This window comes from Trichosurus vulpecula, chromosome 3 (genome assembly GCF_011100635.1).
Source record: "Trichosurus vulpecula isolate mTriVul1 chromosome 3, mTriVul1.pri, whole genome shotgun sequence".
NCBI lineage: Eukaryota > Metazoa > Chordata > Mammalia > Diprotodontia > Phalangeridae > Trichosurus > Trichosurus vulpecula.
In genome coordinates, this window is record NC_050575.1 from 3,278,412 (window position 1) to 3,350,500 (window position 72,089).

Below are 72,089 nucleotides of genomic sequence, written 5' to 3' on the forward strand. Positions count from 1 at the left end.
TTATGTGTTCCGCCAGTCGCCTCCTGCCACTGCTGCCATCTTCCCGTTACAGGCCAATAGCTTTTGGTTTGACTTAGGGATTTCTTGCAGTGAACTTAGCAGCCATCCATTCCACTCATTCTTTGTTTACACACAAACAAGCTAAGAACCTAGTAAAAATGGTTTTGTTTTTGTTTTTTAGTTGTTTCTGTTGTGTCTGATTCTTCATGACCCCATGCAGGATTTTCTTGGCAAAGATACTGGAGTGGTTTGTCATTTCCTCCTCTAGCTCATTTTACAGAGGAGGAAAATTATAGCACAGTTTTTGCGTGTGTTAAATGGTTAAGAAATACATCATTAGTACAAAAAAAAGTGATTTCGTCTGTGGCCTTGGGCTGTTGTTCAGTCTATGCCTGGTGCCCACAGGATCTAGGCTGGAAAAGTCTAGAATGAATTGGACAGGCTTGCACTTTGTGCCTCCAGTCTGGAAGGGTTCAGATGAGCCCTCCTCCATTGACAGCTCCAGTGGTACCAGATGACATACAAGAAATGTGGCACTTTATCTTAACAAAGACCTGAAGTTTGCTTGGGGAAGTGGGCATCAGAAGGGCTGAAGCTTGTGAGTTATTGTCAAGTGTTGTCGTTTTCTGTATTCTCAAAAATTTTCTCAGAAGAAATCATGCATCAGCAAACTTGAAAATAGATATACTCAAAATATTCCCTAATATATCAGTCATATTGGAACAAAACAAACATTACATAACAGAAGTGACTGTATTTTATTTTATTATTTTTATATAGTATTACTGATGATTTCTGTGGGTCCGTCTTAGACCGTCTTATTTTGCTGAAATTTAAAAAAGTTATTTCGATTAATGTTTTTGTTGGTTGTCTTTGGTTTTCTAAATAAGTCATCATATAATCTATATTTGTAGATTTTAAACTTCTTCTTTACCAATGCTTACTCCTTTGATTTCTTTTTTTGCTCTTATTTCTATACCTAGTGTAGAAGTTGTTCCCAAGAGGACTTTAGTTAAGATTAACTAGTTTCTCTTCTGAGATCCAGCAAGCTAATTCCATATAACCAACTACCTCTTGGGCATTTTGATCTATATGTTCTATAGACATTTCAAACTCAACTTGTCAGAAATGGAACCCATCACCTCTCCCTCACTCCCCACAAACCTCTTTTCACAATTTTTCTATCACTAATTTCGCATTCTCTTGATTTGGAATTTTAAAAAATAACCAAGAGGAAATGTAAAGTGTCAAAAAGTGAAATATATGCTATAAATTTCGTAGCACACAAGCACATTATGATTAGGCAGATTGAAAGTAACTCCTAACTGGAATGATTTTGGAAAACGATTCTAATGTGTTTTGATGTGTAAGCCAAAACAAATAATTTGGTGGGGGGGGGGAGGTAAATGCAAAATACATACAAAGTATTTGATCTACAAAGAGTTGGAATATTAAACCCACAATATTCTTCAAAATAAAATATTCTGTTCAACTGCCTAGTAGGCACCACTCCTGTTTAATGGTTTAGTATTTTGATTGTTCAATGGCACATTCAAATATGTTTATATTCTAATCAAAATGTTATTGAATTATATTTATTTCAAAATAGGAATGACTAAAGCAGGCTATGCCAATCTTTACATTAGTAATTAGAGGGTTCAAATTTGCAGTTGAGATACAGTTTTAATGCAAATTAGGAGTTAGGAATTTATACTTTATTCTGCATTATTAGACATTTTGAGTTTCATTCAATTGAAGTTTTCCCTAGAGGCTATGCAGCTGGTACAGAACAAATTAGTTTTCTTTGAATTAATCTATTAGTTCTTTTACTTCAGTTTCTCTTTCAGAAAAGATGTTTCTACCCTACTATCTATTATCATTATCTTATTCCCCAGGAAAAGGTGTTCCCTCAGTGAATTTAAGTGACTTGTCCAAGGTCACATAAGTATTAAGCATGAGAGATGGGATTTGAACCTAGACCTTCTCACTAAAACCAAAACCAAACCCAACCCAACTGAGACCTGATAATAGTAATGCCAGATTGCAAGTAAGCAAAACCCAGGGATTCAACATTCCTCTACTCATTTCTTCCTTACCTTCCCCTGCCTGTGTGTCATCCCTCCCACCACCTTTTGGCTGCTTGATTTGAAAAGAAAGTCAGTCTTGGTGAATGGAGGGGAAGCTGTCCAGTCAAGTTCAGCTAGTTCTTCTGGCTCAGGGGATTACCGACAGCCCAGGCTGACTTGTTTTCCAGTGCCATCTTGTGGGCCATCTGTGTATATTTTTCAGATTATGTGATAAGATTCCAAACTCAATTTCCATATTTTTTGCTTGTTGTTAGCATCTTTGGTGCTTAATAAATACTTACTGATTAATTAATATCATTAGTTCTCAGGAGTTGGAATTTTTTAGGAAACGTTTAGGTTTCCAACATTTTATCGGAGTATTGCACATTTTGAACTGCACGTCTTGCAGGAATCCCAAATTCACCATGTCCGAAACAGAATTCATTATCTTTCCCCAAGATTTCCCCTTATTCCAAACTTGCCTGTCCTTCCAGTCATCCAAGGGTCACAGCCTTGAAGAGTCATCACTCTCCTTCAGTTTGGTTGATTCTAACTCTCCTTCGTCTCTCGCATCCATCCCTGTTCTTTCCACTCAAACCGCCTCCGTTACCTCTTGCTGGGACTATTGTGGTAGTGTCTTAATTGACCTTCCTGCCTCATCTCTCTCTTTTCTTCAATTCGTCTTTCACACAGGTGCCAAAGCAATATTACTAAATTGTAGATCTGACCATATCCACCTCCCTGCCCAGGAGACTCCCTGTTGCTTCTAGGATGAAATGAAAACATCCTATTTGCCATTTAAACCTCTTTCTAACCTGGCTCCAACTTATTTGTTCCAAGATTTTTTCGATTCAGTAATTTCAATGTTGTTCTATATTCATGCGCTCTACAGCCCAGCCAGATTATCTTTTTTGGTGGTCTTCACATACCGCGTTCCATCTCTTGTTACACTACCTTCTCATGAGTTGTCCCTTAAACCTTGGTTATATGACCTTCTTGCTGTAATATCAATTAAGTTGGGACTTTCTTACTGTCTTAGAATGATTAATTAAGTGTCTTTGATTGAGCCTTACTAGGTGCTAAGTCCCAGACCCACACCCCTATTAGGTGCTAAGCCTGTGTGGGTGTGAATTGGTAACTAAGGTGGGGCTCCAGGTGGGGCCAGTGAAGGGAGGTGCCAATACCAGAGCCAATCAAAGGAGCCTAAGTTCTGGTAGGAGCCTAAGTTCTGGTCACTCAGATGACGCTTGATGACATCTGAAACTGCATAAAAAGGGAAGACAGAGCTATTTGCTTAGGGCTCACTCTTGGTGGCACACTGATGTGGAGACTCTGGGCAGCTGTAGCTAAGAGCCCTCCAGTCTGTAACCCTGGATGTTGGGACTTTGTTAAACTCTGGTAACTATGAATTGGGATTTGAATCAGACGAGGTCTGTCTGTCAATGTTTGTACTTTGTATTTTGCTCTGAAGTTCAGGGTGCTAGCTTTTGAACTATGAACTAAATGAATGATATTTGTATGCTGGATTAAAGTAAACTTGTCAACCCCTTAACGTTGCTTTCCTTAGTGAAGCAGATCCAAAGAACCTGGGCTTGCAGCGTTCTGTGAGCTGGTTGTTGTTGGTTTTACACCCCCACAGCAGCTGCTAGCCGGATTGTTGAAACCCTTGCCCCTTTCCCTGAGAATCCTTCATTCCATTCAAGGCTCATTGTGAATACCACATCCTACCTGAGGACTTCATGACCCACCATTCTATGTTTGCTGTCTCAGCTTTTCCTTAGGTTCATTCTTCTTGCTGTGAGCTTATTCTTATCCTTCCAGAATGTCCAGAATTCTGCTATATAATACTAGTAATGTTAGAATAATTGTGATAATACAAACTCTTGCTTTACCTTTGATTTTATTGGAAAGGCTTCTAGCATTTTCCCTTTGTATACAATGCTGACCCAACGTTTCAAACGGGCAGGTAGGCCACAAAGTGGATGGAGTACTGGGCCTGGAGTCAAGAAGACTCATGTTCATGGGTGAGTTTAATTCCAGCTTCAGATATAGACTAATTGTGTGACCCTGGGCAAGTCATTTAACCCTGTTTGCCTCAGCTTCCATGTCTGTAAAATGAGCTGGAGAAGGAAATGGCAATCCTCTTTAGTATCTTGGCCAATAAAACCCCAAATGGGTTCATGAAGAGTCAGACACTGCTGAAAAACTAAACAAAACAAATATTTTAAGTAGATAGTATTTATCATGTTAAGGAAAAGTATTTATTTCTATGCTTTTTAATGTTTTTGAGGGAAATGAGTGCTGTGTATTATCAAAAGCTTTACCTATTTCTATTGCTAAATTATATGACTGTTACTGTTTTTGTTAACATAGTTTTATTGGCAGTATTCTTGATATTGAAAGTCCTCCATCCCTAGTATTAATCCAACCTGATCAGCGTGTAGAATCTCTTTGATATGTTACTGTAGCCTCAGTGCTAGTATTTTATTCAACATTTTTGTGTTTCTTTTAATTCCCTCTTCCCATTCTACTCTCCAAAGCTGAACTAGACCTATGAAAGATTTGGCTCCTTGCTTATTAGTGGGTTTTTTGGGGGCTCTACTTTATCAGGGATGTGCTTTTCTGGTCCATGACAAAGAGTCCCAGTGAATCATACCTCTTGCACCAATGCTTTTTCAATATTTACAATCCACTTCTGGTCTCTCATACGGACTAGCAAACATGAGACAGTCAATGGCAGTCTTCTTTGGTTTTCCCAGAAATCATTACATCATAAATATATTGGAACAAGGACACATTATCTTCCTGGGGAAGAGCCTCCAGGCTCTTGGGCCACTACACCATGCATTATGGTGCATCTTGAAGGCACATTGATAAACTAACCATTGATAAACTGGCCTTGGCCCTGAGAGCTGATGGGAATAGATGAGAAAGCATTAACTAAATGAATGACTTCATGTCAGTCCTCCAGGCAGCAAGCTGTTGGCTCAGTTATGGTGATTATGTCAGACTGTAGTCAGTGGGCATGGCACCTTATTCAAAATCTTCTAGTCTATTGTTTTCTGCAAATCTTATTTGGTTTCCCTCCCAGCCATAGCAGTCTATTAAAAGTGCTATTCACTGGTCAGATTACACCTACCTTTAAATCGCTGTGACTGTATTTGTGATCTCTTGTTTTCTCCTTCCTCCTTCATATTACCCCCAAAAAACTTTACAAGGTGCTTCAGATTGAGGATACATATGGAATGGATCACTTGGGGGTTTGGGTTCCTTTCACTGATTCTTCACCTCAAATTACTCTAAAGCACAACTTGGTCTTTGTGTAGGGGTTCCTACAATCCTATTCATGATACTAAGTACTAATACATAAGGACAAAGAAGGGCATTATACTTTTCTGGTTTAAGCAGTGGTCACTACATTGCTGGAGCTGAGACCTCTTTTGTTTAGCCTGCCTTTTTATAAGAATTCTTCCTCTAATTCTTTGCTTTTTATACCATCCTTTTAATAATGTCACAAAATTTTGCCAAGAATCAAAGTCAAACTCATTGTTGTATGGTTTGCAGACTCCATTCTCATTACTTTTTTTTTTTTTTGAAAATCAAGACAAATTTGCCCTTCTTCATTCTTGTAGTATTTCCTCATGCTTCAGCAATCTCTTAATTGCCAAATCTGATGATCTTATCTGTTGCATTCAACTCTGTTGATCACCTTCTACTCTCTGGGTTGTCATAATATTGCTTGATTTTGGTTTTCCTCCTACCTCTCTGAATCACTCCTCAGTTTTTTTCATAATCCATAACAGGCCCTTTAACTGAGTGTTCCCCAAGACTATTGTAGGCCCTTTTCTCTTTTCTTTTTACACCCAGTCTCATCACAACATTATCAGATTCCAATGGTCTAATTATCATCACCATATTGATGAAGCGCAGAATTTTATAGCTGGCCCCAGTGTCTCCCCTAAGAGTCAATCCTCTATCACTAATTGCTTATTGGTCATTTCAAATGGGATGTTCTGGAGACATCTTCAACTCAACATGTACAAAAGAGAACTCTCTCTCTTTCTCTCTCTTTTTTTTGTCTCTCTCTATCACTGTCTCTCTTCTTTTTCCCACCCCCAACCACCCTCTTCTAAACTCCCTCAGTTCTGCAGAAGGAACCACCATTCTTCCATCTCTTGGGTTTTAACTTGGGTTATTTTCAGCTTCTCACTTTTCCTCTCCCGCATATTGAGCCAGTTGTCAAATCTCACCATTTCTCCCTCCACATTTCTCCCATCCATCCCCTTCTCTTTGCTCACACAGCTTAGCTCAAGTCCTAATCACCTCTTGCCTAGACTATTGTAATGGCCTTCTAATTGGTCTCCTTGCCTCCGTTCTCTTCCCACTCCAGTCTAGCCTCCACGCTGCTGCCAAAGGGGTTTTCCTTAATCACAGATCTGACCTCCTCATTCCTCTCTATTCTTTGGTCACATATTCTTTATCTGTCAACAAATTTGAAAAAAGGAATTTCTTTCTTGTTCCTCTAATTCATTTATGATACATCCTGTATGTCTAAGTCATGTAACCATTTAGAGCTTATCTTCCTTCTCCCGCCAGTGATGATTCAAAATGAAAAAGAAAAAATGTTCGGCAAAATCCACCAACACACCAACTGTTTCTGGACCAAGTATACAATATCCTCCTCCCTCCCTCTCCACCATGCCCCCCAAATCCTCTATCTTGGCAGCGAAGGAAGCAAAGTGCTTTTTCTCATTTCTTTTCTAAGTTCAAGATTGATCATTAATAATGACACAGATTTCAGTTCATTTCGTTGCGCTTTCAGCTTTACCCTCATCATTGTGTGTATTGTTTTCCTGGTTCTGCTTACTTCACTCTTCCTTTATCAGTACATCTAAAAATTCTCACATTTCTTTGAATACTTTAAATCTGTCCTTTCCTTTGGGTCAGTAACATTTTATAGCATTAATGTTATTAATGTTACGCAATTTGCTCATTCCCCAATTCGTGGGCATCTAATGTGTTTGTTTATTTCTTTTTTCCTTTTCTTTTTTGCTACTACGAGATATAGTTAGTACTGAAAGAAATGATCATTAATAATCAATGATTTGGAGAGCTTCAGAATTCCCTCCTTTTTCTAAAATCCTCATTTCAAAACTCAGTCTCTGAAGTTTGAATTAACTTTCTCCTTAGTTGTGGTCAGATCCTGCCCAACCTTACATGGAATTTACTTTAAGGTGGGGAAGCCCTTTATGTACTCCATGCAGGTTTGGGTGAGGATAAATTCTTTAATTAGGTTGCCCGAGGCTGGGGGTAATTTAGAAGTAATGATGTAAGTAAGTTCATTAGAATATGTCCAACCCCTCATTGTAATATTAATTTTCTCTCGTTACTTGTTAACCAATTGGAGCTGATTGCTACCTTTTGGAACACCCACTTTTCCAGGGGCATATAAGCCATGAGCCTGCTGCCATGATGGTCTTTGGCATTCGAGAGTGCCACTGACTTCTTTTATTATAATGCTAGCATTACTAATAAAATTATTAAATTACCCAAAAACTATGTCTCTCAAACTTTTTAAGTGCCACAGTGCTATGAATATTTTAGGACCTTTTCTAGTGGTGGTATCATCTTTTACTTTATTTGGCGCATTTTTTGATGTTTTGAGGTGAAGAAGGGGAACTGAGCTTTGATGGGACCACTCATTCAACTAGAAGTCTCCCCTGATTCTCTGTTTCTTAGGGCCTTATTACATCTACCTCCCCCACAAACTGCACTGTGATTCTCTCCCAAAGGAGGTTTTGTTTGACAAGAGTGGGACCATGAAAGGAAGGGCCAAACTTATTTAAATACCTGCCCCTTACCTGGGCTACTCATGGGGCACAGTCTCTGCCACTCTTCCTTTACAGCACCCTAGCTCTATCCCTCTATTCTTGCCTTTTGCTGACATGATCATCCAAAGCTGCTACCCGGCCCTTTACCTTGTGACCTTTCCTTCGCCTTCGTTCTCTTGTTCCTTAAACCTATGTGCTTTCCAAGCTCCCCTCCTTGGCCTTATTCTCTTTTTTTCCCTTTTACATTTGCTTCCTGGGTGATTTCATCTGTCTTTAGTTATCATCTTTATGCAAATAACTCCCAAACATTTATCTCCCTGTCAGACCTTGTCTCAGTTTCGATTTCCTCTTTCTAGCTGCTCGTTGCACATTTCCACCCACACGTTCACTGGTACCTCAAATTCAGCACATCCAAACAAAAGCTTATCATTGCCACTGACAGCGTCTGCCCTGTCCTGGACTTTCATGGTGTCTTCCCCTTCTCCCCCCACCACATCTACATTACTAATCACAGAGTCACCTTTGACTCTTCTCTCTCCCTCACCCTACGATCCAATAAATTGCCAAATTTTGTTGATTTTACCTCTGCAAGAGCTATGAAACCCTTTCCCTCTTTTTCACTCTTGATGTAACCATCCTAGCTCAGTTCCTAATATCTTCTCAACCAGAATATTATAAATAACCTCCTATGGATATTCCTGTCTCCAATCTCTTTTTCTTTCTGTAATTAATCACTCATAATACTTTCTAAGATAATTTCTTAAGTCACCGCTCTGGTCATGTAACTCCTGTACTTATTAACTTTCTGTGGCTCCTCATTGCCTTCTAAATAAAGTTGTAAATTCCATATTACTAACATACCAGCCTCTCCAAAATCAAGATCCAACCTCTCTTTCCAGGCTTATCGCATACTTCTTCACTTCATATTCCAGCACAATGTGGTTTACTCTCTGCTCTCTTTTCTTTTTCTAACCTATCCCTTCTCCATGTTTTTGCTCATGATGTTTCCCATGATGGGAATGCACTCTTCTTATTACTGTTTCCACCTGTCAAGTCTTTCCATTGAATTCTACCGAGGTGCCAACTCCTTCATGATGACTTCCCTACCCTTTCCCCCAACGTGCTCAAAGATATTGCTCTATTGACAGATTTATCATAGCCTTGTGCCTGAATCTCTGCATTTTCCTTATCTGTGCTCATGCTTCCTTATATCCTAGGTATTTGTGCACGTGTTTATACCCCCTTTATTAGATTATATGATTCTTGAAGCCAGGGTCTGTGGTATATATCTCTTTGTGACCTCATCTCAAATAGGGGCAACCAGGTGGTACATTATACAGAGGGAAGAAGACCTGAGTTTGAATTCTGCCTCAGACACTTCCTAGCTGTGATGCTCAGCAAGTCATTTAACTTCTTTTCACCTCAGTTTCTTGACCTGTAAAATGGGGATAATAGCACTTATAGAATTGATATGAGGATCAAATAGGATAATATTTGTATTGCTTATAGTGCTTTACAAATCTCTTTTTTTTTTGTTTGGAGGGGGGAAGGCAGGGCAATTGGAGTTAAGTGACTTGCCCAAGGTCACACAGCTAATAAGTGTGTCAAGTGTCTGAGTCCGGATTTGAATTCAGGTCCTCCTGACTCTAGGGCTGGTGCTCTGCTCACTTCAACACCTAGCTGCCCTGGCTTTACAAACCTTAACACACTATAGTAGCTGTTTTTATTAGAATTACCAAATCATCATTAGAGGAGCTATGATTTTGACAGCATGGGAAGCTTCCAGTGTGGAATGTCTCTTTACCATGATAGATTGCAACTTGCCAATGATGTAGTGGAAAAGAACTAGAGAATTTCCCGAGGTACAGAAGTTGTGGCCTGCCACATAGCTAGGAAGTGGCAGAGGTGGATTGGAACTCATTTCTTCCCAACTCCTAGCCCTGAACCCTGACCATAGCGCCATGCTGCCTCATGCTGCACAGCATAAATACTTGAGAAATAGCTGGTGAATCGAGTTGTCCAAAGGCACGTGGTTGAGATACCTAGGGTATCGTTTGTTCTTTTTTAGGTGAAGGAACTAGGAATTTCCAGCCTGGAGAGGAGAAGATTTAAGGGTGGGGGGAGCAGCCTAGTTGTCTTCTAATATTTTTAGAATGAAGTATGCAAGAGGGTCAGACCTGTTGTGTTTGGCATCAGAGGGCAGCACTAGCAGAAATGGGTGGAAGGTCAAGAGGGGGAGACTGAGGCCCGTGTAAGTACAGTTTCTAGCCATTAAGCTCTCCCAAAGCGGAATAAACTGCCTCAAGAATGAGTGAATTCTTCCATTCCTGGAGGTCTTCAAGTGGATTATTGTATAAAGATTCCTGCGTGGGTAATTTCTAAACCCCTTATGACTCCAAAATGATGTGATGTGACATAAGGACCTTTGGGTCTTTCTCATGGGGGCATTCTCCATCCTGTAGCCTTCTTGGACCCTGCGAGCCGAGCGAAGATTCGAGTAAGGGATCAGAACGTCCTGAGAAATCAGGTTGGTGAAGGATTTTCTAGGTCTCTGGAATAGGTTGGGGAGTCAAAGCAAGTCTCAGAGAGTTAAGTGGTGATCCCGGAACTAGCATTGGGTCATTAAGAACAATTCATGACAAACTACCCAGATTTTCCCCTTTTCAACAGTTGTCAGCCTGAGGGCTGTTTGTGTAGTTTTATAACATCGAGACTGTGTGCCAGGCATTGTGCTAAACACTTCACAAATATTATCTGGTGACAACCCTGAGAGGTAGGCACGATTATTATCTCCACTTTACAGCTGAAGAAACTGAGGTAGACAGAGATTAAGTGACTTGACCAGGGTCATACATCTAGTAAGAGTCAGGTTGAATTTGAACTCAGGTCTTCCTGACTCCAGACTCAGCGCTATGCCTACTACGCCACCTAGCTATAGAATAGTCTATAGCAGGGTTGGGGAACCTTTTCATGTTGGGAGGCTGCATTAATATTTAGCTGTAATCAGATCAAATAAAAATATAAAAGATGGACAAAATGTATTAATAAAAATAAAAGGATTTGTTCTGTAAAATTTGGATTCAGTTAAAAGGCAGCCCTGAAGGACCTAGAAGGACACGTGTGGCCTTCAGGCTGCAGGTTCCCCACCTCTGGTCCATAGCAATTTCCTCCATTGTCTCACCTCTCCTCAATCCCCCGCAATCTATTTCCTTCTTTATCATTTTACTGAAACAACTCTCTCCAAGGTTAGTAACGCCTTCCTTATTTCATTGTCATCCTCTGAGCTTTCTGCATTCTTTGACGTTGTGGTCAGCCCTTACCTTCCTGACCCCACCCTGGGTTGTGCGGCACTTTACTTTCGTGGTTCTATTGAGTGTGGTAGAGCAGGAAGGGGACTGGATTTGAAGTTAGGGGACCTGTGTTGGAATCGTACACCTGCTATGACAGACCTGGCTAAGTTGTTGTTCTCCGGTCGTCTTCGTTTCACACTCTCTTGTTCCAGTCTCTGTCCCTCCAGCTCCCACCCTCGGTTCCTGCCACCTCACACAGACCCCTCTCCTCCTCTCCTCCCTCCCACTGTCTTCCACCTCTACCTCTGGGTAAATTACCAATACTTCCACTCACAAAAAAGATGAGGCAATTGACTCCCTTATGCCTCCATTGACCATCCCTGTGACTTCATATTCATTGTCTTCCCATGTGTTAGGATGTAGGCTCCTTGAGGGGAGAGACTGTCTTGATTTAAACGGTTCGTTATTTTGTATTTCCAGAGTATAGCACAGTGGTTGGCACACAGTAAGCACTTAATAAATGTTTTTATTTTCATTCTTTTGTTCATTTATTTACCTCTGTGGGCCTTAATGTCCTCATTTCCAAATGAGGTGCTCTGAGTAAAGGATCCCAGGGATCATTTTTAAGGTTCCTTACAACTTTTGTCTTGTCACTGAACTTCGATGACTCTGGGAGAGAGTGAGGCCCATGACTCTGTCTCGCTTAAATCCACCCGAAGTCAAGGTATGACCCTTGTGATGTCATCGGTCCTCTTTGAAAAGGAAGGATGAACACCGCATCTCATGATGTCATCACAAATCTATTACGCGCTTCCCACCTTCCTTTCTCTTCCTCCCCTGATTCGGCAAATTCCCAGTGAGAAAAAAGCAAAAGTTAACACGGATTTCCTGCAGATTTCAGGCTTAGTAATCGTGTCCCTTCCTGTCCTTGAGGCCAGCAGACTCTGGCCATCTCAGGGGAAGCTGCTCCTGTCACTTAGCCCCTTCTTCTGTTCCCTGAAAGCCGATTCTACGGCTAGATCTTGTTTAGTAATTGAGCTTTTAAAATCACCTCTTTGACCCGTCATCCCAAGCAGGCCAGATAATCTCCCCTGGGCCCATCCTTCCACATCCTTATTGCACGGCCAAAGCCAACGTAAACCCACGTCCCAGGTAGAGCTGCCTTTAGCTATTAATGCCCAATTACGTGGCCAAGCCAACAGACCCACTGAGGCCCTCCAGGTAAAATCCCTGGTTACCTTCATAGCCCTGGTCACAAAGGAAGGTCCTGAGAGTATCAGCCTAGGGAATTAATGCTGTTAGTTATGTAGGTAAAAATAAAAAAAAATTGTTATTTGTGGTTGGAATTTTTTAGGTCATTTACCTGTGTCCTATACCTGTAATATCTCCCTTCTCAAGAAGCCAAGGCTTCCCTTGGCTTCTTTGGAATCTCAGCTAAAATCCTACCTCCTTAAGAAGCCTTTCCTCATCGCCCTTCATGCCAGTAAGTGCCTTTCCTCTGTGATTGTCTCTATGGTGTGTATTTTGTTTTCACCTGGTTATTTGCACATTTTTTTTTCCTTTAGATTTGAGCTCTTTGAAGTCCAGGGACTGCTTTTGGCCTTTCTATACACCTTCATCACTTGGCACAGTGTCTGGCACATGATAGACGCTTGACAAATGATTGTTGCCTCGACTTGCTCAATTCAATTAAATGCACATTTTTTCACTGCCCACTACGTATAGAGTTTATTACTAGGCCACTGAGTGAACTACAAAGATAGCTAAGCCCTATTGACATTAGGCGTCTTTTATTCTTTTTCACAGAGTTGTATACGTGAACTATATTCTGATATTTCCAAGGGAGTCCCTGGATTGGTCAAAAATCAGTTAAATTCTGATAGACCCAGGGGAAATCTGTATGGGACATGGTACAGAGAATTTTTGAGAGCACAAGACTGAATCCATTTCAATCTATCTCTGGGCCATAAAAGTCTGTGTTCTAAGGTTCCCTATAGCATCATTATTACCATATTCTTAGGGTCCTTTTAGCTCTGAATGACTGAGGTCTAAATTCTCTTATAACTTTTATATCCTATGTTTATGATTTTAGTTGTCACAAGTTACTTCCCTTTCCATTTGCCTTAATGATCTGTAGACATCCCTATGAATCATTAAAATGAATTGGTATGGAAAATATTGAGAATCCACACAGGAGGTGCAGGTGTGAGGAGGATGCTGCTGCTTTATTCTGTTGTAGAGGAGCAAACACTGAGAGATCTTGGGGGTCAGAGATTGCTGAAGTTAATTTCCAGAAGGATTCACAACTTTCCCCATGAAAAGTGTGCTCTTTGTTTTTGTTTCATGAATGGCAATCAAAAAAGGCCTGTTGAAGTCAACGGTAGGGGGAATGGACATAGGTATTGCTTCCAAATAAGTGGCCCCTGAAGCCTCAGTTCCTTTTTCATCGATGTTCAAAACAGCCTTGTGCAGAGCCTAGAAGGAAAAGGAACAGCACAGTGCAGGGAGAGTGGCAGGAATTCCTGGACATCATCACACCCCTCCCCCAATTCTTAGGAAAGACCTAGAAAGGACATTGATCTGATAGGATGGGGGCCAGATAGTGAGTTGTTTGGAAAAAGCACAAATACCTTGTTGTTGAAATTTGCCTCATTAACTCAATTCAACATACATTTCTTGACTGCATGGCCCCGTGCTGGGCCATAAAGGAGAATTCAAGATGCATAAAACATAGTCCTTTCCTCAGGGAAGTTATAATCTAGATTGCTAGAATATCAGGTACAGCATGATAAGAGGGAATACCAACAAAGGGCCAAGTTAGGGACACTTAATTCTGGCCAGCTAGATCAGAGAAAATTTCATAGAGAAGGTTTATTATGCATTTATTGTTTGCCTATTCATAAGTCTGATGAGTAATATGTTTCATGTTCTTCTAATTTTCTTATAATCTCTCCCTTTATATCTAGGTCGTGGATCCATTCTGACCTCATCTTGGTAAAAGGTGTAACATATTGGTCTATGCCCAATTTCTGCCTGACTGCTTTACAGTTTTCCCAATAAATTTTTACCAAATAATGAATTCTTATCCCAAATTCTTAAGTCTTTACACTTGTCAAATACAAGGTTTTTATATTTATTTGCTGCGAGAAGGTGACGGATGAGTTGTTCAACACTCCCCCTCCCCCAGCCCCCACCCTTGGAATGATTGAGTCATAGACTATACCCCTAAAATGTCAAAGCAGCCAGTTCTATTTGGTCAGTTCAGCTAAATGATCTTTTGATTCATTTCTCTATTCAAACTAATGATGGCACCTTACATCTCTGAACCTCAGTTTTTTCACCTGTAAAATAAGGAAAGTAGTCCTTACTCTGCCTAGCTTCCAGGATTATTATAAAGGAAATGCTTTTCAATCTTAGAGCAAAATGCAAATGTGAATTCTTCTTGCTATAATCACACTAGTACCATTTGAGGGAATGTAAACTAAAGACAACCCTTAGTGTTCTTAGACTTACCTGGGAAAGCTTCAGCTTTGCTTGCTCTGTGATTCCGGAGAGATCCGCCTGTTCTCCAAATACGTGTGTGATGCCCATATCACTTAGGACCTTCAGATCATAGCTTCCTGAGATGGAAACTTTTGGAAAATATAAAGTAATTGCCCTATTCATAAAAGAAGATAAAAGAAAAAATAATCACTGAAAAATAAATAAAAATATATGATAAACACATATAAATATAAATGAAACAATAAATGATAAAATAAAAATGTTAAAAATGTCACATAAGGTTTCAGTATTAATTCTTTTTAAAATAAATATTTATTGGTAGTTTCTGTTTTTTATATTACAGTTCCCAGTGTGTTCTTCCCTCTTCCCCTCCCAGGGAGACATCTCCATAATGAAGAATAAGAAAGACAGAAAAAAAGAGACCAGCAAAACTAGCCTATCTATCAAAAAAGATTGAAATTATTTGTCGTGTTCCACACCCATCATTCCTGGCTTCTGCAAAGAGGATGGGGAAGTATGTATTTCTTATGGCTTTTCTTCAAGGGCCGTTATAATTCGTACCTTTCAGTTCCAAATGTTTTGTTTTTCATCTTCCTGTTTACATGATCATAACTCTTGTGTATGGTTTCCTGATGCTGCTTGCCTCATTTCACACCAGTTCATACGAGCCCTCTCATGGTCCTTTATATCACCACATTCACCACTCCTTATTGCCCAGAAGCAGAAGTTTTTCTTAATTTATATATCCTTCCTGACTATGACGGGCATCTACCTCTTAGGCCCTCAGAAACTTCGTTATCCAACTTCAGCTTAAGGAAATCGCTCTCTCTTCATGTGAAAAATGAAGAGGTTTTAAATCGTATGAATCTTATTTCTCTTAACTCTCCCCCAGCCCTGTTGAGTGTAATCTCCTTTAAAGCAGGAGCTTTTTTCTTCCCCCCCGCCCACTTTCTTCCAGTGCCTAGCTCAGTGACTTGCACATGGTGAGGCTTAATAAAAGCTCCTCGAATGGATGTTGAATGGATGATCTCTGAGGTGTACTTTAGTTCAACATCCCATGACATCATGAGGGAGCCCCGTCTTTGTTTAGGCAGCTCTCCTACAAGAAACTTTTCCTGATCTCCCTTCATTCTAGCACACTTTTATGATCGATTCTCTCCAATTTATCCAGCCTATATCTTGCGGGTAGTTAGTCGTTTTCATGTTTTCTCCATCACTGGAATGTAAGTTCTTTAAGGATGGTTGTCTTTCTTTTTGCTTGTATTTATATCCCTAGCACTTAGCACAGAGCCTGGCACATAGTAGGTGCTTAATAAATGCTTATTGATGGACTGCCTTATTGATTAACTGTTCCATTTTACAGTTAAGTGAAACTTGCATCTGTATAACAACTTCCACCCACCAGTCCTCGTTCTGCCCTCTGGGGCCAAGCAGAAGTAAGTCTAATGTTTCTTTCACATGGCATCCCTTTAAGGATTTGAAGATAGTGATGGAGTCCTCCAAAAGTCTTTTCTTCTTCCTAACTAAACATCCTGAATCCCTTTTAATAATTGTAAGGGATAGTTTTTTTTTTTAGCTCCATCATCCTGGCTGCCCTCCTCAGTGACCTTTCTAAAATGAGACCCAGGATGAACACCGTATTCCAGGTGTAGTCCAAGTGGATCATAGGACAGAGGAACTATCCCTTCCCTCCTTTGGACACTCTGCTAAACAATTCTATTCCATCTGGCTGCAAATCATGAAATACAACATTCTTCGAAGAATCCAAATTTCTGGTTACCCCTTAGCAATGAAGAGACACATGGAGAGGCTACAGTAAGAAAAGTTAACCACTTATTTATGGTGACAAAAAGACCCACATACATAAAAATGTTTATGGTGACGTTATTCATGATAACAAAAGCTGGAAGCCTAGTGATTGGGGGATTGATTTACAAATTCTGAAAAAAGCACGGGAATACTTTTGTGAGTTTATGCAGAGCAGAGAAAGCAGAGGCAAAGAACCATATATGGTTCTATAGTAATATAAATAAAGGGCAATTAGGTGGCACTCAGTGGATAGCTTGCTGGGCTTGGAGTCAGGGTAGACCTGTCAAATCCGGCCTCAGACACTTACTAGCTATATGACCCTGGGCAAACACTTAACCCTGTTTGCCTCAGTTTCCTCATCTGTAAAATGAGCTGGAGAAGAAAACGGCAAAGCACTTTAGTATCTCTGCCAAGCAAACCCCAAATGGGGTCACGGAGAATGAGACACGACTGACATGACTCAACAACAAAAAAGAATAAATAAAGCTGACAAGTAGGACAGCAGAGCTCCAGTCAGATATGGCAGCTGAAGTGGCGCCTTACTGTCATGGTTAAAGGACACATCCCTGTTTTCTGCTGACAATTTATAGACCAACGTTTTACCCCCAGGGAACGTGCTTCGTAAGGTGATTTCCTTATTTGTCAGAAAGTGTTACTTGTAGTAGAGGCACGAGGCGGTGCAGTGAGCAGAGCGCTTGGGGTCTTGGGGGTCCTGGAGTCAAGAAAACCTCAGTTCAGAAACCAACATAGACACTTACTGGCTGTGTGACCTTGGGCAAGTCATTTAACCCCTCTGTGCCTCAGTTTCTTCATCTATAGAATGGGGGTAATAATGGCCCCTACCTCCCAGATTTGTTGGGGGAATAAAATAAGATAACGCTTCTAAAACGCTTTGCATGTCATGGAGTCCTTTGTCTTGCATGGATTATAGCGAGAGAGTGAGGATGACCCAGCACTGGAGGATGGCCAGATGTTTCTTACAAAAGACAAAGGATTAAGAGATTCCAGGACAGAGAAGAGTGTATCGTCCAACTGGTCAACCACAGGGTCAAGACATTAAAGCCTGGTCATCACGCTGAGGCTGCCCGGCGTAGGGGAGGCAAATGAAATGCAGCAAGAGCAGAGACTGGGAGAACGGGGAGGAGGAGAGGTCCTAGGAGCAGCTAGGTGGCACAGTGGGTAGAGCTCTGGACCTAGAGTCAGGAAGGAGGAGATAGATCTAGCTGTGTGACCCTGGCCAAGTTACTTAGCCCTGTTTGCCTCAGTTTCCTCATCTGTAAAATGAGCTGAAGAAGGAAACGGCAAATCACTCTAACCCCCAAAAGGGATTATGAAGAGCTGGAAAAGACTGAAAAAAGTTAAACAGCAGAGGTACTAGAAGTCACAAATAATTTGCTGATAGCAGAGTCAAAGACTTACCTGCGATTCAAGTTTCTTGACCACTTCTGAAACTGCTCTTTGCTCAAGGCAGTCTCCACCTGTTCTAGCTTCCCTGTGTCTGGCAGTATAAAAAAGGCACTTGCGTTTCCCAGATAGTCCATCATCACAACCCAGCAGGCTAGCTCATCGTCGTAAGTCACCTGGAACATGCCTAGGCGGCTCATTGTTTGAACAGGTACGGTTGTTTCAGCATCCACGTGGAAGGGACGTTCCGTAGTGAGCTCTGCTTCAAAAGGTTTCTCCCATTTGCCTAACAAGAGAATGTGCATGAGGTTGTGAATTTGTGTGGGCTGCAAAGACAGAAAAATCAGTGGCAGGACAATGAGGTACTCCTACTGCCTTAGTAATAGTCAGCTATTATTTCGAGGCAGCTGGGTGGTGCAGTGGATAGAGTGCTAGACCTGGAGTCAGGAAGGCTCCTCTTTATGGGTTCAAGTCTGGCCTCAGACCCTTACTAGCTGTGTGACCCTGGGAAAGTCACTTAGCTCTGTTTGCCTCAGTTTCCTCATCTGTAAAATGAGCTGGAGAAGGAAATGGCAAACCACTTTAGTACTGTTGCCAAGAAAACCCCTAAGGGGGCATGAAGAGTCAGACAAGACTGCAAAACAACTGAAATCACCTTAGCGTTTTCAATGATCTTTAGAGACGGGGGAAAATAGAAAGGAAAATTTGGGCGTAGAGGTAGAAGACTTGAGGTTGGGTCTTGACTCTGCCAACGAATAATTGTATGGCCGTGAGCAAAGCACTTTACCTCCCTAAAGTTCAGGCTACTGCATCTGTAACCTAGTGATAATAATACCTGCATTACCTGCCTCACAGAACTTTGGAGAGGAATAATGTTCTTCAAGTGTATTGTAACTACTGTACATATCCACTGAGTTTAAGAGGTGGTGAGTTTTTCTGCCCAGTGGCCACACCAAGCAAAGGTAGAACATTAGATCCAGAAAGGACCTTGGAAATCCTCTATTCCAGCTGTTTCATTTTATAGATCAGCATCTGAAATCTAGAGAGGGACAGTGGCTTGCACAATGTTAATTAAATGGCAGGGTGGGTGCTAGGATCTAGGAAGCCAGCTGCCTTTTTTTGCCTGTAGTGTAAGCCCAATGGCATTTCCAGTTTATCCAGATGCTCTTCAGAGATCAGTCGCCATTTATGTCATTCCACAAACCTTCCAAGAGTCACTTAGGAATCAAAATGGGTTTTCTTACTTTGTCATCACTTTCTATTTCTATCCTAATCTTTGGTAGGGATGCAGAGAATTCAAAGACCTGGAAGCATGAATGATCTTCAGATGGCAGGCATGACGCCCATTCTTGATGATCAAAGGTTATTCCTATGTGACACTATATGGAGTTAACACCTGGCAAAAGGGGATACTGCAGTTTCTGCCCATGTCAGGAGATGCCCAGCATAGGCAGGTCTATGGGAATCATATGATACTAGACCTAGGAGGGGCCCTAGAAGGTAAAGCATCATAATAGTTCACGTTTAGTTAAAGCTTACAAAGCACTGGCTTCCTAACAACACTGTGAACTTGTCAGTGTAAATACTGTCACTCCACAGACATCTTTGAGAACTCCCAATCTCTGTACTACCCCTCCCCTAGCCCCAGTCCCTCTGCTGTAAACTGAGTATCAGTGAAGCTAGGTGAGCTTCCCGTGGTCAAACAGCATGTGAGTGCCACGTCTCTAATCCACTTATCTCAGTCCAGCATTTTTTCCAATATTCCAAGGTGAGTGTCAGTGCTACAAAGTACATTAAAAACAAACATTATAGCATAGATCATTGAATTCTAGACTTGGAAGAAACCTTAGAACATGAAAATTAGGATCTGGGAGAGAGCTCAGAGATCTTCTAAATCCAGTGGTTTCTTTTTATAGGTAAAACAGGAGTCCCAAGAATTTAAATGGCTTGCCAAAGATCAAACAGCCAATTAGTGTCCTCCTCTGTGATCATCTGAACATCTGCTGGGAGAGGGTTGTGAGGAAAAAACAGGATTATTTCCTCCATCATTACTCCTTTTAAGAAAACTGCTACTGTGACATAGTTCAGAAAAATAACTTTTATTTCCTTGGTATTGACTATCCTTCTATTCAGATTGGAACCAATTCTGTCTCAGGGACTGATCTTACCTTTAAAGAAAATGCAATTTACCAGAACGAAGACGGCATCAGGGTGGAGGTCCTGAATCAAATCCACTATTTTTCCTTGGGTCTCCTTCTCCACATAGTCATTGATTTGTTTCTTGGCAGCCTCCTTGTCTTCAAAATTTGTAGAGAAGGTATCTGAAGCATAGAGTTTCTTGCTGTCTTCCAAAAACTTCTCTACAAGTTTCAGCTTTTTGTCTATGAACAGGCCATTGCTTGTGGTCAGTTGAAGCTCATTTCCAGGTAGATTGAGTGTATGGAGAAGCTGCTGGAAGCCCTCAAAGATTTCTTTCTCTGAAATGTCAGTGAGGTTGAAACCCAATCCATGCAGGATCTGATCATGAGTGGCTGATTTGGCCCCAAGAGCCAGCAGGGTAAAGGCAGTGAAGATGCTCATTGGAGAGAAGAATATGTTGGTGGTGTTGGACTTAGAAACCAGCAGCCTGTAGAAATCGAAGCTAAAATCAGCCATATAGGGGGAAATTCTGTGACTGGCAGAGAGTGGATCTGCAGTGTCTTCACTGTCTGGGAGCTCCTCAGCTAGGCGGCCAGGGACCAGGCTGCATAGCCCAGCCAAAATCAGGCAAAATTTCAGAGCGAACGCCATCATTCTAAAAGAGAACAAGGCCACACAGTTGGAGTAGCACAACATTTAAACATCGCTTAGACTGCTCTTCTTTCTAGTTTCCAATATGCCTTCCTTAGACTTGCCTCCACACTTTTCCTGGGGTGTTATTTAAATAGCTAGATCTATCTCCTCCTTCCCCTCCTCCCCCTTGCCAGGAATGCTTTACTATTTCCTACCTGCCAATTCAAATTGAACAATTTATTGTTCAGTTGTTTCAGTTGTGTCCAACTCTCTGTGAACCCATTTGGGGTTTTCTTGGCAAAGATACTGGAGTGGTGTGCCCTTTCCTTCTCCAGCACATTTTACAGATGAAGAAACTGAGGCAAATACAGTGAAGCAACTTACCCAGGGTCACATAGCTAGTAAGTGTCTGAGGTCAGATTTGAATTCAGGAAGATGAGTTCTCCTGACTCCAGGCCTGGCTCTCCATCCACTAGCTGCCCAACTGAAGTCATACTTCAATTCAGTTTCACATTTTATTAAAGTTATTAAAATAAAATATTTAAATATTAAATAATTTATTAAAATAAAATGAAATAAAAATGTATTAAATACTTACATACAGGCCTTGTACTCAGCACTGGAGACATATATGCAAAAAAATTAAACCCAAACCAAAAAACCTCGGCTTCTTATTCTCCAGGAGCTTTCAGTGGTAGGAAGGTAAAGTAGGGTTATTATGAGTTATTATGAGTTAAGAGATAAGGAGATAGAGGCAGACAGAGGCAATAGATAAATCAAGACTATGTAAGAAACTCTGTGGCTAAAGGAAGGAATGTACACACATAAATATGAGGAAGATGAGGAAATCTGAATGCCATGCTTGGTCCATAGTAGGCACTTCATACATCTTTATTGATTGAATGATGCAAGGAAGACTGCAATTAGGGAAGAAATTCTCCAGACAAGTTGCTGTGCCAAATTTGGGTAAAGACAAAGGCCTCAATGACATCTGAGTGGACCTTAAAGCAAGAGAAGGATTTCAATAGGAAGAGACGTTGAAAGCATGGGTGTGTTCTAGGTTTTAGGGACAGACTGTGTGAATGGAGGGAGGCAAGAAGAGGGAACAATTTGGTCATAATAAAAAATAAGTTCCTTGAGTGCTGGAACTGCTCGACTTTTGTACCGTATTTGATAGGCTCATAGATTTATAGCCGGAAGGATTCTTGGGGGCCATTGAATTCAGTGTCATTTTGCAGGTAAGAAAATTGAGGCTGAGGTTAAGTCACTTGTTCAGAGTCACACAGCTAGGAAGTGTCTGAAGTAGGATTTGAACTCCTGTGATTCTGATTATACTCTATCCACTTCACTATCCCCAGCACCAAGCAGAATGCCTGGCACATAGTAGGTGCTTAATTAATACATGCTTATTGATTGGTTAATTGAACTTAGAGTGAGTAAAGGACAATTGTGTGAAAAGGTTGGAAAGGCAGATTGAAACCTTTAATAGCCAGTTAAGGAGAAGGACAGCTTTGGTGTGGTGGCAGGAGCACAGTAATTACAGTCTAAGGCATGGGGTTCTAATCCTGGCTCTGATACTTACTATCAGACTTCTGATGAGGTCTCTGTGTCTCTGGGCAAATCACTTAACCTCTCTGGGCTTCAGTTTCCTCATTTGTAAATTGAGAAAGTTATAGCAAATGACCCCCCAGGCTCCTGATAGCTGCAATTCACCTGCATTTGTATTTTCTATAGGTCACACATAGTCACTATATATTTTTTTTTGAGTGAAGAATGAGACACCCAGACTTATGCATTAATAACAATACACATATGAGGGATTCTGTTTTTCTTGTTCTGCCCCAGAGGGAAGAACCAGGAGGACTTGTAGACATTGCAAGAGGGCAAATTTGTTCTTGAAGTAAGGAAACACTCCCTAAGGAAAAGCTTTCCTATCCTATCCTGCCTTTGGAGAGAGGGGTTTCCCTTCTTTGGAGGCCTTGAAGCAGACTGGTTGACGACTTCTCTAGTATATTGTCCTGGGGCCTTGGGGGCCAGGGAGGATTATGAATTGGATTCATCCTTCTGAAAACTCTTTTGATTCTAAAAGATGTAAATTCTGTGACTGAAATTAATCCTCTACCTGAAAGGTCTTCTCTTTTTATCTCTGCCAGACCAAATCCTGCTGTCTTAGGTGCCACTTGGCCCAAGAAATATTTCTTGAGTTGCTGAAGCTGTAGTGATGACCTCTCCTGTTGTGTTTATTTTATCTGAGAAGACAAAGCAGGGCAATGCCATCTAACGGTAGGTCGTGTATATCTTGTTTCTACAACTTGCTTGTCTCAAGGATAGAGGAAGGTAGCGGAAAGAATATTGGAATCAGGAGACCTGTTTTCTAGTCATGGGCGCTGCCACTCCTTCTTTCATGGCTAAAAGTAACAGAAGAAGTCTTGGCTTTAGAAGAGACCTCAGAGCATGACACTAAGTGACAACTGTTATCAACCCCATTTTGTAGACATACAAACTGAGAACCCATGCTTGTAGAGATAGTAAGTGTTTGAGGCAGGATTCTCTCTAAGACTTTTTGTAGAGAAGGTGACAGCCATTAGTAGAAGAGGTTTTCTCATCTGGAAAGTCCCTATAATATTGAAATCACAATAATATGGATCTCTGATAATGCCAGGTAGCTCAGTGGATAGGACCCTGGGCTTGGGAGACTCATCTTCTTGAGTTCAAATCTAACTTCAGACACTTACTAGTTGTGTGACTCCGGGCAAGTCACTCAGTTTCCCCACCTGTAAAATGAACTGGAGAAAAAAATGGCAAACCACTCCAGTGTCTTTGGCAAGAAAATCCCAAATGGGGTCATGAAGAGTCAGACACGCCTGAAATGAATGAACAACAAGAACCAATAGTGCCTGCATACCTGCCTACCTCAAAGGGCTGTTGTGAAGCTCGAATGAGATAATCTATGTAGAGTGCTATATCAAAGCTGGCAATTCAGTCTTTCACTTGAGTGTTTACAACAACCTTACAAGCTATATCACACCTGTATTTTTATCACCATTTATGGGTAAGGAAAGAGTTCCCCACAGAGATCAAGCAAATGATCCAAGGGAACCCAGGGCAAGTGCCAAAGCAAAGACTTGAACTATACCTTCCGATCACAAGCTCAGCCTTTCTTTCCTCATGGTGGACTGCCAAATAGAAGCAAGTTGTTCATAATCATCTGTTACCTTTTAAAAAGCAGCCTCAAGACCTTTTTGGCAAAGGCTAAAACCTAGTATGACTAGCTGATTGCCACATCTACTAAACAAGGTCACCCACAGATAACCATGGATATGATTATTCATTCTGAGGGGCCATTAACATAGGTCTTCCTCTTCCCCTCCTTTTTGGGAAGTTCTAGTTTTATTTCAAAGAACTGAAATACAGCCACTACATGTTCCATCCTCCCTGGCTGCTCTGAGGATTCCCAGCCCACCAGCTCTATTTCAGACCACACAGAATGAGGTTTTTACAGGGGAATACATTACCTACAGCTCCCTCTCCAGAGTCCTGCAGAAACTCCCCGGGAAGCTGACCAGAACCTCTTGTTTCCTAGGGTGTTATTTAAATAGCTAAGTAGTTATAGGAAGGGGTGGATGAGGCTCTTCTTCCAGTGAATATTAACTAGTACAACTGGTTATTTGTACAGAGCAAACAGTGACTAAGTCTGTTTGTCAAGGTGCAATCTTGTTCCTTTCTGCGCTCTCCCCTTTCTCTCACAGTATCTGCTGGGGTGCAAGAAGTTTCTTATCCTCATTACCCAAGGGGAATCTTTGATGTTAACCTTATAGTCTCCTAAACTGAAGTTCTTTGGAGACAGGACCTTCTAAAGTTCTAATATTTGTATCTAAATTCACTTTTAAGTGAATGCATTGGGAAGATGCATATCCACTCTGGAGGAATTCCTACTTTTATTTTGCCTGGTCCCAGATCAAAAACTTCTAATGATTTTATTGTCTATTGCAGAATGCCTAAGTGACACGTGACACTCAAAGCCTTTATAATCAGGCCCTGATTTTTGTAGATAGAGATATAGGGACACTTTTTCTTTTTTGGGGGGTAGAAGAATCACTTCCCCTTCCCCATAGTTCTGTCACTAAAAAACCCACCAAAATAAAAACCTGGTTATATACAAATGGCTAACATAGTGATTAGGACTGACAGCACGTTTAACATTAAGGTCCAATAATTCTTCATTTTTTCACAGGAAGAAAAGTGCTTTCTGTTCAAAATCAACCATTTAGAACTAACACAGGCCATCACGTTCAGCCTGAATTCTGTTGTTTTAGTTTCTATCTTTATGCACACCATTGTTATCTAATCTATCTCTTCTGTAGAATTAAAGCAAATTATCTCTCCTAAAAGACAGGTGGGCCTACCCAAGCTAGGAGTATCACCTGGAAGTGGAGCAGAGTGGGACTCTGACAACAACACTCTGTATTGGGTGTGAGGAGAGGTTGCTAAGTGACTGTCTTTTAGGTTCTTGTTTCTCTGAGATGCAGCCACAGATCCTGAGATACCTGAGCTGGGCTACTATAAAGTCTTTATTGTGGGTAACCTCCTATCCAGGCTGGGTCCAAGTTCCTTATCAGAGATCTGATAATGTTTTTAGGCTGGGGAAGGGATCACAGGGCGTTTCAGTCTTGTGCCATGGATGTTAACTGCAACCTTAACAGGACCTTGAGATCTTCAAAGCCTTGAAGAGCTGTGAGGTAGAAAAAAATAGATTTTTTTTCCGAATAATTCCATGTGGCAATTGGGAGTGGAGGTGGTGAGACATTATGAGCACAAATTTTACTTGAAAAGAACTTCCTAGCAGCTAGCGTTGTTCCACAGTAAATAACTTGATAGAACTGATATCCAGAGAAATCTTGAAAGGGTAGAAAGATGTGTCATATCTAAAGATGAAATCTAATTGATGTGAATATAAGCACTTGGGTTTTTTTAAATCAACTGGAGAAAGTGAAGACGAAGAAAGATATGGCTAAACAACACTTCTTGTGTGTGTAACAACAATGTAGTTGGCAGCTGCTGTGGGGGTGCAAACCCAACAACAACACACAGGAAAGGCTGCCAACACAGGTTCTTGGATCTGCTTTTCTAAGGAAAGCAACTTTAAGGGGTTAATAATCTCAGTTTAATTAAACATATATATGTATATACGTATATCATTCACTTAGATCAGCCCCCTGAACTTCAGGGCATATACAAACAGAAATTACAGGCATGCATCATAAACAGATCAACTAACACAAACCAGTTTATCCATAGCAATACATAGTCACCAGAGAAGAACCAACATCTATCTGTCTGGGTTACAAAGCTGGGAGAGGGGCGGGTTCAATGGCTTGCCCAGAGTCTTGTCGCCTATGTTCTTTCAATGGGTGTACCCCCAAAAGTGAAATGCTAACCTTCCAGTACATATACAGTGTTCAGGATCCTGAGGGCTTGAGGCTCACCATTTAGGGTGTGAGAAATCACTAACACCAGAGTGTGGGGAAAGCACCGCATATATACAAATCAATGACTCTCGATTATCTTAGTGCTGAGAAACACTCCAAGTCAAGAAAGATCCCACTTTACCTGCCCCATTCAAACAGAGGCCAGACTCTTTAAAGGCACTTAAGAGAAGAACAGCAAAAAATCCTGCCCTGATTAACATCACATTATGGGAAAAAATGGAGCATCTGTGTGGGCCACAAGCTTCATATGAGGTAGCAGGGGAACATGAAAGAGGCTGCATTAATAGAGGCTTAGTATCCAGAACATAGGAGCTGCTATTTCTGTTGTCCTCTGCCCTGATCAAAAGTCTGGAGGACTGGTCTGGCCACCACATTTTAGGAAGCTAATGCTTCAACTGGAAAACATCCAGTCAGTCAGTCAGTGAGTCAGGCATTCTATAAAAGCATTTATTAAGCTCTTCCTACAGGCCAGGCACTGTGCTAAGTGCTGGGAATACAAAAAAAAGGCAAAAGACTGTCACTGCCTTCAAGGAGTTCACAAGCTAATGAGAAGACAATTTGCAAAGAACAACGCACAGACACACTATATATAGGATAATTTGGAGATAATCAATGGAGGAAAGGCACTAGATTTGGGGGGAATTGGGAGAAGCTCTCTGTAGAAGGTCATGTTTTAGCTGGGACTTGAAGGAAGTCAGGGAAGCCAGGAGGTAGAGAGGAGGAAGAAAAGCAGGTTGGTGAGGGCACTAGAAACCACTCCACAGGAGGAGGAACTGGAGTGTCCTGTCTTACAGATGGCTTCAGAGAGAAACAGAAACTTATTCAAATAGTTGCTTGGGGCTCAGTGGCCATCAGAGGGCAGCTATCAGACTGCAGTAGAAGAGATTCCCTTCCTTCTCTCTCCCTTCCTCCTTCATTCTCCATCTGATGAAAGCTTTGCTTTGCACCAGGATGGAGAAAGGAGCAGAGAGGGAAGGAAAGCATATTAAACTTAAGGGCAAAGGCCTATCTTGTCAGATAATAGGTTGGGGGAAGCTGGAATAACTGGATTGATCTAAAGTAAACATTGACCATCAGGGAGAATTGAAATGAGAAGAAAGGGTAGGAGTTGTGATCCGGAGGGGGAAACCCAATGGAAGGTCAAGGAACAAGTTAGATTTCATGAGTTAAAAGATTATTTAAAAAAAGAACAAAGTTAAAAAGTGCACAGCAGAGAACAAAAGAAAACACAAGGAAGCAAAGAAAAGATGGACAATTCTCAACACAAGGTGTGTTATTTATCACACAGGCTTTCTTGAAACGAAAATTCATTGTTACATATTTTGAATCTTCTCTTATGTTCTGCTATGCACATCGCACGCTTTTTTCTTTCTTACTTTGTATTTGTTTCAATATTTAAATGTTTATGATATGTTTTTGTTTCTTTTCTCTATTCTGTATTTGTGTTCTGGTAAAATGAAAAACTACAATAACAACAAAAAACTGCACATGGTTTGAAAATCAGCACCGGCTGGGCTCTGCTTGCTGCCTTGGTTTGGACTGGGATAGTGAAGACCTTGCACAAAATCTGCATCTCAGCCTTTCTGTAAATCGAGTGGAATAAATAAAAGCGAGGACTTCATATCAGCTTGACACAGGAGGTTTCTAACTGATAGCGAGGCTTGACTTATAGGAGTCCGAAACTTAGAGCAGCCTGACCCCCTTCCCTCACCCCCCCATCACCACGAGCCTCGCCAAATAAGGATAACGGTGTTTTTATGAGTTGGTATTGGCTAAATGAGCGTTTCCTTGTTCCTTGTACTTGGGGTAGATTTCCACGTTTAGATTGCGAGCCTGAACTCTACCAATGACAGTAAAGGTCAGTGGTGGGTGGGGGTTGTTTGTGCCAGGGTATATAACCGAGCTCTGCTTACTGTGCGGCCGCCTCTCTCTCCCTACCGACAGTCAGCTGGTTGGAGATGCCCTTTCTCGAGATCATAAATAAAACTCTTTTTTGCTTCTACCTTGAGAAATCTCTGATTGTAACTGAAATAAATAAAAGTTGGGTGATTTTGTCCCATACAGTTTGCTAATAAAATATCTTTGCCTTTTTTTTAAGCAAAAGATTATTAGACATAATGTACTTTTGAAATCCTACTTTCTGCAAGAAGCCTTTTCTGAACCCCTTTCTAGGTCTAGTGCAATTGATTGTTTCCAATTTATCCTGTATATGTCTTGTTTGTATGTAGTTGTTTCACATTGCCTCTCCCATTAGGCTGTTAGCCCCTTGAGGGCAGGGACTCTTTTCTTTATATCCCCAATTTGTAGCACAGTGCCTAGTATTTAGTAGGCACTTAATAAATGCTTACTGACCAATTGGCTCTGCTAGCTCCAAAGGGTAGACCTAATAAAATCTGGTGAAAATTCCACAGCTCGGTTTAAAAAAGATTCTCTATTTTTTTTGTGTGGAGGGGGTTCCTACCCTAAAGCTTCATTGTGATATGAAAGGAACCTAGATTCTTGAGAGCTATGCCAACAGAACATAAGCTCTGGCAGGTTCTACCATAATGGAAGGGCTATGGGTATAGTTCCTGCAGACTGGTGAATTCTTTGTTTGTGGTAACTCATAAAACAAAGAAAAATACAAAATGGCCCTTGGTTCTCTGCATCATCCTCCCTGCCCCCTTTTATTGCTACAGTGGGGATGGCTGAGTGCTGAATGGCAGCAAAGTGGACAAGGGCTGCTAAGAGCCACACCATTTTTAGAACTTCTATAAACTTTAAAATGGCTGCCAGTACTCTGAATGTCGGATGCCTGTCATATCCAACGGTCAACCAGGAGCAACTGAATCACATCAATCTCAGCATTATCATTACAAATGAAAATGAAAGAAGCAAGTTGCAGCTAAATGGAAAGATAATTCTCAGGGTTTCCTTGGAGAAATAAATAAAGGAGTTGGGAGAGTTGATTTTATTGTATACCCAAAGGAAATAAGAGGTTTCATTTCATGGGATATTTGGTTGTCCTCTCTCAAAAGTCCACCATGAAAATTGTTGCAGTGAATATGCCAAGATCTGATGCAGAAGACAAAGAGGTAGAGAAATTCTACAAAAGACAAAAAAAAAACTCTTTAGGAACTTCCAAATTAATACCAAGATGTACTGTGATTAGAATCACAGAATTAGATTCTCATAGTTGGAACAACCATCCGTGGACCATCTAATCTAACCCACATTTAACTGAGAATGCCACGTATAGCATCTTCTACAAGTAGTTATCCAGCTTCCCTTCCCCTTCCTGTTGGGAGAAAGCTCATCTCCTCTTGGATGACTCTGGCTGGTAAGAGGTTTTTCCTTATTTCAGGTCTAAATCTCTTTGACTTATTGCTCCTTAGTCTTCCCCCTGGAACCAACTTGAACAAGTCTAATCTATCTTCCATAAGACAGCAAGTGAATGAAGTCAATAAGCATTTATTAAACAGTGTCTACTTGTCAGGGACTCTGCTAAGTACTAGGATGCAAAGAAAGTAAGAGAGATAGTCGCTGCCCTCAAGGAGCTTGCATTCTAATGGAGAGAGAGACAACATATAAATTACTTGGTAGATACAATACATACAGAGTAAATCACACAAACATGCACACACACACTGAAAGAGTAGATGGAAGGCACTCTGAGAGGGGGAAGGAATTAACATCTAGGGGACTGGGAAAGTCAGGGAAACCAAGGGAGAAGGTGATGGGGCAGAGCATTCCAGGTGTTGCAGACACACAGTACAAAAGCACAGGGATGGGAAATAGAGTATTTGAGAAATTTTAAGCAGACTAGGATTAGTGGATTGTAGAGTTTAAGAAGGAAAGTAAGATGTACAAAGACTAGGAAGGTAGAAAGGGGTCAGATTGTGAACTTTAAATGCCAGAGAAGTCTATATTTGATCTTGGAGGTAATAGAGTCACTAGAGATCATGGCAAAAGGTTGTGAGTGTGTGTGTGTGTGTGATAGAAAGAAATACACTTTAGAAAATCATCTTGGATGACTTCCTGTTCATGTGACCAACAAATGGAGCCACACTAAATCTTGGAAAAGCTCTCAAAGTAGAATTATTCATCAGAGGTAGAGCCAATAAAGCTATTTCTACAGGATAAAGAAGCAAGAAGCTTAACAAATCAATGGCCTTATGAATTCAAGAGGGGAGAATATTTATCCCTAATGTGCTCCCTTAGCACCAGCTTCCATGTTCTGGCAGGGTGCACAAACAGACCGGCAAGCCTGTGCTTCGGGATATACTCAGGGATGTCTCTGCTGCTGTAATCTCTGCTAGCACATCACCCCATGTCCTCCCAGTATTCTATTTCTTTCTTTCTTTTTGTTTGTTTATTTATTTTTAGCATCCATTTAAAAAATTTGAGTTCCCAGTTCTTTTCTTCTCTTTCTTCCCTCCCCCAATCATCGAAAAGGCAAGCAATATGATACCAATTACACATGTGAAGTCATACAAAACACATTTCTATATTAGCAGTGTTGCAAGAAAAAGGATAATCAACCCAATAAAAAACAAGAAATATAAAGAAAGTGAAAAAGTTATGCTTCAAACTGTACTCAGTTCTCTCTCTGGAGGTGGACAGCATTTTTCCACCATTGGAATCGCCTTGGATCATTGGATTGACCAGAGTAGCTGAGCCTTTCATAGCTGATCCTCCTCACAATGTTGTTGTTACTGTTTACAATGTTTTTCTGGTTCTGCTCACTCTACTTATTTTGCATTTTGCATTGATGCATACAATAATTTGCATCAATATATGTCTTCTCAGGTTTTTCTGAAATCATTCTACCTGTCATTTATTGTAGTACAGTAGTATTCTGTCACAATGATATACCACAGCCATTTCCCAATCGATGGCCATTCCTTCAATTTCCAATTCTTTGTCACCACAGAAAGAGCTGCTATGAATATTTTTGTGTATATAGGTCCTTTCCCCTTTTCTTTGATCTCTTTGGGGTACGGATCTAGTAGTGGTATCACTACTCTGTTTCAACAATCAGTACATCACAGTCTTGTCCAGTCAAGTGTGGAGAAAGGTGAGGCAAAAGAGGAGAGAGACCATTTTTCCTTCCCTCCTGGGTTAGACTAAAAGTCAGGAAACCTTAAGATAGTAGAAACTGTCCCTGGAACATCCACTCTATCCTAAAAATTTGGCAGGCACTGACTCGGCTCAGTCAGAGAAATAAATATTTGTGGGACAGAGGTCTGGCATGGTGAGCTGCTCCCTATAGGAATGGGAATTGGAATCTATCTGGAACCAATTCTGTGTCCCCAGAAGCTATGTGAAGAAGGGACAAAGGCTAGTAAAAAGTCAATTCTCCAACATGGGAGGAGGCTGAGCTAGCATGGGGATCTAGCAGTAAGGGTAAGTTCATTATCAAAAGGGGTAAATCAGAAAGTGAGTGACAAGGGAATTTAAGGAAAAAATATTAAAACCACCAAAGATCTCTGAATGAAGAAAATTTACTTAAAAATCAAGAGTACCGGCAAATAATCAATAGACAAGATACTAAAATTAGAAGGGAAGATGACTACCAAGGCGTCCAAATGACTGCACAATTTTTTAGGTAAATGTTGCTAGGAAATTGGACAATACCTGGTGAAATACAGGAACTTGTGGATTTTGAAGATACGGTGGAGCCACATCAGGATGTTGTGAATTGTCTAAGAGAGAAATTAGCATCTTAAGAGGGTTCAAAAGGAACAAAGTTTTGGACTGCACTGCAGAAAAATTTAGCGGAATAGAAAAACTTGAATCTACACTGGTGAGAGTATCCAAAGAGGTGAACTATTTTAACTGATAATACAAACATATTGAAGAGAAAGACAATGTGTAAGAAGAGAAGCCAAATGCAATAATATTAAAATGGTACATGATCTATATACAAGCAAAACACATTGATCTTGAACACAGGATCTGTAGAGATAACAAAAACCATAGGTCTTTTAAAAACAAAAGTAAAAAAAAAAGTTAAAAAAATCTAAGTATCATAATGCCAGAAATAAAAAAAAAAACTGCCCCAAAATTAGAAAGAAACAGAGGAAAAATAAGTTCTAATCAAATAAAATAAAGTAAAAAATAAGTACTAATCAAATAATCCATTGATCACCTCCAGAAAAATACCTTATGCTACAAACTCCAAGACACACAGTGGTTAAATCTAAGAATTCCAATGGCAGATAACAAAATCTGCAAGTAACCAGGAGAAAGATCTTCAAATATAAAGGAAAAGAAATTCAAGGAACACAAGACTATTCTGCATCCACCAGAAGCTACAGAAGGGGAAGGAATAATATATTCTGGAAAGCAAAAGAGCTTAAAATGAAACCCAAAATGCAAACCTTAGCATAATCATCTGATTATCAACAAAAAAAGGTGGTTATCAGAAGGAGAGGTAATAAAAGAGAGAAATGTTCTTACAAAAATAAGAGCCAGTCATGAGTAGATTATCAGATTTGCTTACATCTCAACAAATAGAAATACAAAAAGGTAGGCAAATGCAACTACCAAGGAAAGCATGAATAACAAAATAAAATAATCCATATCCAGACACTATTTTTTTAACATTCATTTTAAAAATTTGGTTCCAATTCTCTCCCTCCAGCCTCTCTTTTATCCATTGAGGTGAACAATCTGATACTCACTATGGATGTGAAGTCATACAAAACACATTTCCCTATTAGCCACACTGCAAAAAGCAAGAAAAATAAAGAAATTGAAAGAAAAAATATGCTTTACTCTGCACTCAGAGTTCATCAGTTCTCTTTCTGGAGGTGGATAGCATCTAGAGAATGTTAAAAGAAAAAGAACTAGAATTAGAAAGACATTTATGTCATAAAAAAGAAAAATAATTACAGAGGGACTAGTAAGAGATTTCTTTCTAAAGGTATACAAAAGAGATCAAGATAAAAGTGGAACTTAAGAAAATAAGAGATGTGACTGGAGGCACAAGCCTGAGACACAATGGACTAAAACTCATGCTCTTCCTTCCTCATTGATGAATTAATGTATTTTGTTAGACTAAACCATACAATGGGATGGTGCATAAAAGAGGAGAGGGGAGGTAAAGATAGAGCAGAATTGTGATGTGCCCTAATCAAGTCAATGGTAAATGAACAGTGAAGGGAAAATAATTTCTATGGGTTCTCAGGAATAAGAAGAAGCTACAAGAACATTGGAAATGTGGCAAAGAAAATGTTTGAAAAAAGGGGGAAAAGAGGGAAATCTCAATTTATTGGTGGGAGGGGGGGTCCCACTGAAGAAAACTTCCATGGGGGAAGAAATATATCCTATAACATATAATATATCCTATGAGAGGAGATTGGTACCTTAAAATGCAAATACTTCGAAGGGATTTAATGTTACCATAGAGTGTTGTGCCTCCATGTAGAGCCTTCTTTTTCCAGAGAAGGGGAATCAGAGCTCATGGGGTAACTGGCATCTAAAAGAATGGGAGAATGGTTCTGTTTCTTCTTTCTCATTATTCATTCCATTGGTCGTAATTCTTCTCCGCAACCTGACTAGTGTATAAATTAATTCAATGCGAAGTCATTCGTGGTAGTTATATGAGATTCCATGCCATCTTGAGGAGGGAGGGGGGAGAGAGGGGAGAAAATCTGGAACTCAAAATTATGTAGAACCATCTGTTGTAAACTAAAAATAAAAATAAATTAAAAAAAATTAGATTGGAGCAAGTGGAAGCTAGTGACTTTATGAGAAATCAAGATATTATCAAACAGAACCAAAGGAATGAAAAAGTGGAAGACAATGTCAAATATCTCATTGGAAAAACCAGTGACCTGGAAAATAGATCCAGGAGAGATAATTTAAAAATTATTGGACTACCTGAAAGCCATGATCAAAAAAAGTGCCTAGATATCATCTTTCAAGAAATTATCAAGGAGAACTGCCCTGATATTCTAGAGCCAGAGGGTGAAATAGAAATTGAAAGAATCCACAGATCACCTCCTCAAAAAGATCCCAAAAAGAAATCTCCTAGGAATATTGTTGCCAAATTCCAGAGTTCCCAGATCAAGGAGAAAATACTGCAAGCAGGCAGAAAGAAACAATTTGAGTATTGTGGAAACACAATCAGAATAATACAAGATCTAGCAGCTTCTACATTAAGGGATCGAAGGGCTTGGCATATGATATTCTGGAGGTCAAAGGAGCTAGGATTAAAACCAAGAATCACCTACCCAGCAAAACTGAGTATCATGCTCCAAGGCAAAATATGGATTTTCAATAAAATAGAGGACTTTCAAGCTTTCTCAGTGAAAAGACCAGAGCTGAATAGAAAATCTGACTTTCAAACATAAGAATCAAGAAAAGCATGAAAAGGTAAACAAGAAAGAGAAATCACAAGCGACTTAATAAAGTTGAACTGTTTTGTTCACATTCCTACATGGAAAGATGATGTGTATAATTCATGAGACCTCAGTATTAGGGTAGCTGAAGGGAATATACATATATGTATATATATATTATATAGGAAGAGGGCACAGGGGGAGTTGAATATGAAGGGATGATATCTAAAAAAATAAAATCAAATTAAGGGATGAGGGAGGAATATATTGAGAGAGGGAGAAAGGGAGAGATAGAATGGGGTAAATTATCTCGCATAAAAGTGTCAAGAAAAAGCAGTTCTGTAGGAAGGGGAGAGGGGGCAGGTGAGGGGGAATGAGTGAATCTAGCTCTCATTGGATTTGACCTGAGGAGAGAACAACATACACAGTCAATAGATTATCTTACCCCACAGGAAAGAAGGATGAAGGAGATAAAAAAGGGGGGATGATAGAAGGGAGAGCAGATAGGGGGAGGAGGTAATCAAAAACAAACACTTTTGAAAAGGGACAGGGTCAAGGGAGAAAACTAGATAAAGGGGGATAGGCTAGGAAGGAGCAAAATGTAGTTAGTCTTTCACAACATGAGTATTGTGGAAGGGTTTTGCATGATACACACGTGTCCTATGTTGAATTGCTTGCCTTCTTAGGGAGGCTGGGTGGGGAGGGAAGAGGGGAGAGAATTTGGAACTCAAAGTTTTAAAAGAAGATGTTCAAAAAAAAGTTTTTGCATGCAGCTAGGAAATAAGATACACAGGCAATGGGGCATAACCATCTATCTTGCCCTACAAGAAAGTAAGGGAAAAGGGGATGGGAAGGAGTGGGGTGACAGAAGGGAGGGCTGACTGGGGAATGGGGCAATCAGAATATATGCCATCTTGGAGTGGGGGAGAGGGTAGAAATGGGGAGAAAATTTGTAATTCAAACTCTTGTGAAAATTAATGCTGAAAACTAAAAATATCAAATAAATGAATAAAAAAGAAAAAAATAAATAAAAGAATGGGAGAGCATAGAGCCAGAGAGGAGATTCTATGGTAAATAGGAAAGACAATGATCCTGGGCACACCAGGAGGAACTGGATCACACTATCAGGGAAACAGGGAAATTTCTACCATAGGGTACTTTTATCCTTATTACCACCAATTAGAATGAACATTTCTAAGACTTAGGCACAACAGACAAAGGTGGAATGAGGTAGGAACTGCAAGGAAATAACAAAGAACTTGTTTAGAAGAGGGAATGAAAACCAAGCAGTTTAGTAGCTTTAATTCCATGAGGAATTCAAGAGGCTGAAGAAGGAATAAATAAATATAAAAACCATGAATCCAAGAATAATGGTTTTGAATAGATAAAAATGAAAAAGTACTAATGAAGATAATATGATGAAGAAATTTTTCTTTCTTTTTTTTTAGAAAAACGTACAGAATAGGAAAAAAGAAACTTAGCAAAAGAGTTTTAAAGGAGAAGAATGGAAGGATGATTTTAATTAACTACTTAATGGAGAGAAAAAGGGGAAGAATTAGGTAACTAAATAAAATAAAGAAAAAAGGAAGTTAATCAAAAGTCTAAAACTAGGGAAAAGAATTGACAAATGGAAGGGTGGGAGCTTGAAAAAGAGGGGAAGAGAACCTTTGGGAATAGTGTTGTCTTAAGATTAAGCAAAAATAACTGGAGTTACAATATAGTTTTAAAAGAGGAAGAGAAAAAACCAACTATAATTCAGAAAAAAATAATATTAGAAACAAATGGAGTAAAAATGTAACTCCAACTCATAACTTTAAATATGAATAAACAATCCAATAAAACAAGAGTGACAGATTGGAAAGCAAAATCCTGTAACGTTGCTTACAAAATACATGTAAGAAGCAAAGACAAACACAGAAGAAAAATGGAGGGCTGGAAGAAAATTTACTATACATATAAAAAAGTACCACTAATTGCAATCATGCTATTAGATAAGGCAAAAGCAAAATTCAAAATATAAATAGAGCTAAACAAGGAGAATACATCACACTTGAAAGAACCATAGACGACAAACCAATATCAATATTAAACTTATATGCCCTGATTTTATTTAGGAGGCAGAGACAAGATGGTGGCTTAAGGGGACTTGCTTAAGCTCTCCCCCAGTTCCCTCCAAACACCTGTAAAAATGGCTCTGAACAAATCCTAGAGCTACAGAACCCACAAAATAATAGAAGGAAGCAGGTCTCCAGCCCAGGACTGCCTGGATGGTCGCTGGGAAGGGTCTATTGCACCGTACTGGGAGTGAAGTGCAGCCCAATGTGGACCACACCAGGAATGACCAGGCCAGGAACAGATCAGGTGGAGTAGGCCTTAGGACCATGAATCACTGTGCTGTAGCAGTTACCAGACTTTTCAACCCACAAACATCAAAGACAACTTAGCAGGTCAGTGGGAAAACTGCTGGATCTGGGTGAGAGAAGTGCATGGTCCAGCCCCAGCCCTGGGACAGTGGAGGTAGAGCAGTGGCAACAGCAGGAAGTGCCTGTGGCTGCTTCCAGAGCTCCAACTGTGGCTGCTTTAGGCCCCAGGCCCATACAGTGGGAGGAATCAAGTGGAGGATCAGAACGGGAGTTCAGGGAGCACTTTGCTGGCACAGAGGCAAGGTTCTCTTGCTTAGCTCTTCTTGGATCTGGGTCACAGTCCTAGTTGGTGGTTCTTGGGGGAGGAGGAGTGCTGCTGTGGCAGAGCTTGCTGTATAGAAGTATCTCTGAAAACAGCAGTGCAAGACCCCCTGAAGCTTGGGACAAAGCACTGGCCACTCTGAAGGCAGTCATACCCTGACAAAAAGCTCAAGGGTCAAGCTGTTGGTTGGGAACATGACTAAGCAGAATAAAAGGACTTAGACTATAAAACCTTTTTTTGGTGACAAAGAAGATCAAAACATGAAACCAGAGGAAGTCAATAAAGTCAAAAAGCCTACATCAAAAGCCTCCAAGAAAAATATGAATTGGTCTCAGGCCCTGGAAGAGCTCAAAAAGGATTTGGAAAAGCATGTAAGAGAAGTAGAGGAAATATTGGGAAGAGAAATGAGAGTGATGCAAGAATATCATGAAAAACAAGTCAATGACTTGCTAAAGGAGACCCCCAAAAGTACTGAAGAAAATAACACCTTAAAAATAGACTAACCCAAATGGTAAAAGAGCTCCAAAAAGCCAATGAGGAGAAGAATGCCTTGAAAGGCAGAATTAGCCAAATGGAAAAGGAGGTCCAAAAGACCACTGAAGAAAATACTACCTTAAAAATTAGAATGGAGCAAATGGAAGCTTATGACTTGATGAGAAATCAAGAAATTATAAAGCAGAGCCAAAAGAATGAAAAAATGGAAGACAATGTGAAATATCTCATTGGAAAAATCACTGACCTGGAGAACAGATCTAGGAGATATAATTTAAAAATTATTGGACTACCTGAAAGCCATGATCAATAAAAGCCTAGACATCATCTTTCAAGATATTATCAATGAAAACTGCCCTGATATTCTAGAACCAGAGGGTAAAATAGAAATTGAAAGTATCCACTGATCACCTCTTGAAAAAGATTCCAAAAAGAAAACTCCTAGGAATATTTTAGCCAAATTCCAGAGTTCCAAGATCAAGGAGAAAATACTACAAGCAGGCAGAAAGAAACAATTTGAATATTGTGGAAACACAATCAGGATAATACAAGATCTAGCAGCTTCTACATTAAGGGATTGAAGGGCTTGGAATGTGATATTCTGGAGGTCAAAGAAGCTAGGAAAACCAAAAATCACCTACCCAGCAAAACTGAGTATAATACTCCAGGGCAAAATATGGATTTTTAATAAAATAGAGGACTTTCAAGCTTTCTCGTGAAAAGACCAGAGCTGAATAGAGAATTTGACTTTTAAACAGAAGAATCAAGAGAAGCATGAAAAGGTAAACAAGAAAGAGAAATCATAAGGGACTAACTAAAGGTGAACTGTTTTGTTTACATTCCTACATGGAAAGATGATGTGTGTAATTCATGAGACCTTTCTCAGTATTAGGGTAGCTGAAGGGAATATGCATATATATAGACAGAAGGCATAGGGTGAGTTGAATGTGAAGGGATGATATGTAAAAACAAACAAACAAACAAACAAAACTAAGGGGTGAGAGAGGGATATATTGGGAGAAGGAGAAAGGGAGAGATAGAGTGGGGTAAATTTTCTCACATAAAAGTGGCAAGAAGAAGCAGTTCCATTGGAAGGGAAGAAGATGTAGGTGAAAGAGAATGAGCCAATCTTGCTCTCATCGGATTTGACTTAAGGAAGGAATAACATATACAATCAACTGGGTATCTTACCGTACAGGAAAATAGGGGGGAAGTGGATAAGAGAGAGCAGATGATAGAAGGGAGGGCTGATCAGGGAGGAGGTAATCCAAAGCAGACATTTTTGAAAAGGGACAAGGTCAAGGGAGAAAACTGAATAAAAGGGGATAGTATGGAGGGAAATCTAGTTAGTCTTTCACAGCACGACTACTTATGAGAGTGTTTTGCATAATGATACATGTGTGGCCTATGTTGAATTGCTTGCCTTCTCAAGGAGAGTGGGTGGGGAGGGAGGAAGGGAGAGAATTTGGAACTCAAAGTTCTAAGAACAAATGCTCAAAAAAAATTGTTTTTACATGCAACTGGGAAATAAGATATACAGGCAATGGGGTATAGAAATTTATCTTGCCCTACAAGAAAGTAAGGGGAAAGGAGATGGAGGGGGGGAGTGGGGTGACAGAACGGATGGTGGACTGGGGGATGGGGCAATCAGAATATATGCCATCTTGGGGTGGGGGGGAGGGTAGAAATGGGGAGAAAATTTGCAACTCAAAATCTCGTGGAAATCAATGTTGAAAACTAAAAATATTAAATAACAAAACTTAAACGGAAAAAACTTATATGCCCTGAATACCATATTAGCAGAAAAATAAAATGCATTTTGAGATGTTGCCAGTAACACAATAACAGTAGGAGACTTTAATGCCTCTTTCTCTCAGAGATGGACAAATTTAGCACATATCAACAAAAGGAAAAGTGTATATTTTTAAAAATTGCTGGAGAAACCAGATCTTAAAGGTTTATGGTGTCTTCTAAGTGGGACAACTAAAACATGTCCATATATCTTAGCATCACATAGAAGTTTTATAAAAATTGAGCATGTGTTGGCACACAAGGCAACTAGGTAGTGCAGTAGATAGAGTGCAGGCCCTGGAGCCAGGAGAACCTGAGTTCAAATCTGGTCTCAGACACTAGCTCGTTCTTTGACAAGACTAACAAAATGGACAAACTTTTAGCTACACTGATTAAAAAAAGAGGGCATAAATAAAATTTAAAAATGGCAGTGCAAATGGTGGTCACAGCAAAACCAGAAAAAAATAAAAAGAATTATTAGAACTTACTATGCAGAGTTCTATGCCAACAAAGCTAAGATACAAAAAAGAAGATTCAAAAGGATCAATACCCAAACTAAAAGAACACTAAAAGAGATCTTATGTAATCAGGAAAGGATATAGAATGACTATAAAAGAACCACCCATCCTACCCTTCACCCTCACAAGTTTCTCCAAACCAACTTGATGCTGTTGGAATACTTCTATCAAACTTTTAAAGAACAATTAATGTTAATATTAGTCAAGTCAATGAGTCAAAGTTTAAGTACCAAATTAAAAAAACTTTCTTAATCTCTAGAGCAAGAGTGTGAGGTATTATGGGTAAAATAAAACTATCTCCCCCCACCAAACCATAAGACAGAAGGCACAAAAATCAAAACTCTTCTGGTGATGGAGCAGAATTTTAAATAAATCAGTGTATTTTCTAGAGGAAGAAACCCAGAATTTACTTTCGATTTTCAGTAACTAAGGGAGAGGTCCCAAAAACTATAAAGTAGCATCCAAAGGTGGACTTTCCTTATATATTTAATAAAAAGTGTGATAAGATACTGGCAGTATTTTATCTATTACTATTGGCAGAAATGTTTTTGCTGAAATGTATAGTCTAGATGACGATATTTAATAAAGTTAAAAAAAACACTTTTCAGGGCACATTTTCACTGCATTGTACATGATTTGCCTAAAAGGTAAAATTCAGCATCTTACATTCTTCAAGATTGTTATTAATATTTTTCAACTAGTATTAATATAAGAATGGAATGCAGCAGAATATGATTGTACAACTCTATCATGCAATATTCTGACTTATCAGTCATTATGCCATAGCCAATGATATGAGGGGAATGTATTTTTTTCTTTAAGTCTTTTACATTCACGTGGCATCTTTTAGGATCAAAACTATAAATGAATGCTAGGCACTGTTGTCGTGTGTTTGTCCTTTGTTCTCAAAGAAGACTGTGACATAAGAGAGATGATGACATCACTGGCAGTTGACTTTGATTTGAGTGAAGGAGGGCTGTGCAAGGTCACCAGCCCCACTTTCTCCTCTAGAGCCATCTGGGTCCAGTGGCCTGATGTTCACCAGGATGACTGGAGATGGCCCAGGATGCAATGGGAGACCCTGGCCCTTTTAGGCTAAGGTCTTTTCAGGCTAGGTACTGTACTAAGTGTTAGGAATACAAATGTAAATACAGCAAGTCCCCAAGCTCCTTTTACTGTTTTAATATCTATATTTGGTAGCTTTACCACTTACTCATATTGATCTTGCATTTCCCTATAACACCCAGATGATTTTTCACATAAGCTGTTTCTATCCATGTCTTTCCCATTCTGTACTTGTTTAGTGGTTTTTTTGAACCTAAATATAGGAGTTTTCATTCATCCCTAATACATTTTGTCTTACTAGTTTCAGCCCAGCACTCAATTCAATTTGAATCTATTCAGTAAATATTTTTTAACCACACACTAGGGGGGAAATACAAACATGTAGGGAATCTGAATGGAGGGTTGTGAGGAGGGCACTAACAATTCAGGAAGTCAGGGAAGGCATCCCTGAGGAAGTGGCATTTGAGTTGAGTTTTGAAGAAAGAGAAGGTTTCAGAAATTCCCTTATCTGAGGAGGAGTGAGTTCTAGGCATGAGGATTGACTTGTGAGAGTACATTGTGGCAGGAAGTGGAAAGTGAAGTTTGGAGAATGGCTAGCTGGCTATTTTGGCTTGAATGTAGAATACATGAAGGGGAATGACATTAAATTAGGCTAAAAGGTAAGCTGGAGGCTTCTTTTTGGAGTGCCTTATATATGGAACTTTGATCTTATCCAAGGGGCAATAGGGAGCCAGTGAAGTTTTTTGAGTAAGAGGGGTGACATAGTAAGATCTGTACCTTAATAGGGTTATTTTGGTAGCTCTTTAAAAGATTGATTAGAGAAAGACTGGAAGCAGTGAGATCAATTAAGAGGCCATTATAATAGCCTAGGCAAGAGATGAAGAGAGCTTGAGGGTTTTAGTAAGTGGAGACATTTTTGGATCCTGACTCTGTCATCCAATGTATTAGTTTTCCCTTCTAGTTACATATCATCCTTAACTTTGATAAGTATACCATCTGTAAGGGTGTGGGGTGTGATGCTATTTTTTAAAATTTTTTTGCCATGTAAGTTATGTATGACCATATGGCTCTGTCTAGAGGTGGCTCAAAGGGAGAGAAGAATATATACCTCTTGTGTGTCCTTCCCCCACCTTTCTCCAAGTGAAATTTTGATTCCTGACAGGAAGGGAAAGCAGCAAGTTGGGGCCAGTGGCTGGCCACGCTGTGCTCCTCAGATAGAGAGGGTGCCAAGCTAGAATTATATCTATCTGTTCCCTTAAATATTATTAATCTGGGGAAAGTAATTTTTAGATATAAACAAAGCTTCTGGTTGCTGTTCCTTAAGGAGGAATTAGGACCCTAAGCTCTATAACCAAGACTTGAATCCCTTCCTACCAGATCCTAACTCCACAATGAACATACTTGGCAAATAGCAAAGAAAAAAATCCAAGTTCATAGCAAAACAGAAATAAGAGAAAGTATGCAGATTGACCAGACCGTACTAGATTGAATTAACTCTCCCTTTGGAGGGAGAGGAGATAACACAGCCAACCAAGAGAGAGAAAGTCCTGGATCTCACCCGAGGGGGAATTCCCCAAAGTATCTATTCTATTCTATTAAGCTGGAGATAGGGACATAACAGCTCCTCTACATATTAACTTCTTCCTAGAATCTTTCTCTCCCTTCATCGACCTTAAGAGAAATTAGATTGGTGCATCTTCTCTCTCAAAGCTGGAAGCCTCACTAATTCTGCCTTGCCCTTCATCCAGTCGTGGAGCACTGAGTAATCAGCCTTCGCCAATAAGGAAAATATCCCATACAACTGGCCCTTAGAACGAAAGGCTGCACATCTCTAACTTAACCTAAGTTGACGATAAAAATACTAACTAGAATAAGGTTAAGGACCCAGACATGTGGATATTCACTAGACATCTCCCTTCAGGTAAACATTATTCATTATTCAATACTCTTTGGGTTTGTTTAGTCCATCAGTTCTAAGCCTACTTGACTAAATCTAGCCTGTGTCTACCACGGAAATGAGGAAATCCTGAGAGCCTTGGTCAAATGTTTTTTCTGAAACATAGGATGTTAGAACATAATTCTAATTCAACTCCTTCATTTTACAGAGAAGGAAACAGATCCAGAGAGTGAATGTGACTTACTCAGGGTCATATAGCTAGTGAAAAAACTAGAATCAGGACAGGATTTCTAGTCCATTGGTCTTTCCATTCATTATGCCATGATGCCTCTCCACATTTTATCCTTTCTCAATATTACCACATCCCTATTCCTTAAAATAGAATTATATTGCCTTCAGACGAAATATTGGGACTATATGACAAAAGAGAAAGTCTAAAAAATTAATCATTTAAAGTTCTTTTCAAAGGAGTCTGTTCTTTCTGCGGTGACTTCCACATCGCTTGTTTTGCTCTTGATATTAAAAAATTATTGGGAAAGTAAAGTGAGTATTAATCGGATCAGCGCTGGGTTGCATGGTGAAGAGTGACGTAGAGCAAACAATTGAGAAGTTTAATTTTCTGATTCCCCCATCTGCGAACCTTGCTGGATAAGCATGGTTTGTTTGTAATTTACTAAGAGATTTCCTATCCATTTGATCCTCATGGTAAGCTTGTGAGCTGAAGAGGCAGCCTGGTATAGAAAGAGGAAAGAGGAATGGTCTAGTGCTCAGAAAACATGGGCTGACATACTGGCTCTGATAGTTACTAGCTATTTGTTGTTGTTCGATTGTGTCCAGCTCTCCGTGACCCCGTTTGGAGTTTTCTTGGCAAAGATACTGGAGCGGTTTGCTATTTCCTTCTCCAGTTCATTTGAGAGATGAAGAGACTGAGACAAAGTTAAGTGACTTCCCCAGAGTCACACAGCTAGTAAGTGTCTGAAGCCGGATTTGAACTCAGGAAAATGAATTTTCCTGACTCCAGCCCCAGCACTCTCTCCACTATACCACCGAGCTGCCCTTTGTAAACCTGGGTAAGTTACTTATACTCTCTGAACCTCTCTTTCTCATCCATAAAATGAGAGGAATAATACAGTAATATCCTCCAAATACTGTTGTGAGGAAAGTTTTTCCTTAAACCTAATATAGAAATGTCAGGCAGGGTTCTGCTTTTTTTCTTAAGATTCAATCAATCAAATTCACCAAAATTTATTAAACACCATGTGTGGAGTACAGTGGTAGGCTGGGAAAGGTACAAACCCTGACCTCACAAAGCTTACAGTTTTTTATATATGTAAGAGATAAGCACAGATAACAGTAATACACAATACTACAGAATTTGTTCATTAGAAAAGTGTAGAACAAAATGAGATTTGAGAGAGATATTTGTTACTGTCCGAGCGTGGGGGGAAAATCAGGGCAAACTTCTGGGAGGAAGTAGCATTTGAGTTGGGGTAGAAATAGAGAGAGAGAGAGAGAGAGAGAGAGAGAAAGAGAGAGAGAGAGAGAGAGAGGGAGAGAGAGAGAGAGAGAGAGAGAGAGAGAGAGAGAGAGAGGACATTCCAGGTACAGGGAATAGCATGCATGAGCAAAGGTAGGGAGGTGGAGAAATGCAAGGGCCAGTTCAGAGGACAGATAATTGTCCATTGCAACTGGAGCAGAGAATTTGTGGATAGAAGTAATATAAATAAATTTAGAAAAGTAGGATGGCGTAAGATCATAAAGACAAAGAACTTTGAACTTTAGGGAGATGATGAAGCTACACATTTTTAATAGTAGAAGAGTAACACAATCAGATCTATGCATAAAGATTATTTTGGCAATGGTCACTCTACCTTTGAGTGTCTGTGCATGTCTGTGTGTGTGTGTGTGTGTGTGTGTGTGCACTTACACATCTATATGTACTCACATATACATACACATATATGTAATATATTTATATTTGGTGCTTTTGTTATTTGTGAACTATACGGGAAAAGACTCTTGAAATCTGAATGTACAGCTTATTTCAGTTTGAGCGCTGTCCTGAAGTAATTACTTGCTTCTCCAGTTTTCCGTAGAATTATGTTCATGTTGGTCCTAACAGGATTAAGTGGATTAGAAAAATTTACAGTGTCTTAAGCATTATCACAGATAGGGAGATCTTTTATGTGAACAAAAATAAGGTGAAGGGAGAGTAACCCCCAAAGCCTCTGGAAGTTTTTGACAACTTGTAGAAAAATTCTATTTCCTTTTCACTTTCAAAAATTGTAATTAGCTAAAGAATCTCAATGCGGTACTCTGATACCTCATTGTGGTGCAGTGGTGAACCTGGGCAATGCCAGGGGAACAGTAACTCTAACAAATTCTCCCATGCTGGAACAACTTTGAGTGTGGCCTTGGTGATGATTGACTCTTCAGATCAAGGACCAGGCTAATTAACTAGTGGAATAATTGATCATTAAGGGGTTGTATCTTAGAACAAGGGGAAGTTCAGGGGAAAAAGCCAAACTATTCAAGGGCACTTGTTGACTAAGTGCTAAGGAGCCAATTTTTGGTTACCAACACAGGGGTGATTTTTTTCTGGTCATGAAAAACCACAAAACAAAGCAAATATAAAAGTCCTACATGACCCAATTTTATTTCCATAGTAGCTGTAGTAGAGAGAGATGGAAAAAGGTGCAAAAGGTGCTAAGAATCACGCAGTTTTTGCACCTTCTATGAACATAAACTTAACTGTTGGTACTCTAAATATGAGATAAATATGAGATACTTGCCAATGAACATAAGACAAACTGAACCCTATATTGGTATACCTCTGATAATGAAACCAGAAGATAAAACTAAAGCAAATGAAGGGATGGTTCTCCTTGGAGTGGCAAAGGACTTGGTGGAGTTTGTTTTATCCTGCACTCAAATGCAACAAGATACAGCATTTCATGGGGTACTATTCTTGCACTGCTCATGATGAATACAAGCCAAAAAAAACCTCCATGAAGATCATTGCAGGGGATGAAGAGATAAAGAAATTTTATTAAGACTTTGACAAGGTTTTTAAAACCAAGCCAATATAGACTTTTATGCCTTCATTGTAGGGGTAGATGGAAGAGGGTGGAAAAAAGATGTTGCAAAATATGGCTCCAGTCTGTGAAATGAAAAAAATCTAGGGCTTGTAGACTATTCAGAAAGAAGAAACCTCAAAGAAGAGATAAATAAAAAACCCAACAGTATTGATATGTTAAAAAACACAAAAGAGACTCTCTCCAGAGCAATAGAGGCTCTGAAAAAGAGAATGATAGATCTGGAACTCAAGATAAAACCAAAATAGAAGTAGAAGAAAATGACGTGAGAGAAGGAAAACACAATTGCTTTGAAAAAACACATGAATTCCAATGATGTTCATGCTATTTTCCACAAAGGTTCCACTCAAATGAAGCCATTCCTCATTTTCTTCTGACATTAAGAGAACAGTGAACACTTAATCTGTTTACTTGTCTTCTCTTACCCTTTCTGCACAACCATCTCATTCTCTTTTCCTATTGTTCGTTTTCTTCATGGTATCTTTTACTTCTATTTTTTTTGCACATGTATGTTGCAGTGTACTTGTATCTATCATGAACTTCTCCATTGACCTCTGTGTGATAATCATTTTCAATTTTTCAGAGGCTGTTGTGTTCCATGTCTTGCAGCTATATAACAACATTAGTAGGATCATGGCATTAAAAAGATTGTGCTTGGTGTCATAGAGAAGCTTGGGGTAAAGAAAAGAGATTTGTAGTTTGTTGAAAACAATCCAACCTGCCTTATTCCCTCGGTGTGTTTTATGTACTTCTCCCTCCCACACCTTTCCAGAGCTGGTTGTTAAATATTTAGTGGCATAGCCTTGAGTACAGGACATGTGGTCAGTGCCTTTCAGACTTGGTAGCTCTCCCATGGCTTCATGAGTTACCACAGCTTACCCTACTGAGGAGGCTTATGTATAGAGATGATGTGGATTTTATCTGCGGTATTCAAATGTTCTATTGTTATCGAGTCTTCTATCTATTTAATGGCTAAGTAAACTTCCTTTTGCTTACTTCCAAATAATCCTCCTGTCTCATGTCTTTCCAATCTTGAGCCTGAGCTCCTGGCTAATATAAAAGACAGAACTGGATCAAAATGGCATTGTAGCTTACAACATTGTTAGGTGGAGAAAGGACAAATGTAGAAGAAGAGGTGATTATTCGGCTATCTATGACATCATGGCTTTGGCTCAGGGCATAGAACAGATGTAATGCATGTTAGGGCGAGGAGCAGCTAGGTCATGAAGGATAAAGTGCTGGGCCTGGAGTTAGGAATTCTCACCTTCCTGAGTTCAAATCTGGCCTCAGACACTAACTATGTGACCCTGGGCAAGTCAATTAACCCTATTTGCCTTAGTTTCCTCATCTGTAAAATGAGCTGGAGAAGGAAATGGCAAACCACTCCAGTATATTTGCCAAGAAAACTCCCAATGGGGTCACAAAGAATCAAACACGACTGGAAAATTACTGAACAGCAACATTGCCTGAAGATGATCAATTCTTTTCCAACTAATTACATATTAAAAAAAAATACCCTAGTCCACTCTAGTACACCATTTACTTTCTATGTGAATAGTTTGTTAGCAATCATTGTTTTGTAGTTAGTGCAGAGATGACGTCCCAAAAGTCAGTGTTGGGTAAAATCCACTGTTCTTTCTTTTTTTTAATTCAGGTGATTTAGAGCAAAATTGGAAATCACTGGGCTTTTAGATGTATACACCTTATTAAAGTACGTTATTCTGTATTCTGCATTCTGTTGTCATATTAGCAGAGGTACTCCCAATCCTTTTGTGTTTTGAGCTGAGACACTGTCTACAAGGTAAAAACATTTAATTTACACTTGTAAAGGTCTATGCTATATCATTCACAATCATAATTGGTTTTCTCATGGCAAATTTTTGCATTTACCAAGACGCTTTCAGCTTAGAATTTGTTTTGCACAAACAATATTGGTAAATTTCTGGATTTTGTTTCTCAGTGCTTTCAGCACAGTGGATTTGTGAAAGAGAACTTTGGGGTACATAGAACAATAAACTTTGAGAAAATGGTGAAATATCCCTCAAAGAAAAAAATTTCCCAAATTCAAAATATCCTTCTTGTGTCTCTTTTTTAATCTAAGAAACAAAACTGTTCATAAATGGATTGCTTTTATGACTTTCTCAGATGAACAAGAATGTCTTCTGACAAACCTCCAAAGGAAATGCCTCTTGCTTGGTTGCTTTCATCTTGAGTTATTCATTTAAATGCAACCTGCTCCTTTCCCTACTAACTTTATTCATATTTTTCTCAATTCTATTAAATGAGGCTTTGTGCCTCATATGAAGACATACTGAGGATCTTCAGTGTCAAAAACTGTTTAAAGTACCATCAGAAAAACTGCCTATAAAAATCCCCCCCCCCCATTTTCTGCTTTCCTTCTGATCTGGGCTATATTTGTCTTATTTGTACGAAGCCTTTTTATTTTAATGCAATTTATATGATCCATTTTATACCTAACTTTGCTCTCCACATCCTGTTTATTCATAAATTGTTCACCTATCCACAAGTTTGGTAGGTATTTTACATATAAATACCTATTTGTGTCTAATGGTGGCCATCTCTGGGATGGAGGGGAGGGAAGAAAAAGGGAAAAAGAAAAAGGAAATTTATGTGATAACTTTGTTGCATATTTAAAAGGAATAACTAGTTGTATGTAGTGGGTTTGTGGTTCATGTGCAATCATCTTTTTTGTTGTACTATGATGTGGAAATGCTTGTTTTATTCCATAAATTAAAAAAAATTTAAAAAGCACCATCAGGTGCTCATATATTTTCTGCTCAAAATTCAGTTTGCAGCCTCCTTTCCAATTTAAACAGCATGGCATTCACAGCTTCCTGCTGAGTTGCTGCAGGTTTCTCAGCTGAGGAACAGCAGGGAGATTTATGCATGTTCTTTCCAGATAGTCTCAACATGTGCAGTAGGCTGGATCTGTGAGACAGAAGAGGTCTGGCTGCAACCACTGTATCTTATGCTTCCTTTTAGGGGTGGGAGGCCTGGCTTTTTGGCAGGTGTCAGAACATGACAGTGAAGAGGGTATAAACCAGCAGAGAGGTGAGCAGCTCTCATACTCACAACCTGTTACTTGTTTCATAAAAACAGTTTTAGAAAACATCCATCCACAAAGCATCTAATGGTAATGCTATATCAAGGGTAGTCTGAATTTGCATTTCTCTTAAAATGAGGTGGCTTTTCTGTTCCCACAGTTGTGTGTGCAGCTCTGGAAGGCATAATAACAATCAGCAATAACATTGCTAAAATTATCTGAGGTGGAAAAGTAAGCACAACGTCACCATTTTGAATGGGAAAGATAGATGACTACATGACCCACCCAGAGTGACCCAGCGTTTTTTCTCTGGCAGGACCTATCAGGAAACAAGAGTCTGTCAGTCTTTTTAAGGGCGATGTGGAATTTACAGAGTTGTGCCATAAGAAGCAAGCATTAAATGGATCACTTATGTCATGCATAAACAACCTTCACACAATTTAATTATGTTCCAAATATTCTCAGTTTTTGTGAAGCTGTGCTTTTTAAGTTGGTCTTTAAATGACCAATGGTCTGCCCACTCTTGTGAGAAGGGAGAGGGTTCAGATTTCCTAACCTTGCTATATACATGGAAATTATTTACAGAGGCTCTTACTTAAATTTATAAGGTCCACATAGCCCTTTAATTTAAGATTTGAAACTAGATTCAAAATCCAATTTTTAAAGCGCTATATTTTAGAAGATAAATATTTTTACTGGCACCCACCAGTTTCTTTCTTTTTTTTTTTGGAGTGGGGAAGGCAAGGCAGTTGGGGCTAAGTGACTTGCCCAAGGTCACACTAGTGCACGCTAGTGCGTCAAGTGTCTGAGGCTGAATTTGAACTCAGGTCCTCCTGGCTCCAGGGCATGGTGCCCTACTCACTGCACCACCTAACCGCCCCCTCCAGCTTCTATAAGGGCATTTCTGATTTCCATTTAAAAAATATAATAAATCTCTTCATAAAAATCTTTATTATAATAGTGGCAGACAAACACAAAATCTCACTCTATTTCATCAGCATTGTGCACACATGAACTACACGGACGCATACATAATAATAGAATTACACAGGATTTATAGCAAGATGATATAACTTGTACAAGAAAAAATAAGAATACTATGAATATACTTTGTGTTTAAGTACCAGTCCAGGAGTGGCCTCATGGCCTCATGTGGCCCTCTAGGTTCTCAAGTGTGGCCCTTTCCCTGAATCGCTTCTGTGAAGTTTGGATTCAGTGAAAGGGCTGCACTTGAGGCCTTAGAGGGCCACATGTAGCCTTGAGGCTGCGGGTTCCCCACCCCTGTACCAGCCCATCAGAAACATTTTTATTTAATTTGATGTTAATTCTACGCAAGCCATTTTGAACTTTGAAAGAGAGATATTCAAGCTGCTATAGTTTCTCATGCCTCCCAACATAACCCTGCCCTAAGAAGATTTCCGGTAACATTTATAGTAATCTTGAACAAGGAAAAGATATCTTAAAATACATTCTCTTAACATTACAGAATTGAGCTATCAAGTCACTATTCTATTCCTCCTAGGACACTTCCCTTGAGGAGTCAGTGGCTTTACTCCCATAAATCTATATCAAAATTCTAAATTAGGTACTGAGCAGGCATCCTTTTGTGTGTAAAAGGGCATTTCTCATGGGGGTGAACCCCTAGTCTAGTTCCTTTAGGATGTAGAAGAGATTGCCTTCCAATCCACTCACCTAATGAAAGGCCTTTTGGTCTTTATTCTATGGTTCACTTTTCCAAGGGGCTTTACCCAAGGGGCATGGAAAAGGTATTAGAGAAAAATATTTTTTTTCTCAATATTTCTAGAGAAAATAAAAACATGCTCCCACAAACTCAATGTGGAATTTACTAGAACTTAAAAATATAGACACAACTTTCCTCCACCTTATTTTTGTGAATGAAAGTAAATTTTATATATTTTTCTTTTTTAAAATTATGACCATAACCAATATCAGCAAATACAAGCATTTCAATACACAAAGATTAAAAAAGAGGATTGTACATTAAACTTTAAGCTTCTATTAGCTATGGTTTTTTTTCTAAAAAACCAAACCAAACCAAACCACTTGTATGTAACTTAACCCAATAGCAACAAAGTTGTCCTGTTTATATCCCCTTCTGAATTTACTTGTGTGTTCACTTCTGTGAATTTTTAATATTTCACTGAGGCTTTTTTTGGTGTCCCTATCGTTATCCACCAAGTCTCCTTTCCCCCCCAAAATGAAACCAAATAACAAAACTCAACTTCTTCTAATAGAAGCCCTCCCTTGTAAGCGATAATTATAGTCAAGCAAAACACTGGCTGCGTCTGAAAATGTAGGTCTCATTTTTCTATTACAGTTTGCAAAACTATGCATTAAGATTCGGGAAGACTGCTGCATCGTTGAGTCTTCTGAGGTCACCATCACTGATCAGACTTTTAAAGTCTTTTAAAGGAATTTTCATTGAAATCATTGTAGTCATACTATATAAATTGTTTTTCTGGGTCCTACTCATTTCAATCAGTTCATATAAATCTTCTTAGATTTCTCTGAAATCAGCTCTTTTGTCACTCAGTTGGTCAGTCAGTCAATCAAATAGCCTTTATTAAGCTCCTGCCATATGTCAGGCACTGTGCTAAGTAGCAGGGATTCAGCGAAAGTCAAAATAGAGTCCCTGCTCTCAATGAGCTCACAATCTTTTGGTGCAATATTATTCTATTATGCTTATATGCCATAATTTGTCCAGCTGTGACCCAATTGATGGAACCCGCTTTGTTTCCAGTTTTTTGCTATAACAAAAAATGCTGCTATGAAAGTTTATGTATATATGCACCCTTTCCCTTTTTCCTTGACCTCTTTGAGGGAATACACCTGGTGGTGGTATTATTGGGTCAAAGACTATGCCATTTTTGGGCCAAGTTCCAAATTTTTTTTCCTAGAATGCTTGTTAGATCAATTCATAGTTCTGCTAACAGTATGTCTACGTGCTTGTCCTTTGACAATTGAAATTTTCCTCTTTTGTCATATTGGCCAGTTTAACAGGTGTGAGGTTGAACCTCGCAGTTATTGTAATGTACATTTCTCTTATCGTTAGTGATTTTGAACATTTTTCACATGGTTGTTGATAGCTTGCATTTCTTCTTTTGAAAACTGCTCATTCATATTTTCTGACCATTAATTTATTACAGAACGACTCTTATTCTTATATATTTGTAGCACTTTCTTATATATCTTCCATGTAGGCTTTTACCAGAGAAGTTTGCTGCAAGGATTTGTTCCCCAGTTAACTATCTACCCTCTACTTCTAACTGTATTGATTTTATTTATGAAAAAGTGGTTCAGTTTTATGCTATTAAAGTTGTTAGTCATATATTTTATGATCATGTCTATTCCCTTTCTCGTCAAGAGCTCTCTCCATCTGCTGGTGTTTACCCCAGTAGTTGGTGTCTTTGGATGTTTTGAATGCTTTACTACTCTGTTTGATTGCTTCTGGGTTTTGTTTACCCAATCTGCTGCATTAGTTTGTTCCTTAATTCTATCACACTGGATTGTGTGGCTAGGCCTTGGTTCTTTCCCCTTTGTATGTTGCTGCCGTGATCCTGACACAACGCTTAATGGGGTGATTAGGTCCTGGTCCCTCCTCCCGTCCTCCCTGGCAACTCTGGCCTTGGATAGGGAGTTTGGACTGGCCCAACCTCAGCACTGGCATTGGTCCCATCTCCTTCTCCGCTTCCATCTCCACCTCCACCTCCATCTCTTTCACCACGTGCAGCCACCGACTACAAGTTGCCTTTGTCCCCTTACACCCCCGACCAGATGCCAAAGTTTGTGTGTTGATTTAAGGCTTCCTGGAAGACCTCACAACATGAACACCTTTGCCCTGTCTCTGTCTCCTGTCGTCTCACTCTCTGTAGTCTGGCTTCCGATGTCATTACTCAACTGAGCCTGCCCTCTCCAAAGTTACCAGTGATCTCTTAATTGTCAAATCTAGTGGCCTGTTTTCAAGCCATGAGGCTTGACCTCTTCATAGTGTTTGATGTCACTATTATCTTTCCCTTCTAGATACTCTCCTCTTTGGATTTTTATGATAACTGTTCTCACTTGGTTCTCCTACCTGTCTTTCTTTACCTTCTCACTTTCCTTTGCTGGTTTTTCATCCCTGTTATACCCTTTAACTGTGGAAATCTCTCAAGCTTTGTCCTGGTCCTTCTCTTTGCTCTCTGTACTATATCTCTTGGTGACCTTATCATCTCCCATTGGGTCAATTATAATTTCTATGCAGACGACTCCAATTCTATGTAGATGATATCTAACCCTGATTTCTCTTCTGAGCTCCAATCTCACATTTCTATCTGCCCATTGGACATTTTGAACTGGGTGTCTTACTAACATTTCAAAATGAACATGTCCAAAATAGAGCTAATTATCTTTTTCCCCAAAATCTTTGCTCTTGTGAGTCCCTCCTATTATTGTCGAAGAAAAGAGCAATCTCCCAGTTTTCTAGGTTTGCAAACTTGGCGTCCTCCTCAACTCATCACTCCCACTCATCCTACATGTCTAGGCAGTTACCAAATCTTGTCATTCACAATATTTCTCATATATGTCTTCTTTCCATTCACACAGCCACTACTCTAGTTCAGGTCCTAATCATTTCTCACCTGGACTAGTGCAAGAAACCCTTCCAATGAGTTTCCCTGTCTCATATCTCTCTCTAAATGATTTTCCTGAAACATGGGTCAGATCATGTCAACCCCCTGCCAATTAATTCCAGTAGCTCTTGGTTACCTCCAGGATCAAGTATAAAATGCTCTGTTTGGCATTCAAGGCTCTGACAACCTGCCCCCTTCCTACCTTTCCTTTCCAAACTTCTCATACTTTCCTTCCTTCAATTCACTCCGTAATGCAATGTTCCTAGTCTATATGCTATTTCTCTTTTTAAAAGTAAGTTAATTTATTTGTTTTTAGTTTTCAACATTCACTTCCATAACTTTTAAATGTTCTCCCCCTCTCCCCGCCTCCAAATGGCATGCAATCCGATATAGGCTTTACATATGCATTCCTATTAAACATATTTTCGCGTGAGTCATGTTGTATATATGTGCTGTTTCTTACTCATGATACTGCGCCTTCTGTTTCCTTGCCTTTGAAATTAGCTCCCTCTCATGTCTGAAATGCTCTTCTTTCTCCCCTCTTCATCTTGATATCCACCCACCTCTTCCCATGATCTGGTTAAGTAGGGACAACTAAATTTCTCCTGGGGATTTTTCACATTACAAACCTTCTTAAGAGTCTTACTGAAGGGGCTTTCTCCCCAAATATGATGCTGGTACTGCAAGAGAGCTGAGGAATCACTGCTAGAATTAAGAAATCCATGGAAAGGGGGACACGTTAAGAGGATATTAAAGGTGTCAGGGCATCAACTGGACCAAGACAAATATGTGCAAACAACAGAAGGACAAAGATGCAGCACCTTTCTGGACAGACTTACAAAGATTTTTGCGAGTCATTCAGGCATAGAGGATTCCTTGATAGGGTGAAACCAGGTAATGAGTGAGGATCTCTAGGGATCTTCTTAAGGGAGAGGAAAGAGGAGAGAAGGAACAGAAAGGGGCTCCAGGGCAGAGTTCTGCATGCACTTACAGTTAGGGGGCATGGGAAAGGACAGTGCTTGTGAAGAAGCCAATAGAGTGAGAATTTGGATCTGAGCATGATTAGTGACAAATAGGGAGTGTTTGTGAGTGGGTATACGTGCATGGTATATGTGCATGAATTGATATCACTGTGTGGGAAGAGTAAGTAGACCCTTGAACTTCTGCAAACAGGACTAGTGAATGTCCTATGAAAACAGTAAGTAGATCCTTGAACTGGAGCTTATGCAAACAGACTAGTGAATTTCCTATAAAAACAGATTACAGTTGTCCATCGCCCAAAGGCCAGTATTGATCTTGGACCTGGAGGGTGTCCTGTAAATAGTGACTATTCTAATTTGGAGGATTCATTTGTTGAATACCAAGGGAAGTGGTTCTGCCTACAGCAAATAGTTTAGTAAACCTGATGAATTGAATTGTTTTTTCCCTGAGTATGCATTAGAGCCATAGTCAGAGTGAGTAAACATTTATTAAGCACTGACTATGTGCCAGGCACTGTCTTAAGTGCTAGGGAGACAGAGAAAGGCATAAAACAGTCCCTGCCCTCAAGGAACCCACAACCTAAGGGGGAAGAAGACCCATAAAAAAAGCTCAAAATGGGGTGGGGGTAGGTTACCCAGTGGGGTGGGAAATGATCTAAGGAGATTTGAGTTTCCAGGTTGATTTCATCTGACAGACTGATGAGTCTCTGGAGATGATGAAGTCAGGAAAACAGCCCGGTGGGAAATTCAGAAGTTTTCTTTCTGTATGCAACAAGGTGAGATCTTTCAAATATGAGGCCGCCGAGGGGCAGGGTGGATAGAGTGCTGGACCAGAAGTCAGGAAACCTGAGTTCAAATCGACCTCCCATGTTTGTCATGAAGGTCAAATGAGGTAATATTTGTGAAGTGCTTTGAAAACATTAAAGTGCTATTTAAATGTTGGCTTTTCTTAATCCTTCTTCCCTTTCTTTAAAAAAAAGTTAACTGATTTAAGCTGAAGTGATATTCTCTTAGTGCAGTGTGAAATGCTCAGTAAAGCAATGGTGTTCATTAAGAGTTATCTCCAGGGGGTGGGGCCAAGATGGCGGTGTGAGCTCCCCCACCCAGGTCCCTCTAAACACTTATAAAAATGGCTCTGAACAAATTTTAGAACTTCAGAACCCATGAAATAGCAGAGGGAAGCAGGGGTCCAGCCCAGGACAGCCTGGATGGTTGCATGGTAAGGTCTATTGTGCACGGAGCTGGGAGTGGAGCTGGGAGCGGAGTGGAGCAGAGCCCAGTGTGGGCTGCGCCCGGACTAACCAGATCGGGAGCCGGGCGGAACGGGCCCTAGCTCCCTGAATCAGTGAGCTGTGGCAGTTACCAGACTTCTCAACCCACAAACACCAAAGACAACAGAGAAGGTTAGTGGGAAAAACTTCAGGGATGGAGTGAAAGGAGTTCACCGTTGGGCCACTACCCCTGGGAGCAGCGGAAGTGGTGCAGCTACAGAACTACAGCTGCAGTTGCTTCTGGCCCCAGGCCCACCTGGAGGGAGGAATTAAGTGGCTGATCTGAGCAGGAATGCAGAGCCTGCTTAAGATCTGAGTCAGGTCCGGGTTGGCGGTTCTTGGGGGAGGAGGAGTGCTGGTGTGGCAGAGTTGGCTGTGAGAAATAGCACTGAAAACAATAGTGCATCCCCTCAAGCTTGGAACAAAGTACTCTCTACTCTACAAGCAGTCATACCCCGCTGAAAAACTCAAGGGTCAAGTAGCTGGCTGGGAACACAGCCAGCCAGTGAAATTGGACTCAGATTCAGACTCAGACTTTGAAATCTTTCTCTGGTGACAAAGAAGACCAAAACATACAGCCAGAAGAAGTCAACAAAGTCAAAGAGCCTACATTAAAAGCCTCCAAGAAAAACACGAACTGGTCTCAGGCCATGGAAGACCTCAAAAAGGAGTTGGAAAAGCAAGTTAGAGAAGTAAAGTAAAAATTGGGAAGAGAAATGAGAAGGATGTGAGAAAACCATGAAAACCAAGTCAATGACTTGCTAAAGGAGACCCAAAAATACTGAAGAAAACAACACCTTAAAAAATAAACTAACTCAAATGGCAAAAGAGCTCCAAAAAGCCAACGAGGAGAAGAATGCCTTGAAAAGCAGAATTAGCCAAATGGAAAAGGAGGTCCAAAAGACCACTGAAGAAAATACTAACTTAAAAATTAGATTGGAGCAAGTGGAAGCTTGTGACTTTATGAGAAATCAAGATATTATACAACCGAACCAAAGGAATGAAAAAATGGAAGACAATGTCAAATATCTCATTGGAAAAACCACTGACCTGGAAAATAGATCCAGCAGAGATAATTTAAAAATTATTGGAATACCTGAAAGCCATGTTAAAAAAAGAACCTAGATATCATCTTTCAAGAAATTATGAAGGAGAACTGCCCTGATATTCTAGAGCCAGAGGGTAAAATAGAAATTGAAAGAATCCATCGATCACCTCCTCAAATAGATCCCAAAAAGAAAACTCCTAGGAATATTGTAGCCAAATTCAAGAGTTCCCAGATCAAGGAAAAAATACTGCAAGCAGCCAGAAAGAAACAATTTGAGTATTGTGGAAACACAACCAGGGTAACACAAGATCTAGCAGCTTCTACATTAAGGGATTGAAGGGCTTAGAATATGATATTCTGGAGGTCAATGGAGCTAGGATTAAAACGAAGAATCGCCTACCCAGCAAAATTGAGTATCATGCTCCAAGGCAAAATATGGATTTTCAATGAAATAGAGGACTTTCAAGCTTTCTCAGTGAAAAGACCAGAACTGAATAGAAAATTTGACTTTCAAACACAAGAATCAAGAGAAGCATGAAAAGGTAAACAAGAAAGAGAAATCCCAAGGGACTTATTAAAGTTGAACTGTTTTGTTTACATTCCTACATGGAAAGATGATGTGTATAATTCATGAGACCTCAGTATTAAGGTAACTAAAGGGAATATACGTACATATCTATATCTATATCTATATCTATATATATATATCTATAGACGGAAGGCACAGGGTGAGTTGCATATGAAGGGATGATATCTAAAGAAATAAAATCAATTTAAGGGATGAGAGAGGAATATATTGAGAGAGGGAGAAAGGGAGAGATAGAATGGGGTAAATTATCTCGCATAAGAGTGGCAAGAAATAGCAGTTCTGTTGGGAGGGAAGAGAGGGCGGGTGAGGGGGAATGAGTGCATCTTGCTCTCGTTGGATTTGACCTGAGGAGGGAATAACATACACACTCAATTGGGTATCTTACCCCACAGGAAAGAAGGAGGAAGGAGATAAAAAAGGGGGGACAACAGAAGGGAGGGCAGATGGGGGAGGAGGTAATCAAAAGCAAACATTTTCAAAAAGGGACAAAGTCAAAGGAGAAAATTGGATAAAGGGGGATAGGATAGGAAGGAGCAAAATATAGTTAGTCTGTCACAACATGAGTATTATGGAAGGGTATTGCATAATGATACACATGTGGCCCATGTTGAATTGCTTGCCTCCTTAGGGAGGGTGGGTGGGGAGGGAAGAGGGGAGAGAATTTGGAACTCAAAGTTTTAAAAGAAGATGTTCAAAAAAAAGTTTTTGCATGCAATTAGGAAATAAGATATACGGACAATAAGGCATAGAAATTTATCTTGCCCTTCAAGAAAGTAAAGGAAAAGGGCATGGAGGGCAGTGGGGTGACAGAAGGGAAGGTTGACTGGGGAACAGGGCAACCAGAATATATACCATTTTGGAGTGGGGGGAGGGTAGAAATGGGGAGAAAATTTGTAATTCAAACTCTTGTGAAAATCAGTGGTGCAAACTAAAAATATTAAATAAATCAAATAAAGTAAAATAAAAAAAGGGTTATCTCCATTTTGCTCTGTGGTACCTCCAGTGACTCATCAGTAACTCCAAAGCTATGCTGGTTTAAAGGTATGAAGCTTACTCCAGCAGGAAGTAGAATAAATTTGGAGCCAGAAAAGCTGAGTTTGGGTACTAGCTCTGTTATTTTTTATCTTGCATATATCATATCTTATACATCTGTGTATATGTATAAAGAAGAAAAGCGTTTCTTAAATAACCTACTATGTACCAGGCATTATGTTAAATGCTTTACAAGTATTATCTCATTTGATCATGAGAAAGCAGGCAGTACTCATCCCCACTTTACAGATGAGGAAACTGAGGCAGACAACACTTAAGTGACTTTATAGAAGAGGAAACTAGAACACAGAGAGTTGGAGTGACTTTGCCAGGGTCACATTGCTAGTAGGTATCTAAGTGGTATTTGAACCCACATCCTCTTGACTTTAAGTCCAGTTCTTTATCTATATTATGCTAGCCTGCCTCTGGTCAAAACCAATCTTTTCTCCCTCAGACCTTGCACACTTCTCTAATACTTTTATTATGTTCTATTTGCTTAATAGTCATTATGAACTTATGACATAGTTATGTCAGTTGAACCGAACCAACCTCTAACCTGTGGACGGCTGGAGCTGAACAGGGCAGGATAGAGACAGGAGAGTCAGGAATCAAACGGAAGTTTAATTTCAAAGTGAGGGAAATGGCTTACAAGCAAGGAGGAAACAAGACACATGTGCCAGGGATCTGCCCCACTGGGGGGATCTTTGTTAGTGTGGCTGAACCTTGATTTTATATACTAGACAAAGAGTCAAACAGTATAGTGCAGCAACAGAAGTGAGTCACGACAGCAGCAGTGAGGAAAGGTTGTGTAATGACAAAAAGTCCATTCACAGCAGGGCTTCACGTTTGGGCCTGCTGGTGCTTGCCCGAGCTCAGGGACCATCCATTCCAGAACATGAGCACAAAGAGTTGTTGTTATGCTGAGCTCAGGGAACAGTTTGCTTGGGCCTTAGCTCTGGAAAACGGGGTGTCTCCTAGTAGTATGTTGACATTTTCCACTTTGGCCCAAGGGAGGGTGTCTGAAAGAACCCCTACCCTTCTGGCCAATAGAAGAGAGGCACGGATAAGCCAAGAAGCCAGTAGGGCCAGGATGAGATGTTGCCCAAGGGGTTAGTTCCTTGATGGAACCTTTCAGGCAAGTGTTTCCTAGGAATCATTACTAGCCATTGTTTGCAAACAAAACAGAGAGACCAAGAACATAGAGAGAGAAAATGCCAGTACAGGCTTGAATCATGGCCTTGGTGATGGACACATAACAAAAGGGGAAAAATCTGGGACAGTGTACTCAGCTCTCCTCTGGAATCTTGAGACAGCTGTCTCATCTGGATGTTGGCTGCCTCTGGGTCTGTAGTAGGGGAACCTTGAAGTCCCTGCAGGGTTCTACTGTTCACTCAGGAGCAGGGGCTTTCTTTAGATGATCCAGGAATCCACACCCATAAGTTTGGCAGCTATGGGAGTAGTCATAAGGATCTGTACAGACCCTTAGCTTGATATGTATAATTGTGAGAAAACTCCTTGCATCAATCTTTGGATCTGAGTTTCTGGTCTGCATAACATAGGTCCTTGGTTAAGAATCTCTAAACAGCACATAGAGATGGTCAAGTTTCATAGCCACACTAGGCTAGGTTAAAACGATGCAATTGAATTTCCTCACAATTCCCATAATTGCATAATTACATTAAGTCAGGTACAGATCAAAGTACTTAGGGGGCTTACAATGGACTAGTTTTGAGAAGGGAGATTCACATGTTACCAAGGTAACCAAGAAAACTCAAACACTATCACCAATATTAACTAACATCAAGTCTCCTTGGATGCCAGTAACCCATTCTCAATGTCCATTTGATCAGCACATTTTGAGTCCCAGATGTCTCATGTAGTTGTCTAGTCCCTAGGTAACTTTTCTTGCACAATAGGCTTTATTCTCAGGACAGCTTTAAAGGGGATTCAGCTTCTCTGGTTCCAAATCTAGAGGTTCCTAGATATTTTTGAATCTTTTAAAAGTTTGTTAGGGTCCAACTGTAAAATGAACTCTTCTGCCTTTTAAATTATCAGACATATACCTTAAAAATGGGAAAATAATTTCACTTTATCATTATCAACACAATTTATGTGTAATTAAAAAAATAAATTTATTTATTTTTAGTTTTCAACATTCACTTCCATAAGTTTAAAATTCTCTCCACCTACCTCCCCTCCTCTTTCCCCAAGACAGTGGGCAATCCAATGTAGGCTCTACATATACAATCTTATTTAAACATATTTTCACATTAGTCCTATTATATAGAAGAATTAGACTGAATGGAAGGAACCATGAGGAAGAAAAAACAAAACAAAACAAACAAAAAAGAGGGCAAATATATACTTTGATCTGCATTCAGACTCCATATTTCTTTCTCTGGATGTGGATGGCATTTTCCATCATGAGTCTTCTGGAATTGTTTTAGGTCCTTGCATTGCTGAGAAGAGCTAAGTCTATCAAAGTCAGTCATCACACACTGGCTGTTACTGTGTACAGTGTTCTCCTGGTTCTGCTCACTTCACTCAGCATCAGTTCATATAAGTCTCTCCAGGTTTTTCTGAAGTCCACCTGTTCATCATTTCTTATAGCACAATAGTAATTCATTACATTCATATACCACAATTTGTTCAGCCATTCCCCAATTGATGGGTATCCCTTCAATTTCTAGTTCTTGGCCACCACAAAAAGAGCTACTATAAATATTTTTGTACGTGTGGGTCCTTTTCCCTTTTTATGATCTCTTTGGGATACAGACCTAGAAGTGGTATTGCTGGATCAAAGGCTATACACATTTTTATAGCCCTTTGGGAAGAGTTTCAAATTGCTGTCCAGAATGGTTGGATCAGTTCACAACTCCACCAACAATGCATTAGTGTTCCAATTTTCCCACAGCTTCTCCAGCATTTATCATTTTCCTGTTTTGTCATGTTAGGCAATCTGATAAGTGTGATGTGTACCTAAGATTTGTTTTGATTTGCATCTCTCTAATCAATAGTGATTTAGAGCATTTTTTCATATTACTATAGGTAGCTATAATTTCTTCATCTGAAAAATGCCTGGTCATAGCCTTTGACCATTTATCAACTGGGGAATGACTTGTAGATTTGACTCAGTCCTCTGTATATTTTAGAAATGAGGCCTTTATCAGAGACACTGGTTGTAAAAATTCTTTCCCAGTTTTCTGCTTCCCTCCTAATCTTGGTTGCATTGGCTTTATTTGTGCAAAAACTTTTCAATTTAATGTCATCAAAATTATCCATTTTGTATTTCGTAATGTTCTCCATCTCTTGTTTGGTCATAAGTTCCTCTGTTGTCCATAAATCTGACAGATAATCTATTCTTTGCTCTCCTAATTTGCTTATAGTATCAGCCTTTATGTCTAAATTGTATACCCATTTGGACTTCATTTTTGTATACGGTGTCAAACGTTGGCCCATGCCCAGTTTCTGCCATACTATTTTCTAGTTTTCCTGGCAGTTTTTTGTCAAATACTGAGTTTTTATCCTAGAAATTGGAGTCTTTGGGTTTATTAAACACTAGCTTACTATGGTCATTGATTACTGTGTCTTGTGTACCTAACCTATTCCATCGATCCGCCCCTCTATTTCTTAGCCAGTACCAAATAATTTTGATGATTACTGCTTTGTAATACAATTTAAGATCTGGTATGGTTAGGCCACCTTCTCTATCATTTCTTTTCATTAATTCCCTTGATATTTTGGACCTTTTGTCTTTCAGATGAATTTTGTTATTATTTTTTCTTGTTCTGTAAAATCATTTTTAGATAGTTTGGTATGGCACTGAGTAAGTAAGTTAATTTAGGTAGAATTGTAATTTTTGTGATATTAGCTTGACCTACCCATGAGCAGCTAATGTTTTTCCAATTATTTAGATCTGACTTTATTTGTGTGAAGTGTTTTATAATGGTGTTCCTGGTTTTGTTTTCACAGGGAGACTCCCAAATATTTTATAATGTTTGCAGTAACTTTAAATGGAATTTCTCTTTCTATCACTTGCTGTTGGGCTTTGTTAGTAATATATAGAAATGCAGATGATTTTTGTGGGTTTATTTTAATCCAATTTTGAGAACTTATTATTAAAACATTCTTAAAGTCTGAGTTTTCATGATGGATAAATTTGGAAGCCAATCATATAAACTTGTTGCTTTCTCAAAATTTACTATTCCATTTATTTAAAAAACTTTTACATTACGTATTTGTCATAACTTTGTCTAATCATCTCCCCCTTAGGAGGATATCATCTCTATATTATAATTTGACTACAGGTTAAAATGGTCAGATGTTCATTTTTGCATCCTACTATAATAACTCAGAGATACTCCAGTGTCAATCTATTATTTTATAGATTTAGTATTGTATTTACAAAACTTCTTGATTATAGAAATTTTCTATGAAAGGAAATAGTTATAACACAGTTATAACAATGTCGTGTATCATAGCAAAGGGAAAAACTCTCTTAGCTTTGTTTGAGTCTAGGCATGAGCCATATCTGACCGCCAATCATGTAGTCACAGGTTGTTAAAAGCAAGGCTCAGAATTAACAACGTGAGAATTTTCCTTTGTCAGAAAGAAAACAGCACAATGAGGATCCTCCCTAGGCTATGCCAAGGTCATCCCCAAAATTTTCCCAGGCACAGACATCCACCTTTAACAGTTCCCAGACTTCAGCACATGCCATTTTCTGCTATTGGCTTTATGACAATTCAGACAACTATCCCTGTAAATGAAGCTCTAAACAATAGTAAATTACAGTCCTAGGAATTTTTACCTTAAATAGCCAAATTTCAGTGACCACAATTTAGGGCTTGAAATCTTTCCTGATGTTTTCCTAACAGTTAACATTTCATTTATCCTTTTACTTATAAATTAAAACTACCCTTATTCTGGGACTTCAGACATACAGCACATACCTGATAGTTGACTCATCGTTAATAATTGAAACTGCATCTTTAAGCCACCATATACACTTTCATAATGGCCAAAAATTTCTTCATGAAAATTTGCTATTGTATATTGTTATCTGTTTGATAACAAAATAAACCTCATTGAATATTTTTCAAATATCTATTTTTTATCACATTCTTTTAAAAGCCCCATTCATGTGTAACAGCATCCAGATTAAAAACTCATTTTGTCTAACAGCATTTCTGTTACAATGCTCTCTCAAATTTCATAATATAAGAGTTTAGAAATACAATAATAACACAAACAACGTCATGTATTTAAAACATGGAACAAAACTGCAGATGATATCAGTTCAGTTAATTGCATTTCCAAAATATCCCATATAAAAATCACTAATCTTATTACTTTTGGCATTGTAAAACCACTTGAGGGTTATCAGGTATGCAACAATTATATTCAGTTAAAGAAATAACAGTGCTTAGCATATGCCAGTGACTGTGTTAAGCCCTTACAATCATTATATCATTTTGATCCTCCCAATAGCCCTGGGAGGGGGGTAAAATTGTCATTTTTCTCTTTATAGATCAGGAAACTGGGGCAAACAGATAAGATAACTTGCCTAAGATTACACAGCTAACAAATTTCTGCAACCAGAATGTAATTCACATTTCTCTACATTCTCCAGCACTTTTTTTTAACACCTCTATTTGGGAATCTGATCTGAGATGAGAGGGGTTAACAGGGAGAGGGAGAGGGTCTCCGACCTGGGGGAGTTACAAGAGGTCTCTGGTTTAAACAGTCTTTTTCTTTTCATGGTCAGAAAGGTCAAGGAAGGGTTAAGAAGAGGTCGCTATAAGGTACAAACCTTTTACCTAATTTTTTTCCTTCATTCTGAGATTACTTCTAAACTAGTTGCTTTCCTTTGTTGCCCTAGAACAGGGGTGGGGAACCTGTGGTGTCAAGACCACATGTGACCGTCTAGGTCCTTGGATGTAGCGTTTTGACTGAGTCCACGTGTTACAGGACAAATCCTTTTATTAAGAGGATTTGTTTTGTGAAGCTTGAATTCAGTCAAAGGGCTGCACTTCAGGACCTAGAGGGCCACAGGTTCCCCACCCCTGCCCTAGAACAATGAAGCTATTAATCTTGCCATTTACTTTTAAAACTTTTATAAAGTCTAATCCTTAACAAATTCTACTGAGTAGTACCCCAAAACTTATTAGATATTTCAGAAGGGAGCGAGTTATTGGAAGTACCCCAAAGTATCTCTCCCCTGCAATGTTAAAATGGTTAATTTCCAAATAGTTAATATACAAAGATATTTTTTAGCAGTTCTACAAACTTTTAATTATCTGACTTTTTTTTTCTTATTAGCTAATCACCTGTGGAAAGCATAAAGTGGGAATTAGTCCTGTTTACTGGGACAATTGCTTCAACTTTAGCTGCATTTTAAATCTTTTAAAGTAACAGAATCCATCTCACAACACAAATACAACACAGACATTTTACATTTTACAAAGATAAATACAGGCAAAACTACCAGACAGATAGAAACAGACACAAATAATTTTAGCAAAATGCATAGTTATAGTCCATACAGAGGCACGTGGTTACTGAGGCATACAGTTTCAACTTTACAGAGGTGTGCTGTTTTAAAAATGACAGAGGCACCCAGAGGGACAAGAAGCATGAAGTTACAATTTTATAGAGGTGTGTAGTTGAAAAAAATAGCAGAAGCACACGAAGAAGCAATTAACAGAAGTGTGCAGTTTAAAAAGTACATCCTTACCGGAGTGTTGCAAGACAAACTGGGTCGCTGGAAGGGCCCTGGAGTTTTCCCCCCAAAGAATGGCGAGCTTGATCAAGGTGGGAGCTTGGAGGATTGGAGCAGGGACAAGGGCAGAGGACTCACCAAGTGAAGGGGGGTTGGACTCTGGAGAAGTAAATCTCCAGTGGGGCCTAGTCTGTTTCCACTGGTACCAGAGAGTCCGATGGCCCAGTTCCATATCCAATCTCACTTCTGACACCAATTAATGTCAAAGCCAGAGCTGAACAGAGGCTAGAGGCAAGGAGAGTCAGGAATCAACCAGAAGTTTAATTTCAAAGTGAGGGAAATGGCTTGCAAGCAAGGGGGGAACAAGACATGTGTGCTGGGGCCCCACTCCTAGTGGGGAGATCTTCTTTAGTATGGCTGAACCTTGATTTATGTAGACAAAGAGTCGAACAGTGTAGTGCAGCAACAGTGAGGCAAGGTTGTCTAGTGACAAAAAGTCGATTCATAGCTGTGCTTCATGTCTGGGCCTGCTGGTGCTTGCCCGAGCTCAGGGACCATCTGTTCCTGAACACGAACACGAACATGAACACGAAGAATTGTTGTTGTGCCGAGCTTAGGGCACAGCTTGCTTGCTGGGCTTTAGCTCTGGAAAACAGGGTGTCTTCTAATGTCTCGACAATTATAATCTATTGTGTATCTATCATTTTAGGTTGAAATTTCCAACTATGATCTTGGGCCTTGTTTTATTGATTTCTGCAGGACCCCCAGCATCTAGCACAAAGCTCTTACATTGTAGGTATTTAATAAATGTTTGATGAATTGTATTCCTACCCTTCACTAATAGCTGTGAATTGATGGGCTCAAGAAAATGATGAAAATTCAATTCTCATTGATTGTGCTTTTGTCTGTCTTGTTACCTCCTATAGCTCAGTGCTTTGCATCTACTTCAGTGGCCAAAATCCTCTGGTGATGAACCTCTCTGAACTTAGTAAGGCTGGTCCTGCCCAGGGTCCTCTGCTGGAAGACCAAGCTGTAAAACCATCAACCTTGATTCTACCCACCCAAGGCCCTGTGCCCCTCACCTTTACCCTGCAATTACACACCCTTAAGACTAGGAGCCTTATATTTCACTTGCCACCCATTACTATCCCATGGCTGGTCAACCTCTACCATCTGGTACTTTCCTCGTTATTGCATTACTTAATCACCAGCTGTCCAGGAACAGACTAACTCTAACCCCCTACCTTACATCCTTTCAGCCCCATTCTCCTCAATCTCAACCTACCCATTTTCTATTCTAATCCTGTCCACCTCTTCTGCTGTGCCCTCCAGGGTGTGCTGGAGCCAGCTCAAACCTACTAGCAGATTGTTAAATTTTCACTGTGAGCATTTACATCTTAGAAATATGCAAACACTAAAAAGCAGTAATTGATTTTGCTTTTGTTGATGGTTTAAACTAAAGAAAGTGATGAGAGAATGTCAATAATGTAGATTAAACTTAAACGTTTGTTTGTTATGAGTACATCTCGCCCCTCACCCTGCACTCCGCCCCCCAGAGGTTGATGTTAAACATTTGCTGGCGCACTGCTGCCTCTGGAACGCCTATTACATAGTGAATAAAATTCCTTTCATTTTGTATCTCTTCCCTTCATACTCTTTCTATTTACTTTCTCTTACGCAGATCTGGTTTCCTCCAGATGGTGTTACGTCTTTGGCTGTTCTGTCCAGCACCAGCTGCTCCTTTATTCACATCCCTAAACACGGCGGTCCTGGAGAAGAAGTTTGCATGCTCCTTGTTCCCCACTGTCACTTCTAGACTTTCTCTTTGCTTCTGTTTCTCCACAACCTCTTCTCCTTTGAAGTTCATCCTATTAACATTTGCATTTGATGCATATGGTGGCAATTGTGTACCCCTCCCTAAGTTAATCTGCCTCCTTTTTCAAGGAGTTCAGCACCAGGCTTACTGTTTTCCCTTTCTGTCAAACGCCTGTCTTTATACTGGTGTATATCAACATTTATGTTGATAGTCCCTCAAACTCTCTACCCTCTTAATTCCCAGATCTACTCAAACCTCTTGGATTATTCCTACACCTTAGAAACATATGGATGATTTCTTTATGTAGAGATTTCAAATTGTCCAACCTGAAAGAAAAACCACTGAGGCAATGGAACTTTATTAAAGGGTCCTTGGCCTCCTCTAATGAAGTGGACCTCAGATCTTTCTAATAATCCGAGATGCCCCCATCCTCTAGGGCCTTAGTTTTATAGTGCTTGATACCTGGACAATACAGAACAAAAATATGGAATCTTATTGGTGGATAGACCTTGCCCTTGACCCTCTAGAAAGGTCTACACAAAATATGGAATCCTATTGGTTGACAAATGGAATCGTGAGCAGACCTTAACAGACCTATCTTGACCTTTGAGGAGGTCCTACTAAGCTGATAAGCATACTCATGGGCTGGGATGATAAACAGATGTCAAAGCATCTATATGGGCTGATGGGCTGGTGGAAATGCAGGTTGCAGGCTGGAAACCAGGGTCACTCATTGCTCAAGTGCTCATGGTCATCTCCCTATGTTGGGCAATGGAGGGATGACAAGGGATGGAGGGGCAACAAAAATAGCTGGGGGACTTTCCATTTAATTGAGTCACTTCCACCATACTGGGCTTGGTCATCATGACAAGTGAAAACAAGGGTGGAGGGTCCTCTAGTTAGTTTCCAATAATTGAGCAAGTTCACAGCTCTGGACCTAATATACAGAACTTAAAATCAGTATGAATCATATCAAACTGATTAATATTGGTTGGAATAAAATAGGGGTCCAATAATAGAGGTCTGATCAATCTTCTAGAAAATCTGCTATTCTTCTGTGTCACTAGATCCTCTTATAATTCCATCTCTCCCTGGGCTGCATCCTTCCTAACCCCATTCTCACCCTCATCGTGATCTCCAGGTGCTTTACCTCTCGATACTTCCTTAGGTAGTTACAGATGCTTTGACTTTCCTTCTAAATTTAGATGTTAAAATTAAACAACAGAACACCAAAAAGCTCTAACCCTAACCCCCTTTCCCTTTACAAATTCCAGCCCTGAATTACTCACACCATTTGCCTCCTCTGCTCCTACTCACGTACTTCTGAATGGAGCTGATGGAAGTCACGCAACAATGTTCAATGGATACCCTACAAATTTATACATTCCGTCTTCAACTGGGCCTTTACTGCAGGCCTTACTATTTTCCCCCCCTCCCCCTAGTTAATTTCCTATATAACTTTCCATGGAAGCTATATCTTTCCCCCTTAAGCTTTTCACATCTCCCCCTCCCTTTGCCCTCTCCCTGAGGACTTCAATTCTTACTTTACTGAGAAAATTGAGGCTATTCACCATGAGCTCCCAATTCTCTCCCAATCATCTCTTAAGTGCTGGGCCAATGAAGTCCTGGAGATAGCTGCCTTGCCTTTTAGGGAAAGAAGTATCTTAAAAATACCAGATGTAGGTTGAGGGTGAAGGTGGAATGTGAGTAAATATTGATCTTGTCATGTACCATCCCTTGATAGTAAGGTCGTAAAGGTCTTCTAGGACAGAAGTGTATAACTTACAGCCCATGGACCATAAGCAGGCTATAGAACTCCTGAGTCCAGCCCAAACCAGATTAAAATGTAATTAGGAAAATGTTTTAAAAAACCCAACATAATGTTAATTTGTGGTTTTCTAAGTCAATATGTGGCCCACAGGGATTTGTTTCTATTTGAGTTTGATTCCACTGTTTTGGAAGACCTTCTGCTATTTAAATGGTTATAGGATTGTTATTGCATAAGGAGCCTAAAATAGGCAATACTGGAGGAAAAAGGAGGAAAAAACCCATAAACTACAAATAGAGCAAAAACAAAACAAAAGCAAAATGTTTAATGCCTCCCTGAAGAGTGACCCAAAGTAGAGGACAATGAAGACTAGAAATTGTAGGGTTTGCCTTGACCCTTCCAAAGGACCTAGATCTCAACAATCTGGTCCATATGGTGAATGACACTAAATCTTTGCATTTTGCGGTGGGTCACTTGGTGTTAGGTGGTGATAATGAGTGGGACAGGACCAGGTTTCAGGTGTGGTCCTACTGAGAATTATTTCTAGTGTCTGCCTTCCTACCCTTTGCTGTGTTGTTACACCTGCTTTGTTCTATGGGATAGGGTCACTTGTCAAAAATTAGCCAAGACTGTCATTAGCTTCTTGTATATAACCCAGTCGTAGATATAAATTGATACCAAAACTCTCCCCATTCACTCACATTTCTTGTCCTGCTCACCAAAACCTACTGTTATATGGGAGCCCCCAATCCGCTGTGGGAAGTAGTCGTCTAAACTATCCTGGGGGAAATGAGACCTATCAATTGGGGAGTACCTGAGCTGTTACCTAAGGGTATATGAAACCCCCCGAAGGAACAAAGTTTTTGACATCCAGGTGACTCCATGTAGGCAGTGAAACAATTGATGACCTATAAAAAGCTCACCTGGAACTATGTTTAAAAGCAATCCATCCTTATTAGCTAGGTCTTCCTGTAGGCTGGAACTGAGAATCATTGAAATAGAGAACATTTTCTGTTAGTAGGTATTGATTTGCTGAAGACATAGTTTCTAGGAGGTGGAACAACCAACCGTGCTGGCAATGCTGTTGTTTTAGGAACCTATTTAGGAACAAGGCTAGCTGTCAGACTATAGTTTGTGAAGTGAGAGAAACAAGCAGATTTGTTGGTGGTAAACCCAATCTCAGACCTTCCTCATAATGTATTCAAGGTGATCTGATCAGGGGCATGGTGAAAGATAGACCCTTAAGGAAGGAGGATTTGCTCTGTAAGAGCTTTGATAGTGTGTTGGCAATCAAAATGGGCTCTCAGCACTCAGTTCAACCAAGTGCTGGGGTACTGGGGTGGCTGAGTGTTTCCCAGTTTTTGGATTGCTCTTTGTATTTGGGGTGGCTATGGTTCTGTGGAGCCCCAGGAGCGACAAAGGCCTGAAGGAAAACAGGCTAGTGGTTTCCCAGGAGCCCAGAGCAGGGCCCCTGGAAGATAATACCTCCTTCTGAGGGATTAAGTTGATAAGCCTGGCCCCTGAGGACTGTGCTGCAGATTTGGCAGCAGGGCTGGTAAGGAGAAAGAAGACAGCAGCTGCTGAAATATTGATCCAGACAGAGCAGAAGACTGCCTGTGTGGCAACTGTGGAAAGCTGAAAGCGCTGAGCTGCCTTGGAGCTGACTGTAGTGAGATGAGTGAAAAGGTGGAGAATCACCTACATTCCAGCAGGAGCCAGGAGAGGCCAGGCAGAAGCCAGGCATGGCCAACCAGAGTTGGAACCCAGGGGACTAGGATTCAGCCCTGGGGCAAGATGGAAACTTTGCAGCAAGGAGCTAAGTGTATCTCTGTGCTGCCTCCCCCCAGGTCTATTTGGGACCCAGGAGGGAGGGGTAGATTTGTTTATGGTGGGGTGGGGGAAGTGCCTTGGACCCCCAGGGACCCCACCCTGTTGGCTTTATCTCCCAGCCTCCCCTCAGGACTTGGAACTGGGGACTGGAACGTAATGGGGAGAACAGACCCCAACAGAGCTTTGTTTGGACTTTGGGTGCCAAGTGGAAGCCTGCAATGGCAGTGTGGGGAGAAGGAGACATCCCCAAGAGAACCCTGTTTGTTTGTTTGCTTTAGGACTTTACTGTCTAAAGCATGCCTGTGCCTGAGGGTACTGGGAAAAGCCTGCAATGGCAGTGTGATGCTCAAGAAGGACTTTATGAGTATGAACTAAAGAGATTAACTTGCTTTGACCTAGGGGTGGGCATTTGAATTGTAAACAAATATTTGGGAATGGCACTGAATGATATGTTTTGCTTTGTTATGAATGATCACAATGTATAACGCCTCTATTTTGTTCCAGGATCCATGGCTATTTAGATTATGTAAAGTCATGTATACTTGAACAGGAGTGGAGTGTGTTGGCAATCAAAATGGGCTCTTAGCACTTAGTTCAACCAAGTGCCCTTGAAGAGCCTTTGTTTCCTTGATTAGATTGGGAGTCCTTGGTGACCTCCTTGCCTCAGGGGAGGACCCAGTTTACATGGGTTTGAGTGACATGTTTGTGACATCAGAGGCTTTTAGACCACGTGTGTTTAAGTCGCCTCTTTGTGACGATTCTAGGTCACGTGGGTGAGTCGCATGTGTGACTCACCCTTGACCCTGAAAAAGATATAAAACCAGGGGTTGGCTTTCTATTTTTTGGAGCTCTGGCCCACAAGCAGTGGTGGCTCACGTGACTCTGGGCCAGCCCTTGTTATGAACTCCTGGGCTGAACTTACATGTTGGTAGCTATGAATTGTATGTGGTCTGTCTGTTGATGTTTGTAATTTGTTTGTATTTGTTCCGAAGTTCAGGGTGCTGGCTTTTTCCCCTAAACTAAGTGAGTGATATTTGTATGCTGGATTAAAGTAAGATTGTTAACCCCTCGACGTTGCTTTCCTCAGTAAAGGAGATCAAAAGAACCCGGGCTTTTGCAGTGTTTCTATGAGCTGGTTGTTCTTGGTTTTACAGCCCCCAGCCCCCACCCCACAGCAGCTGCTAGCTGGATTGTTGAAACAGATAGTGGCTACCACAGTGGCGGACTTGACTGGTGCAGGAGTGTCATTCCCACATAGGTATCAACTGCATTAAGGGTAAACCTCTTGCCATGAAGTGAGGGAAAAG

General features: G+C 40.0%; 1 protein-coding gene across 1 annotated transcript; it reads right to left on the minus strand.

Moving 5' to 3' along the window:
* Positions 1-13,385: 13,385 nt before the first annotated feature.
* Positions 13,386-24,297, minus strand: SERPINA1 (serpin family A member 1). The gene is made up of 5 exons (XM_036749318.1): positions 24,192-24,297; positions 20,073-20,698; positions 17,920-18,190; positions 14,701-14,845; positions 13,386-13,662 (listed from the first exon to the last, which is right to left on the minus strand). Exons 2-5 carry the CDS (start codon positions 20,695-20,697, stop codon positions 13,471-13,473), a joined length of 1,233 nt encoding a protein of 410 aa, XP_036605213.1. The 5' UTR covers position 20,698; positions 24,192-24,297; the 3' UTR covers positions 13,386-13,470.
* Between the last annotated feature and the right edge of the window lie 47,792 nt (positions 24,298-72,089).

Excerpts from the sequence above, each read along its gene's own strand:
- SERPINA1 (XM_036749318.1), bottom strand. The coding sequence starts at position 20,697 with ATGATGGCGTTCGCTCTGAAATTTTGCCTGATTTTGGCTGGGCTATGC. Across the intron at positions 18,191-20,072 it reads AAATTGCATTTTCTTTAAAG|GCAAATGGGAGAAACCTTTT; the intron begins GTAAGATCAGTC and ends TTCTCTTGTTAG. Across the intron at positions 14,846-17,919 it reads TCAAGAAACTTGAATCGCAG|GGCAATTACTTTATATTTTC; the intron begins GTAAGTCTTTGA and ends TTTTATGAATAG.